Genomic DNA, 71,763 nt, shown 5'->3' with positions numbered 1-71,763 from the left:
TGCAGCCTGTTTACTTTCAGATGCTCTCTTCTCCCCTCGAGGCTGCGTGAACCCCCCTGGGATTGCACAGAGCTGTATTATAAACGGTGCACACCCTTGGATCGGCTCTCGGTGTGGCATGTTGCTGCAGATGCTGGGGTGAGAGAGGTTTGGGACACGGCTACCTGAGGGGGATTCCCAGGGAAGACACTTCCATCTCAGAATTCACAGGTACCCATTTCTTGCTGAGGAGATCACCTGCTCGACAAACACCGTGCAACGTGGACGTGATGGGACAGAGAGTACGTCTGGGGTCCTTTCCGCTCTGCACAACCATGACACATCCCAGGGCCCTTCCCATAGGTGATGAGTTTGCTAAAGAATCACTGGCCAAAATGTCACTCTTTTCTGGGCACCCCTGGTCATCCTGCCTGATGGACTACCGCCCCGAGGTGGCTGCATTTCAGTGGGAGAAGGGGATCCTTCAGAATGAAAGGTGTTAGTAGATGTACAATAGAAGACCAAATTCTGAATCAGTGGCCTGTACTTTGCTCAGGCCCCAGTGAGGCAAAACTCCCCTTGGAGTAAGAACTGAGTAGAGACATCAGGGGCTAGCTGTGTGTTAACGCACAGACATGGGCACCCTCTCCTCTTGCATTTCAGGGCTCTGGCTGTTAATGGGGCAGGGGGACAGGGGCTCTTACCTGACTTTTAGCTGCTGGAAAGCTTGGAGTTGGTAGCGCTCTTCACTAGAACAAGAATAAGAATTTTTCAAGGTGGGAAACACATACTTTCTCCAAGTTCCATTCGAGAAGTGGGCTGAACTGTTATTCCTGAAACTTTCAAAACACAATTCTGCTCAAAGCAGCCACCCAGCATGGGAAATTTCAGTCCAAACACCTAAAATTTAGCAAATTCATAAGCAACTGAAAATGGGGTCTTTTATTCAAGCGTCAGCCAGCCTTAACTACAGGTGATGACAGCAACTCCACCGACAATGTGATATGGCTGTGAAAAAAGCTAATGCGGTCATGGGATGCATCAGGAGAGGTATTTCCAGTAGGGATAAGGAGGTTTTAGTACCGTTATACAAGGCCCTGACTAGACCTCACCTGGAATACTGTGTGCAGTTCTGGTGTCCCATGTTTAAGAAGGATGAATTCAAACTGGAACAGGTACAGAGAAGGGCTACTACGATGATCCGAGGAATGGAGAACTTCTCATATGAAAGGAGACTCAAGGAGCTTGGCTTGTTTAGCCTAATTAAAAGAAGGTTGAGGGGAATCATAGAATCATAGAATATCAGGGTTGGAAGGGACCCCAGAAGGTCATCTAGTCCAACCCCCTGCTCAAAGCAGGACCAATTCCCAGTTAAATCATCCCAGCCAGGGCTTTGTCAAGCCTGACCTTAAAAACCTCTAAGGAAGGAGATTCTACCAGGGAAATATGGTTGCTCTCTATAAATATATCAGAGGGATAAATACCGGAGAGGGAGAGGAATTATTTAAGCTCAGTACCAATGTGGACACAAGAACAAATGGATATAAACTGGCCACCAGGAAATTTAGACTAGAAATTAGACGAAGGTTTCTAACCATCAGAGGAGTGAAGTTTTGGAAGAGAGCCTTCCAAGGGAAGCAGTGGGGGCAAAAGATATATCTGGCTTTAAGATTAAACTCGATAAGTTTATGGAAGAGATGGTATGATGGGATAACATGGTTTTGTTAATTAAACATTCACAGTAAATAGGCCCAATGGCCTGTGATGGGATATTAGATGGGGTGGGAACTGAGTTACCCAGGAAAGAATTTTCTGTAGTATCTGGATGATTAATCTTGCCCATATGCTCAGGGTTCAGCTGATCGCCATATTTGGGTTCGGGAAGGAATTTTCTTCCAGGGCAGATTGGAAGAGGCCCTGGAGGTTTTTCGCCTTCCTCTGTAATCCATGGGGCACGGGTCACTTGCTGAAGGATTCTCTGCTCCTTGAAGTCTTTAAACCACCATTTGAGGACTTCAATAGCTCAGACATAGGTGAGAGGTTTCTTGCAGGAGTGGGTGGGTGAAATTCTGTGGCCTGCATTGTGCAGGAGGTCAGACTAGATGATCATAATGGTCCCTTCTGACCTAAATATCTATCAATCTATGAATGGCCAATCCACTTGTGAATCCCTTTCAGCTAAGCTGTTCACTCCAATAATTTTGGTAGCAAGGAGTTCTACAGGCCAAATATTTGGGTTATGTTAGCAATTTCTTTTCTCGTTCTTATATGTTCAGACTTTCTATTTAACTAAATGCTCCCTTGTTCATGTTATGAGACACATTAAACATAAATGCCTGATCTACTTTCTTTATCAATAGATCCCTAGGGTTTAAGGTCAGAAGGGACCATGTGATCATCCAGTCTGACCTCCTGTAAAGCACAGGCCCATTAATTACAACTCAGTTACCTCTGTATTGAGCCGAAAGGCTTGTGTGTGACCAAGGCCTGATCTACACTAGGATTTTGCATTATAGAATGATAGAGCCATAGAGTTATAAGGGAAGGCAAAGGACAGCTTGTCTAACCCCCTGACAAGATGCAAGATTTCTTTTGTCTTAGTCATCTAAGACTGATTGCTATTCACACGTCTTTGGAAAACCTCCACAGGAGGAGATTCCATGACTACCCTGGGTGTCTGTTCCATTGGCCTCCTGTACTTCAAGTTAGGAAGATTTTCCTGAAATTTAATTTAAATCTGCTATGCTGGAGTTTCAACCCATTGCCTTTTGTCCTGCCTCTCTCAATGTAAGACAGAATAACTTTCCTCCACCTTTTTATGGCAGCCTTTCAAGTATTTGAAGTTCACTATCTTGTCCCCCATTAATCTCCACTTTTCCAGATAAACACACCGGTTCCTACGGCTTGCATTCCATCCTGTGCATAACCTTTCTCTCTTGCCTATGGCTCCTTTCCAGTTTATCTACCTCCTTTCTATACATTGGTGAGCAAAATTGGACACATTACTATTGAGACCTAACCCCGACCGAGTAGAGGAATACGATCATGTACTGTGACTGGCATGTTATACCTCTGCTCATATAACCTAACATTGCATTTGCCTTTTTTGAAACAGCAAAAAAATCCACACCCCAGAGAGATGTAGCTATATCATCCTAACCCTGGTGTAGACCCTTGAAGCAGATCTTCCAGAAAAGCATCCAGTCTCGATCTGCAAACATGGGGAGGTGGAGAATCCACTACTTCCCTTCTCAGTGTCTCTCAATGGTTAATCACCCTCATTGCTAAAGATGTGGCCCTAGTTTATAGCTAGAATTTGCCTGGCTTCAGCTTCCAGCCCTTCGGTCTTGATCAGCCTTTTTCTGGTAGATTACAGAGCCATTACTAGGCATGGATTTCTCCCTATGAAAGTTTCTGCCTGATCATCTTTTTGATAAGCTATAGAGATATACATCTTCAAAGTCTATACATCTTCAGAGGTAAAATCCTTCCCCTGCTCCAACTCACCTCTCCCCTGTTTATGTATCTGAGGACCCCATCATCCCTTTATGCTACAGCATCTCACTGGGCTCTCAAGATGAGTTGGCTGTCCACAATGTCCCCGAAATCCTTTACAGGGTCCTTGCATTCCATAATACAGTGCTGTCGTCTGTGGGTCAGGCCTGCATTCCCTTTTCCAAGGATTCTGCGTTTGATGGTATTAAAACATTTTGTTTGCATGGGCCCCACATTCAAAGTGCTCCAAATCAATCGGTATGCCTGCCCTGGCCACCTCATTGCAACCACTCTGCCAATCTTTGGGTCATCCGAAAATTTTATCTGCAGTGATCTTCTATTTCTTTCCAGATCATTCATGAAAATATTGAATAGCCTCAGGCGTAGAACTGATCCCTACAGAACCTGACTACAAACAGCCCCGTTCACTGACGAGGCCCTATCAACAACAGCTTTCTGAGATCCGTCACTTAGCCAGTTTTCAGTCCATTTTGCATGTTCTCTACTGATATTGTAGAGTGTTTAATTTTTAACTCAATATTTTCCCCCAGTCAATCAAATGCCTCTGAGAAATCAAGGTACAATGCCTCTGCATGGTTCCCTTGATCCACCACATGTGTTCCCTTGATCCACAAATATGTACTCTCCATAAAGGGTGAAAACAGGTTTATTTGACAAGATCTGTTTTGTACAAACCCTGTTGTTTACTGGCATTAATTACATATCTAGACTTAAAAAAAACCCAACCCTAATCCCATACCAGCTTTTCCATTGTTTTTTAACCTTGTCAAATCTTTTATAAAAAGCACTTTCCCTTTATTTTTTAGTACTTGACATTTAACACAGGAAATGCTATAACATTTCTCTTGTTGTTAACATACTTAATAACCTCCTTTTTTTTATCCTTAGCTCTGCCAAAGGTGGAGTTTTCCCTGACGTCTTTAACGTCCCTTCTCAATTTTCATAACTTTCCATTTGCATTCTTGTCTCTCTGGTTTCTCTTTTCCCTCTTTGCTACATATTCTTCCCCCCCCCCCAATTGCTGCCTTCCCGTTGCCACTGAAGTGGATTTTTACTCAAAGTTGTTCATTTGGTTGACTGTGGAATCATTACTTTTTCCGCAAAAGAACGACCATTTCTCATTCATATTTTTCTGTATAATTTTTCCTCCAATCAATTTTGCTGACAATTTTCTTCAGCTTTGGGAATTAGTCCTCTTGGAGCACTCAGTGTCTATAGATAGCACTGGTTGGGAACTGTTCTCTGTTTGTCCATTGGAACATAAATCAGTATATTTTTTATTTTCCTCTCCTCTCTCATATGTTCCCTTCTTTGTCTCTTCTGTAAACGAAAGAGTCCCAGACTTTTCTGCATGGTGTCAAGTATCAGGGGGCGTAGCCGTGACTTTTCTATCTGTTTGCATATAGCAGCCTCCCCCATTCTCAGAGCCTGTCTTGGAAATCCCTTTTAGATATGCTATATCCTGCATGGAGACTGGGTGACCAAAACTGAGTACATATCCCGAACTTGGTGTTCTCCATCCCATATCTTAGTGATCTGAAGCTTGCTTTTGTTTTGTCCACTGCTCTGAATCAGCAGGTGTTTCTCTTGAGCTGCTGTCAATGGCGCCCAGGTCTTTTCCCTGAGGTATGTTCTAATTGGGATGTTTCTCCTGGCATATGTCTTACAAAAGTTTGTTTTTTTTCCATTCTCACATATCAAGCAACTTGATGAATGGGGAACTCCTACAGTATGGAGTCCCTATGCTAGCTCTCATTGCATTAAGGAATAATGATGAATAACCACACTTGTGTTTCCTGCTGGTGCCTCTTAAGGTTCCCCCATCTCTAAATGTAGGAATTATTAACACAGGGAGCCCCATAAAATGTGGAATTGGCTTTAATATGGTCATTGTTCATAGTTGTTTTCTCTGAACAATTGAAATGTCATTTTTCAGTGAGTGAAGAGCGAACAATCTGCTTCACCCATGAGAACTGCCTCCAGTAGTGCATGTAATATCTCAGATTAACGTTCTCTCTCCATCCAGGCATCCTGGGCACACACAGGAAGTCAGGGGAACGTACGGTACATGCAGGAAACAGCGTTACGCCTCAGAGTTGGACACCTTCTCCCCTATTCCATGTCAGATTCCAACACAACCAACTTCACCAACCCCTCCACCTTCATCCTGCTGGGCATTCCTGGCTTGGAGGCAGCCCACATCTGGATCTCCATCCCCTTCTGCACAATGTACACCATAGCTGTCTTGGGGAACTTCACCATCTTGTTCATTGTAAAGATGGAGCAAAGCCTCCATGGTCCCATGTACTATTTCCTCTGCATGCTGGCCGTCACCGACCTGGTCATGTCCACATCCACCCTGCCCAAAATGCTGAGCATCTTCTGGTTCAATTCCAGGGAGATCAATTTCAGTGCCTGCCTCACCCAGATGTACGTCCTTCTCTGCTTCTCAGCCATGGAGTCTGGAATCCTCGTGGCCATGGCTTTTGATCGCTATGTGGCCATCTGCCATCCCCTGAGACATTCCACCATCCTGACAAACTCTTTTGTGGCCAAGATCAGCCTGGCCGTCCTGCTGCGCAGTGGAATATTCGCATTACCCTACCCCTTCCTGGCGATGCGGTGGCCATATTGCAGAACCAACGTCATCCCTCACACCTATTGTGAGCACATAGCTGTGGTGAACCTGGCCTGTGCTGACATCCGCATCAGTAGTTACTATGGGCTGTTCGATCTTTTCTCTGAGATCGGAATGGACGTGTTTTTCATCACTGTCTCCTATACTCAGATCCTCCGGGCCATCTTCCACCTCCCCACAAAGGATGCCCGGCTCAAAACTTTTGGGACCTGCATCTCTCACCTTTGTGCCATCTTAGCTTTCTACATGCCAGGTTTCTTCTCCTCTCTCACGCACCGGTTTGGCCATAATGTGCCACTGCACTTCCTTGTTCTCATTGCCAACATGTACCTCCTGGTGCCCCCCTTGCTCCACCCCATCATCTACGGGGTGAGGACCAAACAAATCCGGGGCAGGCTGCTCCGGCTTTTTACTCCTAAAGGGACCTAAATGTTTTCTCAGAATGAGGACCATGCAGAGCTGGCTGGTACATGGTGCTGGGCCTTCTTCCCTGAATCATTTATTGAATGCATCCGATGAAGTGAGCTGTAGCTCACGAAAGCTTATGCTCAAATAAATTTGTTAGTCTCTAAGGTGCCACAACTCCTCCTTTTCTTTTTGTGGATACAGGCTAACACGGGTGCTACTCTGGACAGTCAAGAGACATTAAACCCATTCCTATCTTTACTGTGCTGTGTCAGCATGATAAACTGGGGAATCAGTCTAAGTGCAATTCACTGGGTTGCCACCTTTCCAACTGCTGGTAGTTGGACTCCTGAAACGACAATCTTGCCCCATCTGTTCTGTCAAGGCTCCACCCCTGCTGTGTGTCTTCTCCCCAATGTCCTACCCCTCTCACTTGCTCCTCTCTTCCCCTCACCTTGCCAGTTGCTGGAACATTTTCCACCTCCTATATATATATATCAAGGTTCCTTCCCCACTGTGAACTCTAGGGTACAGATGTGGGGACCTGCATGAAAACCTCCAAAGCTTACTTTTACCAGCTTAGGTTAAAACTTCCCCAAGGTACAAACTATTTTACCCTTTGCCCTTGGACTTTCGCTGCCACCACCAAACATGTAACCGGTTACTGGGAAAGAGTTGTTTGGAAATGTCATTCCCCCCAAAATCCTCACCAAAACCTTGCACCCCCCTTCCTGGGGAAGGTTTGATAAAAATCCTCACCCATTTGTGGTAGGTGACCATAGACCCAAACCCTTGGATTTTAAGAACAATGAAAAAGCATTCAGTTTCTTACAAGAAGAAAGTTAATAGAAGAAAAAGGAAAAAGAATCACCTCTGTAAAATCAGGACAGTAAATACCTTACAGGGTAATTAGATTCAAAACATAGAGAATCCCTCTAGGCAAAACCTTAAGTTACAAAAAGACACAAAAACAGAAATATCCATTCCATTCAGAACAGCTTATTTTCTCAGCCATTTCAAGAAATCAGAATCTAACACAGATCTAGCTAGATTACTTACCAAGTTCTAAGACTCCATTCCTGTTCTGTCCCCGGCAAAAGCATCACACAGACGGACCCAGACCCTTTGTTTCTTCCTCCCCCCAGCATTTGAAAGTATCTGGTCTCCTCATTGGTCATTTTGCTCTGGTGCCAGTGAGGTTCTCCTAGCTTCTTAACCCTTTACAGGTGAAAGGGTTTTTCCTCTGGCCAGGAGTGATTTTAAAGGGGTTTACCCTTCCCTTTATATTTGTGACAATATATATCTGGAAAATAAATAAATAAATAAATAGTGGACCTAGTCACCTCTAATAGTAACATGTTCTCACATCTTGTGGGAAGTCACATAAGGGACACTGGTTAGTGTTAAAATTTTAATGTTTATTCTTACTTTGCTACTACCTCTGTGGAGAGAGAGACCCCCATCAGGACTCCTGGGATGTATCTCAGCTGTGGGAGGGGAGTGGGGTGTAGTGGGTTACAGCAGGGGGCAGATACATCTGGAATCTAAATGAGAAGATCACAATGGCCACACTGGATAAAACCAATGGTCCATGTAGCCCAGAAGCCTGTCGTCCAACAGTGCCCAGTGCCAGGTGCTTCAGAGGGAATGAACAGAACATGGCAATCCCCATGTGATTCATGCTCTGTCACCCACTACCAGCTTCTGGCAAACAGCGGCTAGGGACAACAACTCTACCCATCCTGGGCAATAGCCCTTGATGGACTTCTCTAGTTTTTACTGGAACCAGGTCATAGTTTTGGCCTTCACAACATCCTATGGCAGATAGTTCCACAGCTTGACTGTGAAGAAATACTTCCTTTTGTTTGTTTGAAACCTGCTGCCTATTCCTTTGATTGGATGACACTTAGTTCTTGTGTTATGTCAAGGAGTAAATAACATTTCCTCATTCAATATCGCCATTGTTATATATTTGCAACAAATCTTGTAACAATAGGTCATGTGAGATTTCAATATAAAGCAACAGTTCGATGCATGTGATTTTCTTATTTGTATGCACATCTCGTATTTTTATTTGCAGTTACAAATATTGACTATGCGTTTGCTCCTGTGGTAAATCCCACAAGGCAGTTTACATCCAGTGTATCCAGCCCAATGTGAATGGACTATTCAAGTGGATGGCCCAACAATGAACAGCATGTGCCATGGAAGAAAATTATCCCCACCTGATGGACTTACCTGGGGACATTCTGGCTAGAATATAATATATGGTCCCTGCTATGACTCACGGAAACATGCAGAGGCGTGTGATCAGCCCATGTGACACAGGACTCCATCTTGTGCCTGTGCTTTTGGTGCAGAGGAACCAAGGTGACGCTCTTTCAGTCCTTCAGCCGTTCCTGGCAATTTTTGCTTTTCCGTTCGGGTCTCAGCGGAACACTCGTTCTTTCTGCGGGTGGACACTTTCGCAGCCTGAGCTACACAGAAGAAATCGTTGCCAATTAGCATATCAATAGGGTTATGGTCTGCTACCCTCACTGAGAAACTCCTGCCTTCTGGCCCTGCAGCCTTTTTATAGGGCACAGCCTGGTCCTCACTGGCTGCCACTCAGCCTTTTCTGATTGAAAAGGGCTGGCTTTTAACCCTGGCTGAGCCGGAGCAAGGTGACTGCTCTGATACACATCGCATCCACAGTTTTCATCTTTTTGTCCCCTTGACGCTGTTTCACATCATCTTTCCATATGGTTAAGAAACGCTCCTGAGCCACGAGGTCCAACGTTCCTTCAGAACTTGTAACACTTTTGCCCCTTGCCGGCTTCACCATCAAATCTTTCATTTTGTGTTCAGTTTCCACATTACTCACTCCAGCACCCCTCTGAAGATTCCTTTTCGGGGATTAGCCATTGTCCTTCCCACTCTGGCTCGGAGGGAGCCCCCTCCACCTCACTATTGCAACCGGCCAGTTTTATTTGGCTGCCCTGCTGGCTGGATGCTGCTGCTGCTGCTGCTTGGGGGGCCCTGCTGGCCTGCCCTCTGGAGAGAAGCAAGGACCCCACAACCATTCCTGGGTCCTTCCCTGGCTGGCCCTGGAGTGTTGTAAGCTTGCCTCCCACACCATAGCTCCCCTGGGTTGGATAGTTTGTCTGTCCCACCCCATCTTCCAGAGCTTGTCCCTATGGTTTTCATGTCCTGCTCCCACAGGTTTCTAGTTTGCCCCTCTTTTCCCCTTACCTTCCATTGTTCCCCCCATTGCTTGGACCCCTTGCTTCATGCACCCATGGCCTCTCCCTAAACACTTGTGTCCCTTTTCCATAGTACCCCACTTCCCTGCCTCGGTCAGCCTCGCCACATCCCCTGTCATTGGGGGGGGGTGCCCCACTCCCCTGCACCCATCCTAAACAGGAGGACAGGTTGGCCTTTCCCCTTCCCCAACTCCCTCCATCCCCCCTTACCACCGGTGTTACCTCTTGCCCCTTTCCCAAATGATGGGAGAAACTTTTGGTGGGGTCTCAATCTGGGCGGTGGCATGGTCACACCATCCCCTCCTCTTCTCTATCCCCTCCCCCGGGCTGCTGCCCCTGCTCTCAACCTTGGGGCACACATGAATTCAACCATCTGCCTCCAAGACCCTTGTGGTGATGACCTGTGCCGAACAGCTGCGACGCGCACCCATAGTTGCGCCCCCTTCAGAGGAGGGGTGGTCGTCTTCCCTCCCAGTTCAGGGCCCCATCACAGATGCCATCATGTGCCACACCTTGGTTGTGGAGTTCCATGTGGTGTCTGGGCCCAGAGTCATTGAGGTCTCCCCTCCGGTTGCCATCCCCTCGGCCCCTGTACCCAGTCAAGAGGTGTCGCATTCCTGTGGCTTTGCTGCTAGGCTTCCCAGTCAAACTTCTGCCCCTGCTCCTAATCCCGTTCCTGGCCCCAGCCCCACTCCTGCCCCTGTCACATCCCTCATTTCTTTCCCTTCATCTTCTATACTGCTGACACCCAGGGCTTGTGTCATTTCCCCTGTCCTTGGACTAACCTCAGGGGGCGTTTTTTTTGTCTCCCCTCCCTGACTCTTTAGGAGCTGCTCTCTTCCCTCCACCTCCCTGTCCCTTTCCGGGCACAGAGGCGGGTTGCACAGAGCCACAGGTACAATCGCCGCACCATTGGTCTGCCCCCTCTTTGCCCATCTCCATGGGCCACAGGGTCTAACAGGGGCCCAGCAAGATGATGATCATGGGTCCGCAACCCTGTTCCCACTGTGCTGTGGGATGAGCGTCATCGTTTTCTGGTGGAACCCTGTGGTTTGAGACATAAGGTGAAGCTCCCTCTCCAGCACTGGGGAGACGAAAAACATAAACATACTGGGATAAAGAAAAACATAGAACCCCCTCTTCTTCTACAGGAACACCGAAACCAGCCGTCTCTGGAGTGTCAGGGCAGTTCACAGTCTGTCCCTCCCCTGTCCCAGGCTTCTTGCCCAGGCCCTGGCTGTGCTGAAAGGGTGCTGTGGGTCAGACACTTGCTCTGTCAGTGGCCATATGTCTCAGGCTTTAGGTGGTAGGGCCCCTCTCCACAGCGTCATCCTCACCCAACAGTTACGATTCCCCTCCAATTCTGGCCTGCAAGGCCTCTTGACTAGGGGTATTTCCCTGCGCTGGTCCCTCTGCCCAGGGTCTTCCTTGCTCTCCCCAACTGTACACAGCCCCAGCCCCAGGCCCAGCCCCAGCGCTGCTGCTGCTCAGCCTCCAGCTCCCTGGGCTGCTTCTCTGGCCCCTCTGCTTCGGGCTGCTGCAGCTCTGTGCCCAGCTCAACTCCCTGGGCTACTTCTCTGGTTCTGGCTGGCCTGTCTCTGCTCTCAGCTCTGCCCAGGCCCCTGCTGTCTCCTTAACTCAACCCCGCTCTGTCCCAGGCAGTCCCAGCTCACACAGACGATGGGAACCTCCTGACCTCCAGACTTCCTCCCTGGTCTGCCTGCCCTGTCAATCAGGCTGACAGGTAATGTTGGCCTCTCCTCACTGACTCTGGGGGCTTGTTTGGACCCTTCCCCTTCCTTTTGGGACTAGGAAAGGGCCAGTCAAAAATCCTCACTGAATTTTAGTGAGCGGCCAGTAATTTACATTCCTCCCTACTATAATTCTGCCACAGCCAGAACGTTCACACCAGCATAACTGGGCCCCATATTATCAACATTTATATATTAAAAAAAATACATTTGCAATGAATAAAAGTACATTTCTCATACTTAACATCCCCTGTCCAATTCTTTATACTATACATAATATTCACTAAAGACTACATAGAACCAATAACACGATCATCTCTAAGTTTAATAATCAGTACACCCTTAGTAGTTCTCTGGGACTTTCTTAAGACTGGTGGCTCATTACCCATATTTTCTGTTTCCTTGTCCCCAGGTAACACCAGGTCAATTTGAGGGATCAGTCTATTTTCATCAGGGTTTGCATTTGCCCCATTGGTTTCAGTCTCCTCTGGGCATGATGCTCTGCGACTCCTGTGAGCTCTGGCTGGACTAAAAGTCCAATGTTTAAAGTCCAATGGTCCCCATGTACCACTCTCTCAGGACCTCCATACTCAGGCTGGATAGTGTAAACTCGCAGTGCAGGATTATTGTGTGACCACAATGTGGGCATTTGACTCCCACTTCCCTTGTATTTTATTATGATCCAGCATCTATGGTTACAAACTGGTACCTGCTTACCACAGCTTATGAGAGCCTCACTGGACTTGCGATCATAAGTCCTTTTCCTACTTTGGGCTGCGTCTTTAGTTTTACTGAGAGCAACTTCAGTGGCTCTCTTTGGTCTGTCATGGACACCTTTGAAACAGCCATTGAAATTGATCACCTCATCCTCAGAAAGGCTGCTAGATGCTTTTCTGGCAGCACCCTAAGTTAGCCCTCTGTGCAGTAACCAGCCCTTGGATTGAGGCTTGAACTGGAACAGGCAGTCTCCCGCCACATCTTTAGAAGAAAAGTAACTTGTACTCACTTCTTCCTCCTTGTCACCCACAGCTCATTTCCATTCTCTTCAAATGTTATCTTCATCCAAGGAACCACTTCCTCATCCCGGTGTACCTCTGCAGTTCTATTCTGAGAATGCAACCCCACAGACTTCACACGTGAGATTAGAAGACTCACCAGCACACTTCCTTTGATGGTATTACTCAGTAAATCGGTTGGCTGGAGCCTATTAGTTTGGCTTGCTCCAGATGTATGGTCTAGAAGGGCTCGAGATCCATTGGTGTTTCCTGGTACCCAGCAGCGTTCATCAAGGATCTTCCCTCTCCAAGGAGGAATAACTGTCTTCAGCCTACTTTAACATTTCCAATCTGTCCTGCCGGGCCTAGCGGATGACTCTGTTTCTCTTCTAAGGAAGTAATTTACTCAGCACGGAATTCTTTCTGGAGTGCACATGATGGTTCATCCTAGTAGTTCCTTCTCCTCGCAACTTATTTTGCTATTACTTTCTGAGTCTTCGGCTAGCTGTTCTTCAAATTCTTTTTTTAACCTTCCAAATTATACTCTTAAACTTCATTTGCCAGAGTTTTTGCTCCTTTCGATTTTCCTCAAAAGGATTTAAATACCACTATTTAAATGAAACCTTTTTGCCTCTCATAGATTCATAGATATTTAGGTCAGAAGGGACCATTATGATCATCTAGTCTGACCTCCTGCACAACGCAGGCCACAGAATTTCACCCACCACTCCTGCGATAAACCTCTCACCTATATCTGTGCTATTGAAGTCCTCAAGTCGTAGTTTAAAGACTTCAAAAAACAGAGAATCCTCCAGCAAGTGACCAGTACCCCATGCTACAGAGGAAGGCAAAAAACCTCCAGGGCCCCTTCCAATCTGCCCTGGAGGAAAATTCCTTCCCGACCCCAAATATGGCGTTCAGCTGAACCCTGAGCATATGGGCAAGATTCATCAGCCAGATACTACAGAAAATTCTTTCCTGGGTAACTCGGATCCCACCCCATCTAATAACCCATCACAGGCCATCGCGCCTATTTATCATGAATATTTAATTACCAAAACCATGTTATCCATCATACCATCTCCTCTAAAAACTTATCGAGTTTAATCTTAAAGCCAGATAGATCTTTTGCCCCCACTGCTTCCCTTGGAAGGCTATTCCAAAACTTCACTCCTCTGATGGTTAGAAACCTTTGTCTAATTTCTAGTCTAAATTTCCTGGTGGCCAGTGTATATCCATTTGTTCTTGTGTCCACATTGGTACTGAGCTTAAATAATTCCTCTCACTGGTTCTTCTACTTTGTTGTTCAGCTACGGTGACACTTTTTGGTTCTCTTACAATGTTATTTTAGATTGGGGTATACATTTAAGATGAGCCTCTTGTAATTCCCCCCTTCCTCCCTGGGTTACTCGGGAGTGGGCAACACTCACCTCTCTGCCTGGGCGCCTGATGTTGTTGACATTAAAGGCGATCCTGAGCATTCCAGTGCTGAAGTCCCTTTACTCCGAAAGGTACTTGAATTTGGCAGTGCCTGCACCTTGCTAGTCCTGTACACACTCCGTGGCATGCCTTGGGAACCTACAGAAAGAAACCTATTCTAATAATATGAATAGTATTCTGTGGCCTGGGTCTGTAGTAAGAAGAAGGCCTCACACAGGAACCCTTGTATCATAGACCGTGAGCGCACACCCACAAACATGGATCCACATATGCACACACACACACGTGCGCACACAGACATGGACGTACATGGACCCATGTGTACACACACACACACAGACATGCACACATACATTCATGACCTGCAGGGCACCATCCAGGAGGCATGGTCAGAGAACCCCTAACAGAGCGGGTTTGCGGGGCAGATGGGTGAGAGGAACATCTCGTTGGAGAAACCCGCCAGAATTGAGGCCTGAGCAAAGACTCTGAGCAGCTCGTTAGCTGTGGAGCAGCATCAGCATTCAGGTTACATTGTCCAGGCTACTGGTGGAATCTTAGGCTCCTAAACGGTTGGACAGCAGATGAGCCGGGGTTTGAAAAAGGCAGTGGGGCCCAAATTCAGTATTTACATGAATTCCTTTGTGGATCTAGACCTGGAAGAATTTCTGGAAGATGCTTTCATCAAAAACAATTTAAGGTGGTTCAAAGTCAAGGGAGCTGGCTGGCTACACTGTCAGGGTTCCCCTCCACACACTCTGAACTCTGGGGTACAGATGTGGGGACCTGCATGAAAGACCTCCTAAGCTTATATTCTACCAGCTTAGGTTAAAAACTTCCCCAAGGCACAAATTACTTTCCTAGTCCTTGGACGATATTCCTACCACCAAAAAGTGATTTATACCAAAAATCAGGGATGGGTCACTTGGAATCCTTATCCCCCACAAAATATCCCCCAAGCCTCTTCACCCCCATTTCCTGGGGAGGCTTGAGAATAATATACCAACCAATTGGTTAGCAATGTGAGCACAGACCCGATCCTTTGTCCTCAGGACACTGAAAATCAATCAGGTTCTTCAAAGAAGAACTTTATTTGGAAACCAAAAAGTAAAAGAATCACACCTGCAAAATCAGGATGGAAGGTAACTTTACAGGGTAATAAAAAGATTTAAAACACAGAGGATTCCCCTCTGCCTCAGCTTCACAGTTAGAAAAACAGGAATAAAACTACCTATGTAGCATAGGAAAATTCACAAGCCAAAACAAAAGATAACCTAACACATTTCCTTGCCTAACTTACAATGTCTATAATTTTAGATGGATCGTTCCAGGTATGAATCATAGAATCATAGAATCATAGAATATCAGGGTTGGAAGGGACCCCAGAAGGTCATCTAGTCCAACCCCCTGCTCGAAGCAGGACCAATTCCCAGTTAAATCATCCCAGCCAGGGCTTTGTCAAGCCTGACGTTAAAAACCTCTAAGGAAGGAGATTCTACAACCTCCCTAGGTAACGCATTCCAGTGTTTCACCACCCTCTTAGTGAAAAAGTTTTTCCTAATATCCAATCGAAACCTCCCCCACTGCAACTTGAGACCATTACTCCTCGTTCTGTCATCTGCTACCATTGAGAACAGTCTAGAGCCATTCTCTTTGGAACCCCCTTTCAGGTAGTTGAAAGCAGCTATCAAATCCCCCCTCATTCTTCTATTCTGCAAGCTAAACAATCCCAGCTCCCTCAGCCTCTCCTCATAACTCATGTGTTCCAGACCCCTAATCAGGTTTGTTGCCCTTCGCTGGACTCTCTCCAATTTATCCACATCCTTCTTGAAGTGTGGGGCCCAAAACTGGACACAGTACTCCAGATGAGGCCTCACCAATGTCGAATAGAGGGGAACGATCACGTCCCTCGATCTGCTCGCTATGCCCCTACTTATACATCCCAAAATGCCATTGGCCTTCTTGGCAACAAGGGCACACTGCAGACTCATATCCAGCTTCTCGTCCACTCTCACCCGTAGGTCCTTTTCCGCAGAACTGCTGCCTAGCCATTCGGTCCCTAGTCTGTAGCTGTGCATTGCGTTCTTCCGTCCTAAGTGCAGGACCCTGCACTTATCCTTATTGAACCTCACCAGATTTCTTTTGGCTCATTCCTCCAATTTGTCTAGGTCTTTCTATATCCTATCCCTCCCCTCCAGCGTATCTACCACTCTTCCCAGTTTAGTATCATCCGCAAATTTGCTGAGAGTGCAATCCACACCATCCTCCAGATCATTTATGAAGATATTGAACAAAACCGGCCCCAGGACCGACCCTTGGGGCACTCCACTTGATACTGGCTGCCAACTAGACATGGAGCCATTGATCACTACCCGTTGAGCCCGACAATCTAGCCAGCTTTCTACCCACCTTATAGTGCATTCATCCAGCCCATACTTCCTTAACTTGCTGACAAGAATACTGTGGGAGACCGTGCCAAAAGCTTTGCTAAAGTCAAGAAACAATACATCCACTGATTTCCCTTCATCCACAGAACCAGTAATCTCATCATAAAAGGTGATTAGATTAGTCAGGCATGACCTTCCCTTGGTGAATCCATGCTGGCTGTTCCTGATCACTTTCCTCTCATGCAAGTGCTTCAGGATTGATTCTTTGAGGACCTGCTCCATGATTTTTCCAGGGACTGAGGTGAGGCTGACTGGCCTGTAGTTCCCAGGATCCTCCTTCTTCCCTTTTTTAAAGATTGGCACTACATTAGCCTTCATGGTCCTTCAGGTCAGGTGCCAAATAGGTTATTAGATCTTCTTAACCCCTCAGGAATGCCCAGCAGGATGAAGGTGGAGGGGCTGGTGAAGTCGGTTGTGTTGGAATCTGACATGGAGTAGGGGAGAAGGTGTCCAACTCTGAAGTAGAGTGGTGTGTCTTATATGTACTGTATGTTCCCCTGATTTCTTGTATGTGCCCAGAGTCTAGGGTGATGGTCGCAATACAAATGCCTGGATGGAGAAAGAATGTAAATATGAGACACTACATGGACTACATGGAGGCTGTTCTCATGGGTGAAGCAGATCGTTTATTCTTCACACCCTGAAATATTAGATTTACATGATTCAGAGAAGTAAATTATGAAAAACTGACCCTATTAACGCCAATTCCATATTTAATGGTGCTCCATTGGTCAAGGTTTCCTACAAGTCATGGTGTGGGAAACCTTCATGGGCACCAGCAGGAAAAATGTGTACAGATACAGTTTATCCCTCATTCTTCCTTAACACGATGAAACCCAGGCAAAAGTGTCCATGCTGTATGGAGTTCCCCATTACTCGGCTGCACAAAATATGAGAGTGGTAAAAAATGAAACTTTTCCCAAGCCATGTGCCAGGGAGAAACATCCCAACTAGGACACAGGTCAGGGAAAAACCCAATGTCATTGTTTAATGAGAATACAGGTTTGGTTGATCAAGGGAACTGCACAGATGCAGTAAAATTGATTTCTCTGAGGCACTTGATTTAGCAGGGGAAACATTCCAATAATAAAAGGAACGCACTACAATATCAGTGGAGCGCACGTAAAATGGACTGAAAAGTGGCTGGCGGATATCGGAAACCAGCTGTCAATGGCCATTGTCAGTGAATGGGGCTGTTTCTGGTGGGGTTCTGCAGGGATCATTTCTAGGCCTGATGCTGTTCAGTATTTTAATCAAGAATCTGGAAGGAAAGAGAAAATCACTGCAGATAAAATTAACGAATGTCCCAAAGGCTGGCAGAGTGGTTGCAATGAGGCGGCCGGGACAGGCATAACATTCGATCTGGAACATTTGGTGAGCTGGGCCCATGCAAACACTATGCTTTAATAAAGACAAATGCAAAGTGATCCTCTTGGAACAGGGAATGCAGGCCCAACCCACAGACCAGGGCACTGTATTATGAAACGCAGAGACCCTGAAAAGCACGAAGTGATCACTGTGGATAACCAACTCATCGTGAGCTCCCAGTGCGATGCTGTGGCCAAAAGGGCTTGGATGCATAGACAGGGGAGTGGTGAGTTGGAGCAGGGGAAGGAGTTTACCTCTGCACATGAGATTTACTGATCTCTGAGCCCATAGCAACAGCAGAAAATGCTCATGTCTCCCCTCGGTCACCTTTTTCCAGATCTGTCTGTCTCCTATCTATCCATCTATCCATCGAAGCAATTATCCCTTATTTTCTTTCAAATCAACTATATTTTATAAATATACACAAATACACAAACAGCCAATTCTTCTCTGACTCAGCACAGAGCCCAGGACAGTCTTCTCATCTCCCTTTGGGACAGTCCCTTAATGAATGTTTACTCCTAAAGCTGAATAATTAGCACAGAAGAAGAGACATGCTTCTCTGCAGCCTGTTTACTTTCAGATGCTCTCTTCTTCCCTCGAAGCTGCGTGAACCCCCCTGGGATTGCACAGAGCTGTATTATAAACGGTGCACACCCTTGGATCGGCTCTCGGTGTGGCATGTTGCTGCAGATGCTGGGGTGAGAGAGGTTTGGGACATGGCTACCTGAGGGGGATTCCCAGGGAAGACACTTCCATCTCAGAATTCACAGGTACCCATTTCTTGCTGAGGAGATCACCTGCTCGACAAACACCGTGCAACGTGGACGTGATGGGACAGAGAGTACGTCTGGGGTCCTTTCCGCTCTGCACAACCATGACACATCCCAGGGCCCTTCCCATAGGTGATGAGTTTGCTAAAGAATCACTGGCCAAAATGTCACTCTTTTCTGGGCACCCCTGGTCATCCTGCCTGATGGACTACCGCCCCGAGGTGGCTGCATTTCAGTGGGAGAGGGATCCTTCAGAATGAAAGGTGTTAGTAGATGTACAATAGAAGACCAAATTCTGAATCAGTGGCCTGTACTTTGCTCAGGCCCCAGTGAGGTAAAACTCCCCTTGGAGTAAGAACTGAGTAGTGACATCAGGGGCTAGCTGTGTGTTAACGCACAGACACGGGCACGCTCTCCTCTTGTATTTCAGGGCTCTGGCTGTTAATGGGGCAGGGGGACAGGGGCTCTTACCTGACTTTTATCTGCTGGAAAGCTTGGAGTTGGTAGCGCTCCTCTCTAGAACAAGAATAAGAATTTTTCAAGGGGGGAAACACATACTTTCTCCAAGTTCCATTCAAGAAGTGGGCTGAACTGTTATTCCTGAAACTTTCAAAACACAATTCTGCTCAAAGCAGCCACCCAGCATGGGAAATTTCAGTCCAAACACCTAAAATTTGGCAAATTCATAAGCAACTGAAAATGGGGTCTTTTATTTAAGCATCAGCCAGCCTTAACTACAGGTGATGACAGCAACTCCACCGACAATGTGATATGGCTGTGAAAAAAGCTAATGCTGTCATGGGATGCATCAGGAGAGGTATTTCCAGTAGGGATAAGCAGGTTTTGGTACCGTTATACAAGGCCCTGATTAGACCTCACCTGGAATACTGTGTGCAGTTCTGGAAATATGGTTGCTCTCTATAAATATATCAGAGGGATAAATACCGGAGAGGGAGAGGAATTATTTAAGCTCAGTACCAATGTGGACACAAGAACAAATGGATATAAACTGGCCACCAGGAAATTTAGACTAGAAATTAGACGAAGGTGTCTAACCATCAGAGGAGTGAAGTTTTGGAACAGAGCCTTCCAAGGGAAGCAGTGGGGGCAAAAGATCTATCTGGCTTTAAGATTAAACTCGATAAGTTTATGGAGGAGATGGTATGATGGGATAACATGGTTTTGGTAATTAAATATTCACGGTAAATAGGAACAATGGCCTGTGATGGGATGTTAGATGGGGTGGGATCTGAGTTACCCAGGAAAGAATTTTCTGTAGTATCTGGCTGATGAATCTTGCCCATATGCTCAGGATTTAGCTGATAGCTATATTTGGGGTCGGGAAGGAATTTTCCTCCAGGGCAGATTGGAAGAGGCCCTGGAGATTTTTCGCCTTCCTCTGTAGCATGGGGCATGGGTCACTTGCTGGAGGATTCTCTGCTCCTTGAAGTCTTTAAACCATGATTTGAGGACTTCAAATAGCTCAGACATAGGTGAGAGGTTTTTTGCAGGAGTGGTGGGTGAAATTCTGTGGCCTGCGTTGTGCAGGAGGTCAGACTAGATGATCATAATGGTCCCTTCTGACCTAAATATCTATCAATCTATGAATCTATAAATGGCCAATCCATTTGTGAATCCCTTTCAGCTAAGCTGTTCACTGCAATAATTTCGGTAGCAAGGAGTTCTACAGGCCAAATATGGGTTATGTTAGCAATTTCTTTTCTCGTTGTAGTATGTTCAGATTTTCTATTTAACTAAATGCTCCCTTGTTCATGTTATGAGACACATTAAACATAAATGCCTGATCTACTTTCTCTATCAATAGATCCATAGGGTTTAAGGTCAGAAGGGACCATGTGATCATCCAGTCTGACCTCCTGTAATGCACAGGCCCATTAATTACAACTCAGTTACCTCTGAATTGAGCCGAAAGGCTTGTGTGTGACCAAGGCCTGATCTACACTAGGATTTTGCATTATAGAATGATAGAGCCATAGAGTTATAAGGGAAGGCAAAGGACAGCTTGTCTAACCCCCTGACAAGATGCAAGATTTCTTTTGTCTTAGTCATCTAAGACTGATGGCTATTCACATGTCTTTGGAAAACCTCCACAGGAGGAGATTCCATGACTTCCCTGGGTGTCTGTTCCATTGGCCTCCTGTACTTCAAGTTAGGAAGATTTTCCTGAAATTTAATTTAAATCTGCTATGCTGGAGTTTCAACCCATTGCCTTTTGTCCTGCCTCTCTCAATGTAAGACAGAATAACTTTCCTCCACCTTTTTATAGCAGCCTTTCAAGTATTTGAAGTTCACTATCTTGTCCCATATTAATCTCCACTTTTCCAAATAAACATACCGGTTCCTACGGCTTGCATTCCATCCTGTGCATAACCTTTCTCTCTTGCCTAGGCTCCTTTCCAGTTTATCTACCTCCTTTCTATACATTGGTGAGCAAAATTGGACACATTACTATTGAGACCTAACCCCGACCGAGTAGAGGAATACGATCATGTACTGTGACTGGCATGTTATACCTCTGCTCATATAACCTAACATTGCATTTGCCTTTTTTGAAACAGCAAAAAAATCCACACCCCAGAGAGATGTAGCTATATCATCCTAACCCTGGTGTAGACCCTTGAAGCAGATCTTCCAGAAAAGCATCCAGTCTCGATCTGCCAACGTGGGGAGTTGGAGAATTCACTACTTCCCTTCTCAGTGTGTCTCAATGGTTAATCACCCTCATTGCTAAAGATGTGGCCCTAATTTATAGCTAGAATTTATCTGGCTTCAGCTTCCAGCCCTTCAGTCTTGATCAGCCTTTTTCTGGTAGATTACAGAGCCATTACTAGGCATGGATTTCTCCCCATGAAAGTTTCCACCTGATCATCTTTTTGATAAGCTATAGAGATATACATCTTCAAAGTCTATACATCTTCAGAGGTAAAATCCTTCCCCTGCTCCAACTCACCTCTCCCCTGTTTATGTATCCGAGAAACCCATCATCCCTTTATGCTACAGCATCTCACTGGGCTCTCAAGATGAGTTGGCTGTCCACAATGTCCCCGAAATCCTTTACAGGGTCCTTGCATTCCATAATACAGTGCTGTCGCCTGTGGGTCGGGCCTGCATTCCCTTTTCCAAGGATTCTGCATTTGACTGTATTAAAACTTTTTGTTTGCATGGGCCCCACATTCCAAATGCTCCAAATCAATCGGTATGCCTGCCCTGGCCACCTCATTGCAACCACTCTGCCAATCTTTGGGTCATCCGAAAATTTTATCTGCAGTGATCTTCTATTTCCTTCCAGATCATTCATGAAATTATTGAATAGCCTCAGGCATAGAACCGATCCCTGCAGAACCTGACTACAAACAGCCCCGTTCACTGACGAAGGCCTCTCAACAACAGCTTTCTGAGATCCGTCACTTAGCTTGTTTTCAGTCCATTTTGCATGTTCTCTACTGATATTATAGAGTGTTTAATTTTTTAACTCAGTATTTTCCCCCACTAAATCAAATGCTTCTGAGAAATCAAGGTCCATTGCATCTGCATGGTTCCCTTGATCCAACTCATGCGTTCCCTTGATCCACAAATGTGTACTCTCCAAAAAGGGTGAAATCAGGTTTATTTGACAAGATCTGTTTTGTATAAACCTTGTTGTTGAGTGACATTAATTACATATCTAGACTTTAAAAAAAAAAAAGAAAAAGAAAAGAAAACCTAATCCCAGACCAGCTTTTCCATTGTTTTTTAACTTTGTCAAATCTTTTATAAAAAGCACTTTCCCTTTATTTTTTAATACTTGACATTTAACACAGGAATTGCCATAACATTTTTCTGTGATTTCTCTTGTTGTTAACATACTTAATAACCTCCTTTTTTGTTATCCTTAGCCCTGCCAAATGTGGAGTTTTCCCTGATGTCTTTAATGTCCCTTATAAATTTTCATAACTTTCCATTTGTATTCTTGGCTCTCTGGTTTCCCTTTTCCCCCTTTGCTACATATTCTTTTCCTCCTAATTGCTGCCTTCCCTTTGCCACTGAACTGGATTTTTACCCAAAGTTGTTCACTTTGTTGACTGTGCAATCATGACTTTTTCCGCAAAGAACGACCAATTTTCATTCATATTTTTCTGTATAATGTTTTCCTCCAATCGATTTTGCTGACAATTTTCTTCAGCTTTGGGGAATTAGTCCTTTGAAGCACTCAGTGTCTATAAATAGTACTGGTTGGGAACTGTTCTCTGTTTGTCCATTGGAACATAAATCAGTATATTTTTTATTTTCCTCTCCTCTCTCATATGTTCCCTTCTTTGTCTCTTCTGTAAACGGAAGAGTTCCAGACTTTTCTGCATGGTGTCAAGTATCAGGGGGCGTAGCCGTGACTTTTCTATCTGTTTGCATATGGCAGCCTCCCCCATTCTCAGAGCCTGTCTTGGAAATCCCTTTTAGATATGCTATATCCTGCATGGAGACTGGGTGACCAAAACTGAGCACATATCCAGAACATGGTATTCTCCATCTCATCTCTTAGTGATCTGAAGCTTGCTTTTGTTTTGTCCACTGCTCTGAATCAGCAGGTGTTTCTCCTGAGCTGCTGTCAATGGCGCCCAGGTCTTTTCCCTAAGGTATGTTCTAATTGGGATGTTTCTCCTGGCATATGTCTTACAAAAGTTTGTTTTTTTCCAGGTTTCAGAGTAACAGCCGTGTTAGTCTGTATTCGCAAAAAGAAAAGGAGTACTTGTGGCACCTTAGAGACTAACCAATTTATTTGAGCATGAGCTTTTGTGAGCTACAGCTCACTTCAATGGCATGCATCCGATGAAGTGAGCTGTAGCTCACGAAAGCTCATGCTCAAATAAATTGGTTAGTCTCTAAGGTGCCACAAGTACTCCTTTTCTTTTTGTTTTTTTCCACTCTCACATATCAAGCCACTTGATGAATGGGGAACTCCTACAGCATGGAGTCCCTATGCTGGCTCTCATTTTATTAAGGAATAATGATGGATAACCAGTATCCAGACTTGTGTTTCCTGCTGGTGCCTCTTAAGGTTCCCCACCACTAAGTGTAGGACTTATTAACACAGGGAGCCCCATAAAATGTGGAATTGGCTTTAATGTGGTCATTGTTCATAGTTGTTTTCTCTGAACAATTGAAATGTCATTTTTCAGTGAGTGAAGAGCGAACAATCTGCTTCACCCATGAGAACTGCCTCCAGTAGTGCATGTAATATCTCAGATTAATGTTCTCTCTCCATCCAGGCATCCTGGGCACACACAGGAAGTCAGGGGAACGTACGGTACGTCCAGGAAACAGCGTTCCGCCTCAGAGTTGGATGCCTTCTCCCCTATTCCATGTCAGATTCCAACACAACCCACTTCAACAACCCCTCCACCTTCATCCTGCTGGGCATTCCTGGCTTGGAGGCAGCCCACATCTGGATCTCCATCCCCTTCTGCACAATGTACATCATAGCTGTCTTGGGGAACGTCACCATCCTGTTCATTGTAAAGATGGAGCAAAGCCTCCATGGGCCCATGTATTATTTCCTCTGTATGCTGGCTGTCAGTGACCTGGTCATGTCCACATCCACCCTGCCCAAAATGCTGAATATCTTCTGGTTCAATACCAGGGAGATCAGTTTCAATGCCTGCCTCACCCAGATGTACGTCCTGCTCTGCTTCTCAGCCATGGAGTCCGGAATCCTCGTGGCCATGGCTTTTGATCGCTATGTGGCCATCTGCCATCCCCTGAGACATTCCAGCATCCTGACAAACTCTGTTGTGGCCAAGATCGGCCTGGCCGTGCTGCTGCGCAGTGGAATATTCGCATTACCCTACCCCTTCCTGGCGATGCGGTGGCCATATTGCAGAACCAACGTCATCCCTCACACCTATTGTGGGCACATAGCTGTGGTGAAGCTGGCCTGTGCTGACATCCGCATCAGTAGTTACTATGGCCTGTTTGATCTTTTCTCTGAGATCGGAATGGATGTAGTTTTTATCGCTGTGTCCTATACTCTGATCCTCCGGGCCATCCTCCACCTCCCCACAAAGGATGCCCGGCTCAAAACTTTTGGGACCTGCATCTCTCACCTTTGTGCCATCTTAGCTTTCTACATGCCAGGTTTCTTCTCCTCTCTCACGCACCGGTTTGGCCATAATGTGCCACTGCACTTTCTTGTTCTCATTGCCAATGTGGAACTCCTGGTGCCCCCCTTGCTCCACCCCATCATCTACGGGGTGAAGACCAAACAAATCCGGGGCAGGCTGCTCCGGCTTTTTACTCCTAAAGGGACCTAAATGTTTTCTCAGACTGAGGTTCGTGCAGAGCTGGCTGGTGCATGGTGCTGGACCCTCTTCCCTGAATCATTTCTTGAATGCATCCGATGAAGTGAGCTGTAGCTCACGAAAGCTTATGCTCAAATAAATTGGTTAGTCTCTAAGGTGCCACAACTCCTCCTTTTCTTTTTGCGGATACAGACTAACATGGCTGCTACTCTGGACAGTCAAGAGACATTAAACCCTTTCCTGTCCTTACTGTGCTGTGTCAGCATGATAAACTGGGGAATAAGTCTATGTGCAATTCACTGGGTTGCCACCTTTCCAATTGCTGGTAGTTGGACTCCTGAAATGACAATCTTGCCCCATCTGTTCTGCCAAGGGTCCACCCCTGCTGTGTGTCTTCTCCCCAATGTCCTACCCCTCTCACTTGATCCTCTCTTCCCCTCACCTTGCCAGTTGCTGGAACATTTTCCACCTCCTATATATATAATCTCAAGGTTCCTTCCCCACTGTGAAATCTAGGGTACAGATGTGGGGACCTGCATGAAAACCTCCAAAGCTTACTTTTACCAGCTTAGGTTAAAACTTCCCCAAGGTACACACTATTTTACCCTTTGCCTTTGGACTTTCGCTGCCACCACCAAACGTTTAACTGGTTACTGGGAAAGAGTTGTTTGGAAACGTCATTCTCCCCAAAATCTTCACCAAAACCTTGCACCCCCCTTCCTGGGGAAGGTTTGATAAAAATCCTCACCAATTTGCATAGGTGACCACAGACCCAAACTCTTGGATTTTAAGAACAATGAAAAAGCATTCAGTTTCTTACAAGAAGAATGTTAATAGAAGAAAAAGGAAAAAGAATCACCTCTGTAAAATCAGGTCAGTAAATACCTTACAGGGTAATTAGATTCAAAACATAGAGAATCCCTCTAGGCAAAACCTTAAATTACAAAAAGACACAAAAACAGGAATATCCATTCAATTCAGCACAGCTTATTTTCTCAGCCATTTCAAGAAATCAGAATCTAACACAGATCTAGCTAGATTACTTACCAAGTTCTAAGACTCCATTCCTGTTCTGTCCCCGGCAAAAGCATCACACAGACAGACCCAGACCCTTTGTTTCTCCCTCCCCCCAGCGTTTGAAAGTGTCTTGTCTCCTCATTGGTGATTTTGCTCTTATGCCAGTGAGGTTCTCCTAGCTTCTTAACCCTTTACAGATGAATGGGTTTTTCCTCTGGCCAGGAGGGTTTTTAAAGGGGTTTACCCTTCCCTTTATATTTGTGACAATATATATCTGGAAAATAAATAAATAAATAAATAGTGGACCTAGTCACCTCTAATAGTAGCATGTTCTCACATCTTGTGGAAAGTCACTTAAGGGACACTGGTTAGTATTAAAATTTTAATGTTTATTCTTACTTTGCTAGTACTTCTGTGGAGAGAGAAACCCCATCAGGACTCCTGGGATGTATCTCAGCTGTGGGAGGGGAGTGGGGTATAGTGGGTTACAGCAGGGGGCAGATACATCTGGAATCTAAATGAGAAGATCAGAATGGCCACACTGGGTAAAACCAATGGTCCATGTAGCCCAGAAGCCTGTCTTCCAACAGTGCCCATTGCCAGGCGCTTCAGAGGGAATGAACAGAACATGGCAATCCATGTGATTCATGCTCTGTCACCCACTACCAGCTTCTGGCAAACAGCGGTTAGGGACAACAACCCTGCCCATCCTGGGCAATAGCCCTTGATGGACTTCTCTAGTTCTTACTAGAACCAGGTCATAGTTTTGGCCTTCACAACATCCTATGGCAGATAGTTCCACAGCTTGACTGTGAAGAAATACTTCCTTTTGTTTGTTTGAAACCTGCTGCCTATTCCTTTGATTGGATGACGCTTAGTTCTTGTGTTATGTCAAGGAGTAAATAACATTTCCTCATTAAATATCACCATAGTTATATATTTGCAACAAATCTTGTAACGATAGGTCATGTGAGGTTTCAATATAAAAGCTACAGTTTGCTGAATGTGATTTTCTTATTTCTATGCACGTCTCGTTTTTTTATTTGCAGTTACAAATATTGACTATGTGTTAAATAGTGGTAAATCCCACAAGGCAGTTTACATTCAGAGTGTCCAGCACAATGTGAATGGACTATTCAAGTGGATGGCCCAACAATGAACAGCATGTGCCATGGAAGAAAATTATCCCCACCTGATGGACTTACCTGGGGACATTCTGGCTAGAATATAATATATGGTCCCTGATATGACTCACGGAAACATGTAGAGGCATGTGATCAGCCCATGTGACACAGGACTCCATCTTTTGCCTGTGCTTTTGGTGCAGAGGAACCAAGGAGACACTCTTTCAGTCCTTCAGCCGTTCCTGGCAATTTTTGCTTTTCCGTTCGGGTCCCAGCGGAACACTCGTTCTTTCTGCGGGCGGACAATTTCTCAGCCTGAGCTATACAGAAGAAATTGTTGCCAATTAGCATATCAATAGCGTTATAATCTGCTACCCTCACTGATAATACAGCTTCAAAACTGTCAGTTTCTATGTGCACTTTAGCCAAAGGCATAGGGATTGTGTAACTGTCATAAATATAAAGGGAAGGGTAAACCCCTTTAAAATCCCTCCTGGCCAGAGGAGAAATCCGCTCACCTGTAAAGGGTTAAGAAGCTAAAGGGAACCTCACTGGCACCTGACCAAAATGACCAATGAGGAGACAAGATACTTTCAAAAGTTGGGAGGAGGGAGAGAAACAAGGGGTCTTTGTCTGTCTGTATGCTGCTTTTGCGGGGGATAGACCAGGAATGGAGTCTTAGAACTTTAGTAAGTAATCTAGCTAGGCATGTGTTAGATTATGGTTTCTTTAAATGGTGGAGAAAAGAACTGTGCTGAATAGAATGACTATTCCTGTCTGTGTGTCTTTTTGTATCTTAAGGTTTTTTCCTAGAGGGATTCTCTATGTTTTGAATCTAATTACCCTGTAAGGTATCTACCGTCCTGATTTTACACGGATGATTTCTTTACTTCTATTAAAAGTCTTCTTGTAAGAAAACTGAATGCTTTTTCATTGTTCTCAGATCCAAGGGTTTGGGTCTGTGGTCACCTATGCAAATTGGTGAGGATTTTTACCAAACCTTCTCCAGGAATTGGTGTACAAGGGTTGGGAGGATTTTTTGGGGAAAGACGTGTCCCAACTACGTTTCCCAGTAAACCCAGTTAGAGTTTGGTGGAGGCAGTGGAGATCCAGGGACAAAGGATAAAATTAATTTGTACCTTGGGGAAGTTTTAACCTAAGCTGGTAAAAGCAAGCTTACGAGGTTTTCATGCAGGTCCCCACATCTGTACCCTAGAGCTCAGAGTGGAGGAGGAACCTTGACAGTAACCTTCTACTAATAAAAGCTCAGAAATCTCTTCTGGCAGCGTGTCACCTTCTTGCACTATACCCCTGCTACCCACAGAAATTTCTGTCCCTGTATCTTGCCACCCAAGTTGTTTCCTGCCGTTGATGCTGACAGCCTTGATGTGCTTCATGCCTAGTTGTTCAGGGGCTAATTTCACAAACCCAGTACGATAAGTGACAGGCACCCGAGGGACTTCTGTGCTCAGGTGAAAGCATTCCCAAGGACTACCTGCTTCCTCCCAGCACAGGGCATTCATTCCTCAGGTGATCAGAGGAATTATAATGGTCGCACCTTCTGAACGCATTTGTATTTACAGGAGATTTGGGTTGTGAATCAGAGGAATGAGGTAAAAGGGAACCCTATTTCCCACCATGTTTAAATGTCTCCTGCTGGTTGTCCAGGGAATTAGCTCAACTCCAGCTTCGGAGCGTCCCCTGCTGGCCAGTGTCTCACCTGCCTCAGGCCCCCGTGTCCCTCCCGGACTCTGGTGCCCCTTACCCTGGCGTTCTGCCCACTGATGTATCCCCACACATTGGGTCTCCGCTCCCAGGAGAAACCTGAACCTTCTACACCCACCTTGCCTAAGTGGTTACTGCCAGTTGTCATCCAGCCCCCACTCACTGGGGTAAACTGCAGTCCAAAAAGGCCATTCATGATTGGCAAGGGGGTTGGACCAGATGCCTCTGCCTATCCCCGCACTACACCTTTGCAGCCCAAGTACCTGCTTGAGGCTTTATCCAAGGCCTCAGCATGGGGAGTTGCCAAGCTAGGCCCTTCTCCCTCCAAGGCTGGAGAGAGAATCCTGCCTTCTGGCCCTGCAGCCTTTTTATAGGGCCCAGCCTGGCCCTCATTGCTTGCCACTCAGCCTTTTCTGATTGGCAACTCAGCCCCAGCCCTCGCCAAGGGCTGGCTTTTAACCCTGGTAGAGCCGAAGCAGGGTGATTGCTCCGATACACATCACATCCACAGTTTTCATCTTTTTGTCCCCTTGACACTGTTTCACATCATCTTTACATATGTTTAAGAAAATCTCCTGAGCCACAAGGTCCAGCGTTCCTTCAGAGCTGTTACACATTTGCCCCTTGCCCGCTTCACCATCAAATCTTTCATTTTGTGTTCAGTTTCCACATTACTCACACCAGCACCCCTCTGAAGATTCCTTGTCGGGCATTAGCCATTGTCCTTCCCACTCTGGCTCGGAGGGAGCCCCCTCCACCTCACTATTGCAACCACCCAGTTTTATTTGGCTGCCCTGCTGGCTGGATGCTGCTGCTGCTGCTTGGGGGGCCCTGCTGGCCTGCGCTCTGGAGAGAAGCAAGGACCCCACAACCATTCCTGGGTCCTTCCCTGGCTGGCCCTGGAGTGTTGTAAGCTTGCCTCCCACACCATAGCTCCCCTGGGTTGGATAGTTTGTCTGCCCCACCCCATCTTCCAAAGCTTGTCCCTATGGTTTTCCAGCCCTGCTCCCATAAGTTTCTAGTTTGCCCCTCTTTTTCCTTTACCTTCCATTGTTCCCCCCATTGCTTGGACCCCTTGCTTCATGCACCCATTGCCCCTCCCTAAACACTTGTGTCCCTTTTCCATTGTGCCCCACTTCCCTGCCTCGGTCAGCCTCCCGACATCCCCAGTCATTGGCGGGGGGTGACCCACTCCCCTGCACCCATCCTAAACAGGAGGACAGGTTGGCCTTTCCCCTTCCCCAACTCCCTCCATCCCCCCTTACCACCGGTGTTACCTCTTGCCCCTTTCCCAAATGATGGGAGAAACTTTTGGTGGGGTCTCAATCTGGGCGGTGGCATGGTCACACCATCCCCTCCTCTTCTCTATCCCCTCCCCCGGGCTGCTGCCCCTGCTCTCAAACTTGGGGCACACATGAATTCATCCACCTGCCACCAAGACCCTTGTGGTGATGGCCTGTGCCGAACAGCTGCGACGCGCGCCCATAGTTGCGCCCCCTTCAGAGGAGGGGTGGCCGTCTTCCCTCCCAGTTCAGGGCCCCATCACAGATGCCATCATGTCCCACACCTTGGTTGTAGAGTTCCATGTGGTCTCTGGGCCCAGAGTCATTGAGGTCTCCCCTCCGGTCGCCATCCCCTCGGCCTCTGGACCCAGTCAAGAGGTGTCGCATTCCTGTGGCTTTGCTGCTAGGCTTCCTAGTCAAACTTCTGCCCCTGCTCCTAATCCCGTTCCTGGCCCCAGCCCCACTCCTGCCCCTGTCACATCCCTCATTTCTTTCCCTTCATCTTCTATACTGCTGACACCCAGGGCTTGTGTCATTTCCCCTGTCCTTGGACTAACCTCAGGGGGTGTTTTTTTTTGTCTCCCCTCCCTGACTCTTTAGGAGCTGCTCTCTTCCATCCACCTCCCTGTCCCTTTCTGGGCACAGAGGCGGGTTCATAGAATCATAGAATCATAGAATATCAGGGTTGGAAGGGACCCCAGAAGGTCATCTAGTCCAACCCCCTGCTCAAAGCAGGACCAATTCCCAGTTAAATCATCCCAGCCAGGGCTTTGTCAAGCCTGACCTTAAAAACCTCTAAGGAAGGAGATTCTACCACCTCCCTAGGTAACGCATTCCAGTGTTTCACCACCCTCTTAGTGAAAAAGTTTTTCCTAATATCCAATCTAAACCTCCCCCACTGCAACTTGAGACCATTACTCCTCGTTCTGTCATCTGCTACCATTGAGAACAGTCTAGAGCCATCCTCTTTGGAATCCCCTTTCAGGTAGTTGAAAGCAGCTATCAAATCCCCCCTCATTCTTCTCTTCTGCAGGCTAAACAATCCCAGCTCCCTCAGCCTCTCTTCATAACTCATGTGTTCCAGTCCCCTAATCATTTTTGTTGCCCTTCGCTGGACTCTCTCCAATTTATCCACATCCTTCTTGAAGTGTGGGGCCCAAAACTGGACACAGTACTCCAGATGAGGCCTCACCAATGTCGAATAGAGGGGAACGATCACGTCCCTCGATCTGCTCGCTATGCCCCTACTTATACAATACTGGTACAATCGCCGCACCAGTGGTCTGCCCCCTCTTTGCCCATCTCCATGGGCCACAGGGTCTAACAGGGGCCCAGCAAGATGATGATCATGGGTCCGCAACCCTTTTCCCACTGTGCTGCGGGATGAGCATCATCGTTTTCTGGTGGACACCTGTGGTTTCAAACATAAGGTGAAGCTCCCTCTCCAGCACTGGGGAGACGGGCAGGGCAGGGCAGTTCACAGTCTGTCCCTCCCCTGTCCCAGGCTTCTTGCCCAGGCCCTGGCTGTGCTGAAAGGGTGCTGTGGGTCAGACACTTGCTCTGTCAGTGGCCATATGTCTCAGGCTTTAGGTGGTAGGGCCCCTCTCCACAGCGTCATCCTCACCCAACAGTTACGATTCCCCTCCAATTCTGGCCTGCAAGGCCTCTTGACTAGGGGTATTTCCCTGCGCTGGTCCCTCTGCCCAGGGTCTTCCTTGCTCTCCCCAACTGTACACAGCCCCAGCCCCAGGCCCAGCCCCAGCGCTGCTGCTGCTCAGCCTCCAGCTCCCTGGGCTGCTTCTCTGGCCCCTCTGCTTCGGGCTGCTGCAGCTCTGCGCCCAGCTCAACTCCCTGGGCTACTTCTCTGGTTCTGGCCGGCCTGTCTCTGCTCTCAGCTCTGCCCAGGCCCCTGCTGTCTCCTCAACTCAACCCCGCTCTGTCCCAGGCAGTCCCAGCTCACACAGACGATGGGAACCTCCTGACCTCCAGACTTCCTCCCTGGTCTGCCTGCCCTGTCAATCAGGCTGACAGGTAATGTTGGCCTCTCCTCACTGACTCTGGGGGCTGGTTTGGACCCTTCCCCTTCCTTTTGGGACTAGGAAAGGGCCAATCAAAAATCCTCACTGAATTTTAGTGAGCGGCCAGTAATTTACATTCCTCCCTACTATAATTCTGCCACAGCCAGAACGTTCACACCAGCATATATTAAAAAAATACATTTGCAATGAATAAAAGTACATTTCTCATACTTAACATCCCCTGTCCAATTCTTTATACTATACATAATATTCACTAAAGACTACATAGAACCAATAACACGATCATCTCTAAGTTTAATAATCAGTACACCCTTAGTAGTTCTCTGGGACTTTCTTAAGACTGGTGGCTCATTACCCATATTTTCTGTTCCCTTGACACCAGGTAACACCAGGTCAATTTGAGGGATCAGTCTATTTTCATCAGGGTTTGCATTTGCCCCATTGGTTTCAGTCTCCTCCGGACATGATGCTCTGCGACTCCTGTGAGCCCTGGCTGGACTAAAAGTCCAATGTTTTAGCTGGTCCCCATATACCACTCTCTCACGACCTCCATACTCAGGCTGGATAGTGTAAACTGGCAGTGCAGGATTACTGTGAGTCACCACAATGTGGGCATTTGACTCCCACTTCTCTTGTATTTTATTATGACCCAGCATCTATGGTTACAAACTGGTACCTGCTTACCACAGCTTATGAGAGCCCCACTGGACTTGCGATCATAAGTCCTTTTCCTACTTTGGGCTGCATCTTTAGTTTTACTGAGAGCAACTTCAATGGCTCTCTTTGGGCTGTCATGGACACCTTTGACACAGTAATTGAAATTGATCACCTCATCCTTTGAAAAGACTCCTTGATGCTTTTCTGGCAGCACCCTATGTTAGCCCTCTGTGCAGGAACCAGCCCTTGGAATGAGGCTTGAACTGGAACAGGCAGTCTCCCGCCACGTCTTTAGAGGAAAAGTAACTTATACTCACTTCTCCCTCCTTTCAGAGTAACAGCCGTGTTAGTCTGTATTCGCAAAAAGAAATGGAGTACTTGTGGCACCTTAGAGAGTCTCTCCTTTTCTTTATCCCTCCTTTTTTCCTTTTCTTTCTCCCTCCTTGTCACCCACAGCTCATTTCCATTCTCTTCAAATGTTACCTTCGCCCAAGGAACCACTTCCTCATCCCGGTGTACCTCTGCAGTTCTATTCTGAGAGTGCAACCCCACAGACTTCACACGTGAGATTAGAAGACTCACCAGCACTCTTCCTTTGATGGCATTAGTCAGTAAATTGGCTGGCTGGAGCCTATTAGTTTGGCTTGATCCAGATGTATGGTCTAGAAGGGCTCGAGATCCATTGGTGTTTCCTGGTACCCAACAGCGTTCATCAAGGATCTTCCCTCTCCAAGGAGGAATAACTGTCTTCAGCCTACTTTAACATTTCCAATCTGTCCTGCCAGGCCCAGAGGATGACTCTGTTTCTCCTTCTGAGCACGTACTTTACTCAGCACAGAATTCTTCTTAGAGTGCCCATGATGGTTCATCCTAGAAGTTCCTTCTCCTCGCAACTTTTTTTGCTATTACTTTCTGAGTCTTTGGCTAGCTGTTCTTCAAATTCTTTTTTTAACCTTCCTAATTAAACACTTAAACTTTGTTTGCCAGGAGTTTATGCTCCTTTCGATTTTCGATTTTCGATGTCGATGTTGTTGACATTAAAGGCGATCCTAAGCATTCCAGTGCTGAAGTCCCTTTACTCCGAAAGGCACTTGAATTTGGCAGTGCCTGCACCTTGCTAGTCCTGTACACATTCCGTGGCATGCCTTGGGAACCTCCAGAAAGAAACCTATTCTAATAATATTAATAGTATTCTGTGGCCTGGGTCTGTAGTAAGAAGAAGGCCTCACACAGGAACCCTTATATCACAGACCTAGCGTGAGGATTGAGGGCTGAACCAAAGTAGCCAGGGCTTTGCTAATAGAAATCAAAGTTAAGCTGTGAGCAAGAGGCAGGCCCCACACACAGAAACTGGCAAGAGCAGGGCTGATGCTACAGAAATACACATACCTGAGAGGTTCTATGCATACGTTATGGAAACACACTCCAGGGTGTCTTTGTCTGCTGAGAGGGCAGAGGAAATTCCTACCACTGACTGAGCTGAATCCACCCTCAGGGGACACTCATGTACTAGCAGAACCGTAGACATCTGATCCAGGGAGCTAGAGACCCTGCTTCATTTGTCATTAAACCTTGCCGGGTGCCTACAGACCTTATCTGAGTCTGTGGTCATTGGGGGTTCTCTCGGGCGAGCTGTGTCAGCTACCTGCGCAGAACTGGGACAGAACGCAGAGGGAGCACACGCGCACAGCTGAACGGTTATCAACATTGGACGGAGCAGAGCACCGTAACGGTGACGTCTGATGACAGGGTCTAACTCAAAAATACCAGTTATAATTAATATACATGCAATATACTTAAAAGAGAGTGAACACACCTTTCTTGAACAACTTAAAGTAACAGTATATAACCAACTACTAATTTAAATCCACAGAGGGCAGTGGAATAAAATCAATTAACAAACATGGGCTATAGTGAGACATGAAACTTTCTTAATTGGCATTTACACTGCCTCCATGTACCCCACCCCGAAGTGTATACTCTGGATTGCAGAGTCCTAGACATTTGCTTGCATGGGCGTCCTTGGAGATCTGCAGCTGGAGACAGCGCTCGGTTGGATCTGTGTATCAGTCCAGCCATGGCAACAAGCTGCATAACCCCTCTGACGGTTGGAGCTGGCCCCACCAAATGTCAGCCGCTCTGTGTCCTAATTTGGGGGGAAGATCAAGCTGCCTCTCCTCAGACTCAGCCTCTCTGCGGTGCCCCTTCCCTTGCCTGCGCTTTCCCAACAAGGGTGGGGGTTACTCACAGTTCCTCCACAGCAGGCCCACCTCATTCGGCTCCAGGCACAGCAACAGTCTCTGCCCTGGCTCCAGGGAAGCCACCAACAGCCTCTGAGGCTCCCTGCTCGATCAGATCCCCAGCGGGCTCTTAGCAGCGGCTCTTGGCTTCCTAGCAGCAGCTCCGCGTGTGGACAGAGCTCCACACAAGCAATCTCACTCCTCTTCTGAAAATGGAGCCTACCACCTGCTCCCCCTGCACTTCCTGTGATTCTAAGATTCCTGGAAGAGGGAGAGTGTCACTCTTTCCCCAAGGCATCAGACAGGATCTTCCCAGCTGGTACACTCCCAATAAAGTTCAGAGGCCAGTCTAGTAAAAGGAGCCTACACTCTATTAAGTAGTTTCCATGCAGCTTGCAGGATTTCACTTTTCATGCTGTTCTTTTCAAATTCTTTTTTATCTATCTTCTTCATTTTAGTCTCATTCCCCTTTGTGAAATTAAATGGTACAGTGTTTGGCTGCTGTGGTATTTTCCCCAACACAGGGATGTTAAATTGAATTAGATTATGGTCCTTATTACCAAGTGCTTCATAGAATCATAGAATATCAGGGTTGGAAGGGACCTCAGGAGGTCATCTAGTCCAACCCCCTGCTCAAAGCAGGACCAATCCCCAATTAAATCATCCCAGCCAGGGCTTTGTCAAGCCTGACCTTAAAAACTTCTAAGGAAGGAGATTCTACCACCTCCCTAGGTAACGCATTCCAGTGTTTCACCACCCTCCTAGTGAAAAAGTTTTGCCTAATATCCAACCTAAACCTCCCCCACTGTAACTTGAGACCATTTCTCCTTGTCCTGTCCTCTTCTACCACTGAGAATAGTCTAGAACCATCCTCTCTGGAACCACTTCTCAGGTAGTTGAAAACAGCTATCAAATCCCCCCTCATTCTTCTCTTCTGCAGACTAAACAATCCCAGTTCCCTCAGCCTCTCCTCATAACTCATGTGTTCCAGACCCCTAATCATTCTTGTTGCCCTTCGCTGGACTCTCTCCAATTTATCCACATCCTTCTTGTAGTGTGGGGCCCAAAACTGGACACAGGACTCCAGATGAGGCCTCACCAATGTCGAATAGAGGAGAACGATCATGTCCCTCGATCTGCTCGCTATGCCCCTACTTATACATCCCAAAATGCCATTGGCCTTCTTGGCAACAAGGGCACACTGCTGACTCATATACAGCTTCTCGTCCACTGTCACCCCTAGGTCCTTTTCCACAGAACTGCTGCCTAGCCACTCGGTCCCTACTCTGTAGCTGTGCATTGGGTTCTTTCGTCCTAAGTGCAGGACCCTGCACTTATCCTTATTGAACCTCATCAGATTTCTTTTAGCCCAATCCTCCAATTTGTCTAGGTCCCTCTGTATCCTATCCCTGCCCTCCAGAGTATCTACTACTCCTCCCAGTTTAGTATCATCTTCAAATTTGCTGAGAGTGCAATCCACACCATCCTCCAGATCATTTATGAAGATATTGAACAAAACCGGCCCCAGGACCGATGCCTGGGGCACTCCACTTGACACCGGCTGCCAGCTAGACATGGAGCCATTGATCACTACCCGTTGAGCCCAACAATCTAGCCAAATTTCTACCCACCTTATAGTGCATTCATCCAGCCCATACTTCTTTAACTTGCTGACAAGAATACTGTGGGAGACCGTGTCAAAAGCTTTGCTAAAGTCAAGAAACAATACATCCACTGCTTTCCCTTCATCCACAGAACCAGTAATCTCATCATAGAAGGCGATTAGATTAGTCAGGCATGACCTTCCCTTGGTGAATCCAAGCTGACTGTTCCTGATCACTTTCCTCTCATGTAAGTGCTTCAGGATTGATTCTTTGAGGAACTGCTCCATGATTTTTCCAGGGACTGAGGTGAGACTGACTGGCCTGTAGTTCCCAGGATCCTCCTTCTTCCCTTTTTTAAAGATTGGCACTACATTAGCCTTTTTCCAGTCATCTGGGACTTCCCCCATTCGCCATGAGTTTTCAAAGATAATCTGCAATCACAGCCGCCAACTCCTTTAGCACTCTCGGATGCAACTCGTCCGGCCCCATGGACTTGTGCACGTCCAGCTTTTCTAAATAGTCCCTAACCACCTCTTTCTCCACAGAGGGCTGGCCATCTACTCCCCATGCTGTGATGCCCAGCGCAGCAGTCTGGGAGCTGACCTTGTTAGTGAAGACAGAGGCAAAAAAAGTATTGAGTACATTAGCTTTTTCCACATCCTCTGTCACTAGGTTGCCTCCCTCATTCGTTAAGAGGCCCACACTTTCCTTGGCTTTCTTCCTGTTGCCAACATATCTGAAGAAACCCTTCTTGTTCCTCTTGACATCTCTTGCTAGCTGCAGCTCCAGGTGCGATTTGGCCCTCCTGATTTCATTCCTACATGCTTCAGCTATATTCACCTCTGTCAAGGTTCCTTCCCCACTCTGAACTCTAGGGTACAGATGTGGGGACCTGCATGAAAAACCTCCTAAGCTTATTTTTACCAGCTTAGGTCAAAACTTCCCCAAGGTACAAAATATTCCACCCTTTGTCCTTGGATTGGCCGCTACCACCACCAAACAAATACTGGTTACTGGGGAAGAGCTGTTTGGACACGTCTTTCCCCACAAAATACTTCCCAAAACCTTGCACCCCACTTCCTGGACAAGGTTTGGTAAAAAGCCTCACCAATTTGCCTAGGTGACTACAGACTCAGACCCTTGGATCTTAAGAACAATGAACAATCCTCCCAACACTTGCACCCCCCCTTTCCAGGGAAATGTTGGATAAAAAGCCTCACCAATTTGCATAGGTGACGACAGACCCAAACCCTTGGATCTGAGAACAATGAAAAAGCATTCAGTTTTCTTACAAGAAGACTTTTAATAGAAATAGAAGTAAATAGAAATAAAGAAATCCCCCCTGTAAAATCAGGATGGTAGATACCTTAGAGGGTAATTAGATTCAAAACATAGAGAACCCCTCTAGGCAAAACCTTAAGTTACAAAAAGGATACACAGTCAGAAATAGTCATTCTATTCAGCACAATTATTTTTCTCAGCCATTTAAAGAAATCATAATCTAACACATACCTAGCTAGATTACTTACTAAAAGTTCTAAGACTCCATTCCTGGTCTATCCCCGGCCAAAACAGAATATAGACAGACACACAGACCCTTTGTTTCTCTCCCTCCTCCCAGCTTTTGAAAGTATCTTGTCTCCTCATTGGTCATTTTGGTCAGGTGCCAGCGAGGTTACCTTAAGCTTCTTAACCCTTTACAGGTGAGAGGAGTTTTTCCTCTGGCCAGGAGGAATTTCAAAGGGGTTTACCCTTCCCTTTATGTTTATGACAACCTCTTGGACCAGATTCTGTGCTCCACATAGGACTAATTCAGTAAATGACTATCCCGTTGTGGGTTTGCTGATTAGCTGCTCCAAGAAGTAGTCATTTGAGGTGTCAAGAAACTTTATTTCTGCATCCCATCCTCAGGTGACTTGTGCCCAGTCAATATGGGGATAGTTGAAATCCCGTATTATTATTAATGGTTTTGTGTGGGTTTTTTAAAATTATTTTAACAGCCTCCCTAATCTCCCTGAGCATTTCACAGTCACTATCACCATGCTCCTCTGCAGCTCTCAGGTTTCCTGCATCACTTAGTTTAAAAACTGCTCTATGACCCTCTTAATTTCAAGTGCCAGCAATCTGGTTCCATTTTGATTTTGGTAGAGCCCAGCCTTCCTGTGTAGCCTTCCCCCTTTCCCCAGTTCCTAATGAATCAAAACCCCTCCTCCCCACTTTCTGGGGATGCAGACAAACAGACGCAAACGAAAACACGAGTACATGGTCCCACATGCGCACACACGCACACCCATGGATCCATGAGCGCACACCCACAAACATGGATCCACACACACACACATATGGACGTACATAGACACACACGGACCCATGTGTACACACACACACAGACATGCACACATACATTCATGACCTGCAGGGCCCCATCCAGGAGGCATGGTCAGAGAACCCCTAACAGAGCGGGTTTGCGGGGCAGATGGGTGAGAGGAACATCTCGTTGGAGAAACCCACCAGAATTGAGGCCTGAGCAAAGACTCTGAGCAGCTCGTTAGCTGTGGAGCAGCATCAGCATTCAGGTTACATTGTCCAGGCTACTGGTGGAATCTTAGGCTCCTACACGGTTGGACAGCAGATGAGCTGGGGTTTGAAAAAGGCAGTGGGGCCCAAATTCAGTATTTACATGAATTCCTTTGTGGATCTAGACCTGGAAGAATTTCTGGAAGATGCTTTCATCAAACACAATTTAAGGTGGTTCAAAGTCAAGGGGGCTGGCTGCTTACACTGTCAGGGTTCCCCTCCACACACTCTGAACTCTGGGGTACAGATGTGGGGACCTGCATGAAATTATCTACCAGCTTAGGTTAAAAACTTCCCCAAGGCACAAATTCCTTTCCTAGTCCTTGGACGGTATTCCTATCACCAATAAGTGATTTATACAAAAATTCAGGGATGGGTCACTTGGAATCCTTATCCCCCCAAAATATCCCCCAAGCCTCTTCACCCCCATTTCCTGGGGACACTTGAGAGTAATATACCAACCAATTGGTTAGCAATGTGAGCACAGACCAGACTCTTTGTCCTCAGGACACTGAAAATCAATCAGGTTCTTAAAAGAAGAACTTTATTTGGAAACCAAAAAGTAAAAGAATCACACCAGCAAAATCAGGATGGAAGGTAACTTTACAGGGTAATAAAAAGATTTGAAACACAGAGGATTCCCCTCTGGCTCAGTTTCACAGTTAGAAAAACAGGAATAAAACTGCCTATGTAGCATAGGAAAATTCACAAGCCAAAACAAAAGATAACCTAACACATTTCCTTGCCTAACTTACAATGTCTATAATTTTAGATGGATCATTCCCGGTATGTTTTCAGGAGATGTAGTACCTGCTTGGTCTCTCCCTCCATCTGGAGAGGGAACAAAGCAAGAGAGCCACGAACAAATCCTCCCCCGCCCCACCCGCCAGAATTGAAAGTATCTATTTCCTCAATGGTCCTTCAGGTCAGGTGCCAAATAGGTTATTAGAGCTTCTTAACCCCTCAGGAATGCCCAGCAGGATGAAGGTGGAGGGGTTGGTGAAGTCGGTTGTGTTGGAATCTGACATGGAGTAGGGGAGAAGGTGTCCAACTCTGAAGTAGAGTGGTGTGTCTTATATGTACTGTACGTTCCCCTGATTTCTTGCATGTGCCCAGAGTCTAGGGTGATAGTCGCAATACAAATGCCTGGATGGAGAGAGAATGTAAATATGAGACACTACATGGACTACTGGAGGCTGTTCTCATGGGTGAAGCAGATCGCTCATTCTTCACACACTGAAAAATGAGATTTACATGATTCAGAGAAGTAAATTATGAACAACTGACCCTATTAATGCCAATTCCATATTTAATGGTGCACCATTGGTCAATGTTTCCTGCAAGTCATGGTGTGGGAAACCTTTATGGGCACCAGCATGAAAAATGTGTACGGGTACAGTTTATCCCTCATTCTTCCTTAACACGATGAAACCCAGGCAAAAGTTTCCATGCTGTATGGAGTTCCCCATTACCCGGCTGTGCAAAATATGAGAGTGGTAAAAAATGAAACCTTTGCCAAGTCATGTGCCAGGGGGAAACATCCCAACTAGGACACAGGTCAGGGAAAAAGCCTCACTGATAGCAGCTTCACGGAAACACCTGCTCATTTGCAGCACTAGCCAGACAGCGACAATGTTTGGATACCTACGGAATAGGCTGGAGAATAACCTGCTCTGGATATGTGCTCAGTTTTGGGCAGCCAATCTCTATAAAGCATTTAGCAGATAGAAAGGGGATTTCTGAAACAGGCTATGGGAATGGGGAACGCTGCCACATGCGGACAGACTGAAAAGTGTTGAGTTAAGAGAAAAGACAAAGAAGGGGGCATATGATAGAGGAGAGAAAAATAAAGAATGGAATGGATTACATTCACGTGGACAAACAGAGAACAGTTCCCAACCAGTAACATCGATAGATATTTAGTGCTTCAAAAAAGGTAATTGCCCAAAGCTGAGGAAAATTCTCAGCAAAACAAATGGCAGGAATTCAGAAAGAAAAATGGGAATGAAAACTGGGAGTTATTTAAGAGGAGTTTATTAGACAGCTAAATCGCCAGGAGTCCACAGTCAAGGAGGTGGACAACTTTGACTAAAAACCCAGTTCAGTAGTGAAGGGAAGGTAGCAATTGCAGCAGAAAGCGATATATTACACTTGGGGTGAAAGGGAAAATGGACAGTAAGTAATACAAATTGGAATTTATTAAAACTGATAAGGGACTTTAAAGACTTCAGGGAAAAATCCATGTTTAGCATGTCTAAGGAAACGAAAAAGGAGGTTACTAAGTATATTAACATCAAAAGAAATCCTTGAAAAGTTTTAGGCCAATTACTAGACAGAGAAAGGAAACTTGTTAATGTTGCAGAAAAGGTAAATATGTTCCATTTTTTGTCTGCATTCGGAAAGAAGCAGTATGACACTCAGATCACATGACACAATGAAATGCTTTCCAGGCCACTAGCTATCTCGGAGGGTGTTAAAGAGCATCGATAGTAGAAAATTAGAGTTATGAACACCAGAGATATGAACTGAACAATGACCACGCATCTCACTCGGCAGCAGAAGGGTGAAATCAGGCAGCAGCAGAGCAAACAAAAAAGAAAAGGCAAATACAGGGCAGTACTGTGTGAAATGTAAAGGTTGTTTTACAAAGGGAAAGTTTTTAAAAAAAAGATTTGACAAGGTTAGGAAACAATGGAAACAGTGGTCTGGGATTAGTTTTTAAAAAGACCAGGAATATAATTAATAGCAGTCAACAACTTGGTTTATGGAAAACAGGCGTTGTCAAAAAAACCCCAATGTCATTGTTTAATGAAAATACAGGTTTGGTTGATCAAGGGAACTGCACAGATGCAGTAAAATTGATTTCTCTGAGGCACTTGACTTAGCAGGGGAAACATTCCGATAATAAAAGGAACGCACTACAATATCAGTGGAGCGCACGTAAAATGGACTGAAAAGTGGCTGGCGGATATCGGAAACCAGCTGTCAATGGCCATTGTCAGTGAATGGGGCTGTTTCTAGTGGGGTTCTGCAGGGATCATTTCTAGGCCTGATGCTGTTCAGTATTTTAATCAAGAATCTGGAAGGAAAGAGAAAATCACTGCAGATAAAATTAACGAATGTCCCAAAGGCTGGCAGAGTGGTTGCAATGAGGCGGCTGGGGGAGTCATAACATTTGATCTGGAACATTTGGTGAGTTGGGCCCATGCAAACACTATGTTTTAATAAAGACAAATGCAAAGTGATCCTCTTGGAACAGGGAATGCAGGCCCAACCCACAGACCAGGGCACTGTATTATGAAACGCAGAGACCCTGAAAAGCACTAAGTGATCTCTGTGGATAACCAACTCATTGTGAGCTCCCAGTGCGATGCTGTGGCCAAAAGGGCTTGGATGCATAGACAGGGGAGTGGTGAGTTGGAGCAGGGGAAGGAGTTTACCTCTGCACATGAGATTTACTGATCTCTGAGCCCATAGCAACAGCAGAAAATGCTCATGTCTCCCCTCGGTCACCTTTTTCCAGATCTGTCTGTCTCCTATCTATCCATCTATCCATCGAAGCAATTATCCCTTATTTTCTTTCAAATCAACTATATTTTATAAATATACACAAATACACAAACAGCCAATTCTTCTCTGACTCAGCAAAGAGCCCAGGACAGTCTTCTCATCTCCCTTTGGGACAGTCCCTTAATGAATGTTTACTCCTAAAGCTGAATAATTAGCACAGAAGAAGAGACATGCTTCTCTGCAGCCTGTTTACTTTCAGATGCTCTCTTCTCCCCTCGAGGCTGCGTGAACCCCCCTGGGATTGCACAGAGCTGTATTATAAACGGTGCACACCCTTGGATCGGCTCTCGGTGTGGCATGTTGCTGCAGATGCTGGGGTGAGAGAGGTTTGGGACACGGCTACCTGAGGGGGATTCCCAGGGAAGACACTTCCATCTCAGAATTCACAGGTACCCATTTCTTGCTGAGGAGATCACCTGCTCGACAAACACCGTGCAACGTGGACGTGATGGGACAGAGAGTACGTCTGGGGTCCTTTCCGCTCTGCACAACCATGACACATCCCAGGGCCCTTCCCATAGGTGATGAGTTTGCTAAAGAATCACTGGCCAAAATGTCACTCTTTTCTGGGCACCCCTGGTCATCCTGCCTGATGGACTACCGCCCCGAGGTGGCTGCATTTCAGTGGTAGAGGGATCCTTCAGAATGAAAGGTGTTAGTAGATGTACAATAGAAGACCAAATTCTGAATCAGTGGCCTGTACTTTGCTCAGGCCCCAGTGAGGCAAAACTCCCCTTGGAGTAAGAACTGAGTAGAGACATCAGGGGCTAGCTGTGTGTTAACGCACAGACACGGGCACCCTCTCCTCTTGTATTTCAGGGCTCTGGCTGTTAATGGGGAAGGGGGACAGGGGCTCTTATCTGACTTTTATCTGCTGGAAAGCTTGGGAGTTGGTAGCGCTCCTCACTAGAACAAGAATAAGAATTTTTCAAGGTGGGAAACGCATACTTTCTCCAAGTTCCATTCAAGAAGTGGGCTGAACTGTTATTCCTGAAACTTTCAAAACACAATTCTGCTCAAAGCAGCCACCCAGCATGGGAAATTTCAGTCCAAACACCTAAAATTTGGCAAATTCATAAGCAACTGAAAATGGGGTCTTTTATTCAAGCGTCAGCCAGCCTTAACTACAGGTGATGACAGCAACTCCACCGACAATGTGATATGGCTGTGAAAAAAGCTAATGCTGTCATGGGATGCATCAGGAGAGGTATTTCCAGTAGGGATAAGGAGGTTTTGGTACCGTTATACAAGGCCCTGATTAGACCTCACCTGGAATACTGTGTGCAGTTCTGGTGTCCCATGTTTAAGAAGGATGAATTCAAACTGGAACAGGTACAGAGAAGGGCTACTAGGATGATCCGAGGAATGGAGAACTTCTCTTATGAAAGGAGACTCAAGGAGCTTGGCTTGTTTAGCCTAATTAAAAGAAGGTTGAGGGGAAATATGGTTGCTCTCTATAAATATATCAGAGGGATAAATACCGGAGAGGGAGAGGAATTATTTAAGCTCAGTACCAATGTGGACACAAGAACAAATGGATATAAACTGGCCACCAGGAAATTTAGACTAGAAATTAGCCGAAGGTTTCTAACCATCAGAGGAGTGAAGTTTTGGAACAGAGCCTTCCAAGGGAAGCAGTGGGGGCAAAAGATCTATCTGGCTTTAAGATTAAACTCGATAAATTTATGGAGGAGATGGTATGATGGGATAACATGGTTTTGGTAATTAAATATTCATGGTAAATAGGAACAATGGCCTGTGATGGGATGTTAGATGGGGTGGGATCTGAGTTACCCAGGAAAGAATTTTCTGTAGTATCTGGCTGATGAATCTTGCCCATATGCTCAGGATTTAGCTGATAGCTATATTTGGGGTCGGGAAGGAATTTTCCTCCAGGGCAGATTGGAAGAGGCCCTGGAGGTTTTTCGCCTTTCTCTGTAGCATGGGGCATGGGTCACTTGCTGGAGGATTCTCTGCTCCTTGAAGTGTTTAAACCACCATTTGAGGACTTCAAATAGCTCAGACATAGGTGAGAGGTTTTTTGCAGGACTGGTGGGTAAAATTCTGTGGCCTGTGTTGTGCAGGAGGTCAGACTAGATGATCATAATGGTCCCTTCTGAACTAAATATCTTTCAATCAATGAATCTATAAATGGCCAATCCATTTGTGAATCCCTTTCAGCTAAGCTGTTCACTGCAATAATTTCGGTAGCAAGGAGTTCTACAGGCCAAATATGGGTTATGTTAGCAATTTCTTTTCTCGTTGTAGTATGTTCAGACTTTCTATTTAACTAAATGCTCCCTTGTTCATGTTATGAGACACATTAAACATAAATGCCTGATCTACTTTCTCTATCAATAGATCCATAGGGTTTAAGGTCAGAAGGGACCATGTGATCATCCAGTCTGACCTCCTGTAATGCACAGGCCCATTAATTACAACTCATTTACCTCTGTATTGAGCCGAAAGGCTTGTGTGTGACCAAGGCCTGATCTACACTAGGATTTTGCATTATAGAATGATAGAGCCATAGAGTTATAAGGGAAGGCAAAGGACAGCTTATCTAACCCCCTGACAAGATGCAAGATTTCTTTTGTCTTAGTCATCTAAGACTGATGGCTATTCACACGTCTTTGGAAAACCTCCACAGGAGGAGATTCCATGACTACCCTGGGTGTCTGTTCCATTGGCCTCCTGTACTTCAAGTTAGGAAGATTTTCCTGAAATTTAATTTAAATCTGCTATGCTGGAGTTTCAACCCATTGCCTTTTGTCCTGCCTCTCTCAATGTAAGACAGAATAACTTTCCTCCACCTTTTTATAGCAGCCTTTCAAGTATTTGAAGTTCACTATCTTGTCCCATATTAATCTCCACTTTTCCAAATAAACATACCGGTTTCTACGGCTTGCATTCCATCCTGTGCATAACCTTTCTCTCTTGCCTATGGCTCCTTTCCAGTTTATCTACCTCCTTTCTATACATTGGTGAGCAAAATTGGACACATTACTATTGAGACCTAACCCCGACCGAGTAGAGGAATACGATCATGTACTGTGACTGGCATGTTATACCTCTGCTCATATAACCTAACATTGCATTTGCCTTTTTTGAAACAGCAAAAAAATCCACACCCCAGAGAGATGTAGCTATATCATCCTAACCCTGGTGTAGACCCTTGAAGCAGATCTTCCAGAAAAGCATCCAGTCTCGATCTGCCAACGTGGGGAGTTGGAGAATTCACTACTTCCCTTCTCAGTGTGTCTCAATGGTTAATCACCCTCATTGCTAAAGATGTGGCCCTAATTTATAGCTAGAATTTATCTGGCTTCAGCTTTCAGCCCTTCGGTCTTGACCAGCCTTTCTCTGGTAGATTACAGAGCCATTACTAGGCATGGATTTCTCCCCATGAAAGTTTCCGCCTGATCATCTTTTTGATAAGCTATAGAGACATACATCTTCAAAGTCTATACATCTTCAGAGGTAAAATCCTTCCCCTGCTCCAACTCACCTCTCCCCTGTTTATGTATCCGAGAAACCCATCATCCCTTTATGCTACAGCATCTCACTGGGCTCTCAAGATGAGTTGGCTGTCCACAATGTCCCCGAAATCCTTTACAGGGTCCTTGCATTCCATAATACAGTGCTGTCGCCTGTGGGTTGGGCCTGCATTCCCTTTTCCAAGGATTCTGCATTTGACTGTATTAAAACTTTTTGTTTGCATGGGCCCCACATTCCAAATGCTCCAAATCAATCGGTATGCCTGCCCTGGCCACCTCATTGCAACCACTCTGCCAATCTTTGGGTCATCCGAAAATTTTATCTGCAGTGATCTTCTACTTCCTTCCAGATCATTCATGAAATTATTGAATAGCCTCAGGCATAGAACTGATCCCTACAGAACCTGACTACAAACAGCCCCGTTCACTGACGAAGGCCTCTCAACAACAGCTTTCTGAGATCCGTCACTTAGCTTGTTTTCAGTCCATTTTGAATGTTCTCTACTGATATTATAGAGTGTTTAATTTTTTAACTCAGTATTTTCCCCCACTAAATCAAATGCTTCTGAGAAATCAAGGTCCATTGCATCTGCATGGTTCCCTTGATCCAACACATGCGTTCCCTTGATCCACAAATGTGTACTCTCCAAAAAGGGTGAAATCAGGTTTATTTGACAAGATCTGTTTTGTATAAACCTTGTTGTTGAGTGACATTAATTACATATCTAGACTTTAAAAAAAAAAAAAAAGAAAAAGAAAACCTAATCCCAGACCATCTTTTCCATTGTTTTTTAACCTTGTCAAATCTTTTATAAAAAGCACTTTCCCTTTATTTTTTAATACTTGACATTTAACACAGGAATTGCCATAACATTTTTCTGTGATTTCTCTTGTTGTTAACATACTTAATAACCTCCTTTTTTGTTATCCTTAGCCCTGCCAAATGTGGAGTTTTCCCTGATGTCTTTAATGTCCCTTATAAATTTTCATAACTTTCCATTTGTATTCTTGGCTCTCTGGTTTCCCTTTTCCCCCTTTGCTACATATTCTTTTCCCCCTAATTGCTGCCTTACCTTTGCCACTGAACTGGATTTTTACCCAAAGTTGTTCACTTTGTTGACTGTGCAATCATGACTTTTTCCGCAAAGAACGACCAATTTTCATTCATATTTTTCTGTATAATGTTTTCCTCCAATCAATTTTGCTGACAATTTTCTTCAGCTTTGGGGAATTAGTCCTTTGAAGCACTCAGTGTCTATAAATAGTACTGGTTGGGAACTGTTCTCTGTTTGTCCATTGGAACATAAATCAGTATATTTTTTATTTTCCTCTCCTCTCTCATATGTTCCCTTCTTTGTCTCTTCTGTAAACGGAAGAGTTCCAGACTTTTCTGCATGGTGTCAAGTATCAGGGGGCATAGCCGTGACTTTTCTATCTGTTTGCATATGGCAGCCTCCCCCATTCTCAGAGCCTGTCTTGGAAATTCCTTTTAGATATGCTATATCCAGCATGGAGACTGGGTGACCAAAACTGAGCACATATCCAGAACATGGTATTCTCCATCTCATCTCTTAGTGATCTGAAGCTTGCTTTTGTTTTGTCCACTGCTCTGAATCAGCAGGTGTTTCTCTTGAGCTGCTGTCAATGGCGCCCAGGTCTTTTCCCTAAGGTATGTTCTAATTGGGATGTTTCTCCTGGCATATGTCTTACAAAAGTTTGTTTTTTTCCACTCTCACATATCAAGCCACTTTTGAATGGGGAACTCCTACAGCATGGAGTCCCTGTGCTGGCTCTCATTTTATTAAGGAATAATGATGGATAACCAGTATCCAGGCTTGTGTTTCCTGCTGGTGCCTCTTAAGGTTCCCCACCACTAAGTGTAGGACTTATTAACACAGGGAGCCCCATAAAATGTGGAACTGGCTTTAATGTGGTCATTGTTCATAGTTGTTTTCTCTGAACAATTCAAATGTCATTTTTCAGTGAGTGAAGAGCGAACAATCTGCTTCACCCATGAGAATTGCCTCCAGTAATGCATGTAATATCTCAGATTAACGTTCTCTCTCCATCCAGGCATCCTGGGCACACACAGGAAGTCAGGGGAACGTACGGTACATGCAGGAAACAGCGTTCCGCCTCAGAGTTGGACACCGTCTCCCCTATTCCATGTCAGATTCCAACACAACCCACTTCAACAACCCCTCCACCTTCATCCTGCTTGGCATTCCTGGCTTGGAGGGAGCCCACATCTGGATCTCCATCCCCTTCTGCACAATGTACACCATAGCTGTCTTGGGGAACTTCACCATCTTGTTCATTATAAAGATGGAGCAAAGCCTCCATGGGCCCATGTATTATTTCCTCTGCATGCTGGCCATCACTGACCTGGTCATGTCCACATCCACCCTGCCCAAAATGCTGAATATCTTCTGGTTCAATACCAGGGAGATCAATTTCAGTGCCTGCCTCACCCAGATGTACGTCCTTCACTGCTTCTCAGCCATGGAGTCCGGAATCCTCGTGGCCATGGCTTTTGATCGCTATGTGGCCATCTGCCATCCCCTGAGACATTCTACCATCCTGACAAACTCTGTTGTGGCCAAGATCGGCCTGGCCGTCCTGCTGCGCAGTGGAATATTCGCATTACCCTACCCCTTCCTGGCGAGGGGGTGGCCATATTGCAGAACCAACGTCATCCCCCACTCCTATTGTGAGCACATAGCCGTGGTGAACCTGGCCTGTGCTGACATCCGCATCAGTAGTTACTACGGCCTGTTTGATCTTTTCTCTGAGATTGGAATGGACGTGTTTTTCATCACTGTGTCCTATACTCAGATCCTCCGGGCCATCTTCCGCCTCCCCACAAAGGATGCCCGGCTCAAAACTTTTGGGACCTGCATCTCTCACCTTTGTGCCACCTTAGCTTTGTATATGCCAGATTTCTTCTCCTCTCTCACGCACCGGTTTGGCCATAATGTGCCACTGCACTTCCTTGTTCTCATTGCCAATATGTACGTCCTGGTGCCCCCCTTGCTCCACCCCATCATCTACGGGGTGAGGACCAAACAAATCCGGGGCAGGCTGCTCTGGCTCTTTACTCCTAAAGGGACCTAAATGTTTTATCAGACTGAGGTTCGTGCAGAGCTGGCTGGTGCATGGTGCTGGGCTTTCTTCCCTGAATCATTTAATGAATGCATCCGATGAAGTGAGCTGTAGCTCACAAATGCTTATGCTCAAATAAATTTGTTAGTCTCTAAGGTGCCACAAGTCCTCCTTTTCTTTTTCGGATACAGGCTAACACGGCTGCTATTTGATGATTTAACTGGGAATTGGTCCTGCTTTGAGCAGGGGTTTGGACTAGATGACCTTCTGGGGTCCCTTCCAACCCTGATATTCTATGATTCTATGATTCTATTCTGGACAGTCAAGAGACATTAAACCCATTCCTATTTTTACTGTGCTGTGTCAGCATGATAAACTGGGGAATCAGTCTAAGTGCAATTCACTGGGTTGCCACCTTTCCAACTGCTGGTAGTTGGACTCCTGAAATGACAATCTTGCCCCATCTGTTCTGTCAAAGCTCCACCCGTGCTGTGTGTCTTCTCCCCAAGGCCCTACCCCTGTAGCTTGCTCCTGTCTTCGCCTCCCATTGCCAGTTGCTAGAACATTTTCCACCTCCTATATATGTATATCAAGGTTCCTTCCCCACTGTGAACTCTAGGGTACAGATGTGGGGACCTGCATGAAAACCTCCAAAGCTTACTTTTACCAGCTTAGGTTAAAACTTCCCCAAGGTACAAACTATTTTACCCTTTGCCCTTGGACTTTCGCTGCCACCACCAAACATTTAACCGGTTCCTGGGAAAGAGTTGTTTGGAAACGTCATTCCCCCCAAAATCCTCACCAAAACCTTGCACCCCCCTTCCTGGGGAAGGTTTGATAAAAATCCTCACCCATTTGTGTAGGTGACCATAGACCCAAACCCTTGGATTTTAAGAACAATGAAAAAGCATTCAGTTTCTTACAAGAAGAAGGTTAATAGAAGAAAAAGGAAAAAGAATCACCTCTGTAAAATCAGGACAGTAAATACCTTACAGGGTAATTAGATTCAAAACATAGAGAATCCCTCTAGGCAAAACCTTAAGTTACAAAAAGACACAAAAACAGAAATATCCATTCCATTCAGAACAGCTTATTTTCTCAGCCATTTCAAGAAATCAGAATCTAACACATCTCTAGATTACTTAGTAAGATTACTTACTAAGTTCTAAGACTCCATTCCTGTTCTGCCCCCGGCAAAAACATCACATAGACAGACCCAGACCCTTTGTTTCTTCCTCCCCCCAGCTTTGAAACTATCTTGTCTCCTCATTGGTCATTTTGGTCAGGTGCCAGAGAGGTTATCCTAGCTTCTTAACCTTTTACAGGTGAAAAGGCCTTTCCTCTGGCCAGGAGGGATTTTTAAGGGGTTTACTCTTCCCTTTATATTTATGACAATATATACCTGGAAAATAAATAAATAGTGGACCTAGTCACCGCTAAAAGTAACATGTTCTCACATCTTGTGGGAAGTCACTTACTGGTTGGTGTTAACATTTTAATGTTTATTCTTACTTTGCTACTACTTCTGTGGAGGGAGAGACCCCATCAGGACTCCTGGGATGTATCTCAGCTCTGGGAGGAGAGTGGGGTGTAGTGGGTTACAGAAGGGGAAGATACATCTGGGGTCTAAAGGAGAAGATCAGAATGTCACACTGGGTAAAACAATGGTCCATATAGCCCAGAAGCCTGTCTTCCAACAGTGCCCAGTGCCAGATGCTTCAGAGGGAATGAACAGAACATGGCAATCCCCATGTGATTCATGCTCTGTCACCCACTACCAGCTTCTGGCAAACAGCGGCTAGGGACAACAACCCTGCCCATCCTGGGCAATAGCCCTTGATGGACTTCTCTAGTTCTTTCTAGAACCAGGTCATAGTTTTGGCCTTCATAACATCCTATGGCAAATGTTATCCACATCCACATGGCATCCTATGGCAGATGTTATCCACAGCTTGACTGTGAAGAAATACTTCCTTTTGTTTGTTTGAAACCTGCTGCCTATTCCTTTGATTGGATGACGCTTAGTTCTTGTGTTATGTCAAGGAGTAAATAACATTTCCTCATTCAATATCACCATTGTTATATATTTGCAACAAATCTTGTAACAATAGGTCGTGTGAGGTGTGAATATAAAAGCTACAGTTTGCTGAATGTGATTTTCTTATTTGTATGCACGTCTCGTTTTTTTATTTGCAGTTACGAATATTGACTATGTGTTAAATAGTGGTAAATCCCACAAGGCAGTTTACATTCAGAGTGTCCAGCACAATGTGAATGGACTATTCAAGTGGATGGCCCAACAATGAACACAATGTGCCATGGAAGAAACTTATCCAAACCTGATGGATTTACCTGGGGAAATTCTGGCTAGAATATAGTTTATGGTCCCTGTTATGACTCACTGAAACGTGCAAGGACTACCTGCTTCTTCCCAGCACAGGGTGTTTATTCCTCAGGTGATCAGAGGAATAATAATGGTCGCACCTTCTGGACTCATCTGCTTTTAAAGGAGATTTGGGTTGTGAATTAGAGGAATGAGGTAAAATGGTACCCTATTTCCCACCATCTTTAAACACCTGTGTCTGTAGTTTATTCAGACTAGATGCCTCTGTTTGCTCAAAATCATCAGAGAGAGAAGCCATCCTGTAACGAAGCGAAGACTCACCGGCGCGGCGCCTCCTGCTGGTTGTCCAGGGAATTAGCTCAACTCCAGCTTCGGAGCGCCCCCTGCTGGCCAGTGTCTCACCTGCCTCAGGCCCCCGTGTCCCTCCCGGACCCTGGTGCCCCTTACCCTGGGGTTCTGCCCACTGCAGTACCCCCACACATTGGGTCTCCACTCCCCGGGGAAACCTGAACCCTCTACACCCACCTTGCCTCAGTGGTTACTGCCAGTTGTCATCCAGCCCCCACTCACTGGGGCTAACTGCAGTACGTAAAGGCCATTCATGATTGGCAAGGGGGTTGGACCAGATGCCTCTGCCTTTCCCCGCACTACACCTCTGCAGCCCCAGTACCTGCTTGGGGCTTTATCCAAGGCCTCAGCCTGGGGAGTTGCCAAGCTAGGCCCTTCTCCCTCCAAGGCTGGAGAGAGAATCCTGCCTTCTGGCCCTGCAGCCTTTTTATAGGGCCCAGCCTGGCCCTCACTGGCTGCCACTCAGCCTTTTCTGATTGGCAACTCAGCCCCAGACCTCGCCAAGGGCTGGCTTTTAACTTTGGCTGAGCCGGAGCAGGGTGACTGCTCCAATACACATCACATCCACAGTTTTCATCTTTTTGTCCCCTCGACACTGTTTCACATCATCTTTACATATGGTTAAGAAACGCTCCTGAGCCACGAGGTCCAACGTTCCTTCAGAGCTTGTAACACATTTGCCCCTTGCCCGCTTCACCATCAAATCTTTCATTTTGTGTTCAGTTTCCACATTACTCACACCAGCACCCCTCTTATGATTCCTTGTCGGGGATTAGCCATTGTCCTTCCCACTCTGGCTCGGAGGGAGCCCCCTCACCTCACTATTGCAACCACCCGGTTTTATTTGGCTGCCCTGCTGGCTGGATGCTGCTGCTTGGGGGGCCCTGCTGGCCTGCCCTCTGGAGAGAAGCAAGGACCCCACAACCATTCCTGGATCCTTCCCTGGCTGGCCCTGGAGTGTTGTAAGCTTGCCTCCCACACCATAGCTCTCCTGGGTTGGATAGTTTGTCTGCCCCACCCCATCTTCCAGAGCTTGTCCCTATGGTTTTCCTGCCCTGCTCCCACAGGTTTCTAGTTTGCCCCTCTTTTCCCCTTACCTTCCATTGCTCCCCCCATTGCTTGGACCCCTTGCTTCATGCACCCATGCCCCTCCCTAAACACTTGTGTCCCTTTTCCATAGTACCCCATTTCCTTGCCTCGGTCAGCCTCCCAACATCCCCTGTCATTGGGGGGGGCACTCCCCTGCACCCATCCCAGCCAGGAGGACAGATTGGCCTTCACCAACTCCCTCCATTCCCCCTTCCACAGGTGTTACCTCTTGCCCCTTTCCCAAATGATGGGAGAAACCGTGGGTGGGGTCTCAATCTGGGCAGTGGCTTGGTCACACCATCCCCTCCTCTTCTCTATCCCCTACCCCGGGCTGCTGCCCCTGCTCTCAACCTTGGGGCACACATGAATTCATCCATCTGCCGCCAAGACCCTTGTGGTGATGACCTGTGCCAAGCAGCTGTGCCGTGAGCCCATGGGTGCGCCCCCTTCAGAGGAGGGGTGGCCGTCTTCCCTCCCAGTTCAGAGCCCCATCACAGATGCCATCATAAAAATAGCCAGAGCTTCGCGAACCAGCTGAGCAGCAGCAAACCAGCTGAGCAGCGGGGGACAGCAGAGCAGCTCACAGAAGGAGTTTGCCTGGGAGTTCGCCTGGAGTGAGCCCAGTGAGGCTTACATCTTGCAAACTGCTCTGAGGAAGCTCATAGTAGGAAGGTGATATGGAAGGGGGGGTTCAGCTGTTGTGACCTGCACTGGATGTGCCATGTTTGTCTTTCTTCCACAGGACAGAAGCGACTTTGTCTGTACAAAGTGCAAGCTGGTCTCCATATTGGAAGAAAAGATTGAAGGTCTGGAGCAACAGATAACGACCCTGCGTTGCATACGAGAAACTGAGGATTTTCTGGACAAAACTCAGGATAGGCTTCTAGGGGCACAAAGCTCTACAGATACAGAGCAGGTTGCACAGAGGAGCCAAGAGGCCAGTGAAGAAGCTTGGCAACATGTTACCTCCAGAAGAGGTAAGCGGAATGTCCGGGTTCCAGTAACACAGACACAGGTAACTAACCGCTTTCATGTTCTCTCCACAGGTACCGTTGCGGAGAGTGGACCAGATGATATCTCTGGGGCGAGAAAGCAGAAGGAGACTCCGCTGGTTGGAAGGCATGAGATGCGATGTCCTGAGGTTGGGGGTTCCACGACCACCACTCCCAAGAGAAGGAGGCGGGTGGTGGTGGTCGGGGACTCTCTCCTCCGGGGGACTGAGTCATCTATCTGCCACCCTGACCGGGAAAACCGAGAAGTCTGCTACTTGCCAGGGCCTAAGATTCGCGATGTGACGGAGAGACTGCCGAGACTCATCAAGCCCTCGGATCGCTACCCCTTCCTGCTTCTCCACGTGGGCACCAATGATACTGCCAAGAATGACTTTGAGCGGATCACTGCGGACTACGTGGCTCTGGGAAGAAGGATAAAGGAGTTGGAGGCGCAAGTGGTGTTCTCGTCCATCCTCCCCGTGGAAGGAAAAGGCCTGGGTAGGGACCGTCGAATCGTGGAAGTCAATGGATGGCTACACAGGTGGTGTCGGAGAGAAGGCTTTGGATTCTTTGACCATGGGATGGTGTTCCATGAAGGAGGAGTGCTGGGCAGAGACGGGCTCCATCTTACGAAGAGAGGGAAGAGCATCTTTGCCAGCAGGCTGGCTAACCTAGTGAGGAGGGCTTTAAACTAGGTTCACCGGGGGAAGGAGACCAAAGCCCTGACATAAGTGGGAAAGCGGGATACCGGGAGGAAGCTCAGGCAGGAATGTCTGTGAGGGGAGGGCTCCTGCCTCATACTGAGAATGAGGGGCGATAAACAGGTTATCTCAAGTGCTTATATGCAAATGCACAAAGCCTTGGAAACAAGCAGGGAGGACTGGAGGTCCTGGTGATGTCAAGGAACTATGACGTGATTGGAATAACAGAGACTTGGTGGGATAACTCACATGACTGGAGTACTGTCATGGATGGTTATAAACTGTCCAGGAAGGACAGGCAGGGCAGAAAAGGTGGGGGAGTAGCACTGTATGTAAGGGAGCAGTATGACTGCTCAGAGCTCCGGTACGAAACTGTAGAAAAACCTGAGTGTCTCTGGATTAAGTTTAGAAGTGTGAGCAACAAGAGTGATGTAGAGGTGGGAGTCTGCTATAGACCACCGGACCAGGGGGATGAGGTAGATGAGGCTTTCTTCTGGCAGCTCACGGAAGCTACTAGATCGCATGCCCTGATTCTCATGGGTGACTTTAATTTTCCTGATATCTGCTGGGAGAGCAATACAGCGGTGCATAGACAATCCAGGAAGTTTTTGGAAAGTGTAGGGGACAATTTCCTGGCGCAAGTGCTAGAGGAGCCAACGAGGGGGGTGCGCTTTTCTTGACCTGCTGCTCACAAACTGGGTAGAATTAGTGGGGGAAGCAAAAGTGGATGGGAATCTGGGAGGCAGTGACCATGAGTTGGTTGAGTTCAGGATCCTGATGCAGGGAAGAAAGGTAAGCAGCAGGATACGGACCCTGGACTTCAGGAAAGCAGACTTCGACTCCCTCTGGGAATGGAAGCCAGGATCCCCTGGGGGACTAACTTGAAGGGGAAAGGAGTCCAGGAGAGCTGGCTGTATTTCAAGGAATCCCTGTTGAGGTTTCAGGGACAAACCATCCCGATGAGTCGAAAGAATAGTAAATATGGCAGGCGACCCGCTTGGCTTAATGGTGAAATCCTAGCAGATCTTAAACATAAAAAAGAAGCTTACAAGAAGTGGAAGGTTGGACATATGACCAGGGAAGAGTATAAAAATATTGCTCAGGCATGTAGGAATGATATCTGGAGGGCCAAATCACACCTGGAGCTGCAGCTAGCGAGAGATGTCAAGAGTAACAAGAAGGGTTTCTTCAGGTATGTTGGCAACAAGAAGAAAGCCAAGGAAAGTGTGGGCCCCTTACTGAATGAGGGAGGCAACCTAGTGACAGAGGATGTGGAAAAAGCTAATGTACTCAATGCTTTTTTTGCCTCTGTCTTCACTAACAAGGTCAGCTCCCAGACTGCTGCGCTGGGAATCACAAAATGGGGAAGAGATGGCCAGCCCTCTGTGGAGATAGAGGTGGTTAGGGACTATTTAGAAAAGCTGGACGTGCACAAGTCCATGGGGCTGGACGAGTTGCATCCGAGAGTGCTGAAGGAATTGGCGGCTGTGATTGCAGAGCCATTGGCCATTATCTTTGAAAACTCGTGGCGAACCGGGGAAGTCCCGGATGACTGGAAAAAGGATAATGTAGTGCCAATCTTTATAAAAGGGAAGAAGGAGGATCCTGGGAACTACAGGCCAGTCAGTCTCACCTCAGTCCCTGGAAAAATCATGGAGCAGGTCCTCAAAGAATCAATCCTGAAGCACTTGCATGAGAGGAAAGTGATCAGGAACAGCCAGCATGGATTCACCAAGGGAAGGTCATGCCTGACTAATCTAATCGCCTTTTATGATGAGATTACTGGTTCTGTGGATGAAGGAAAAGCAGTGGATGTATTGTTTCTTGACTTTAGCAAAGCTTTTGACACGGTCTCCCACGGTATTCTTGTCAGCAAGTTAAGGAAGTATGGGCTGGATGAATGCACTATAAGGTGGGTAGAAAGCTGGCTAGATTGTCCGGCTCAACGGGTAGTGATCAATGGCTCCATGTCTAGTTGACAGCCGGTATCAAGTGGAGTGCCCCAAGGGTCGGTCCTGGGGCCGGTTTTGTTCAATATCTTCATAAATGATCTGGAGGATGGTGTGGATTGCACTCTCAGCAAATTTGCGGATGATACTAAACTGGGAGGAGTGGTAGATATGCTGGAGGGGAGGGATAGGATACAGAAGGACCTAGACAAATTGGAGGATTGGGCCAAAAGAAATCTGATGAGGTTCAATAAGGATAAGTGCAGGGTCCTGCACTTAGGAAGGAAGAATCCAATGCACCGCTACAGACTAGGGACCGAATGGCTAGGCAGCAGTTCTGCGGAAAAGGACCTAGGGGTGACAGTGGACGAGAAGCTGGATATGAGTCAGCAGTGTGCCCTTGTTGCCAAGAAGGCCAATGGCATTTTGGGTTGTATAAGTAGGGGCATAGCGAGCAGATCGAGGGACGTGATCGTTCCCCTCTATTCGACATTGGTGAGGCCTCATCTGGAGTACTGTGTCCAGTTTTGGGCCCCACACTTCAAGAAGGATGTGGATAAATTGGAGAGAGTCCAGCGAAGGGCAACAAAAATGATTAGGGGTCTGGAACACATGAGTTATGAGGAGAGGCTGAGGGAGCTGGGATTGTTTAGCCTGCAGAAGAGAAGAATGAGGGGGGATTTGATAGCTGCTTTCAACAACCTGAAAGGGGGTTCCAAAGAGGATGGCTCTAGACTTTTCTCAATGGTAGCAGATGACAGAACGAGGAGTAATGGTCTCAAGTTGCAGTGGGGGAGGTTTAGATTGGATATTAGGAAAAACGTTTTCACTAAGAGGGTGGTGAAACACTGGAATGCGTTACCTAGGGAGGTGGTAGAATCTCCTTCCTTAGAGGTTTTTAAGGTCAGGCTTGACAAAGCCCTGGCTGGGATGATTTAACTGGGAATTGGTCCTGCTTTGAGCAGGGGGTTGGACTAGATGATCTTCTGGGGTCCCTTCCAACACTGATATTCTATGATTCTATGATTCTATGAAATCAAACAAAGTCACAATTTAAGACTTGTACAAACTAGATAGGATTTGGATCAGCAATATCTCACACTTAATAATGACACAAACAGGCTTCTAGATTCATGAGATGCAGACTGCATCTGCTTTGCAGCCTAGGTTCCCATTCCTTGTTTCAAGTCCTTTGTCTTCAAGAGACTCTTTCAGGTATTGATTTGTTTGGAAGTGAAGACAAGTGATGATGTCACTCACCCTCTTTTATACTTTCTTTCAAGTTGCTGGAAAGTCAATGCATGTGATGTGAGGGCTCCACCCCCATTGGCCAACCATTCTCCATTCTCTCCTTGCTATCTCTGGGAAGGCTTCCTTACACTGAGTTCCTGTGTTAGTGGGAAGTTCCACCACTGACTGAGCTGCATCCATTTTCAAGGGCATACAGGTCTTACCATCCTCACAGAGAGTCTGCGAGATACCATTACTGTGCTTCATTGACAATAAACCTGGCCTGGTGCCTTTGTCAATTAATGGATCTTATGGTCACTGGGCGGTTCGCTCAATTTCTGCCATGCTAGTTGTCTGCGCAGGGCTGAGGTGGCACACAGAGGGGACACACATGCAGCTAAACATCTGTCAACATCTCACCACACCCCGGAGTCCTGACTTCCCTGTCATAACCATCGTTTCTCTTTCACATGAAGGAGGAAATGGCTTCCCGTTCTGGCAGAGGCTGTTCGTTGGATGGGATTAAGAGGAAACACTGGAAGGATACTGATCCTTCACCATCCTCTTAAATTGAATCCGAGGTTTTCAGAACTAGCTGCAGATTGTGAGCTCCCCACTCCTGGGAAGTGTGAATTCTGGGACTCCACTTCCACTCCCTCTCAGAAAGCTGCCAACAGATCACAGTCACTGCGGTTGATTTGGGGGAACAGACTCATAGAATCATAGAATAACAGAGTTGAAAGGGACCTCAGGAGGTCATCTAGTCCAACTCCCTGCTCAAAGCAGGACCACTCCCCAACTAAATCATCCCAGCTAGAGCTTTGTCAAGCCTGACCTTAAAAACTTCTATGGAAGGAGATTCCACCACCTCCCTAGGTAACCCATTACAATGTTTCACCACATTCCTAGTGAAAAAGTTTTTTCTAATATCCAACCTAAACCTCCCCCACTGCAACTTGGGACCATTGCTCCTTGTTCTGTCATCTGCTGGGGTGCGAACCAATGCACGACGGAGCACTGGGACAGGAGCCAGTTTGCCCCGTGACCCCTTCCCACAAAGCTTGGCGGCTGAAGGGGAAGGGGTGCTCTGCGGGAGCTGCCCAAGGTGCACCACTCCGAATGCCCTGCAAGTGCTGCAATTCTGGCCATGCCATTGCGCTGGCCGCTGACAGTGTGAACACACAGCAGAGCGATCCCTGCAGCACCCTCCGGGGGGGGGGGGGCGTGTTAACTCCCATGTATTTAAATCTGCAAGTGTGGACATAGCCTAAGTCTGTTCCCTTGAAGTGACCATAGTGACCATGATGCGTTGGCAGTTTTCTCAGTGGGAGCGGAAGTGGAGTCCAGGAGTTCCCGCCTCAGGGAAGTGGGGATCTCACAAAATCCAGCTAGTTCTGAAAACCTCAGATTCACCTTGACAGGATGGCAATCGCTCAGATTCCCTCTTCCAGCCTTTTCTCTGCATCCCACCTGTCAAGGTTCCTTCCCCACTCTGAACTCTAGGGTACAGATGTGGGGACCTGCATGAAAACCTCCTGAGCTTACTTTTACCAGCTTAGGTTAAAACTTCCCCAAGGTACAAACTATTTTACCCTTGGACTTCCACTGCCACCTCCAAACTTTATCTGGGTTCCTGAGAAAACGGAGTTTGGACACGTCTTTCCCACCAAAATCATCCCAACCCTTGTACGTCACTTCCTGGGGAAGGTTTGGTAAAAATCCTCACCAATTTGCATAGGTGACCACAGACCCAAACCCTTGGATCTTAGAACAATGAAAAAGCAATCAGTTTCCTTACAAGAAGACTTTTAATAGAAGCAAAAAAAAAAAAATCACCTCTGTAAAATCAGGATGGTGAATACCTTACAGGGTAATTAGATTCAAAACATAGAGAATCCCTCTAGGGAAAACCTTAAGTTACAAAAAAAGACACACAGACAGAAATATTCATTCTATTCAGCACAGCTATTTTCTCAGCCATTTAAAGAAATCATAATCTAACACATCTCTAGCTAGATTACTTACTATGTTCTAAGACTCCATTCCTGTTCTGTCCCCAGCAAAAGCATCACACAGACAGCCCCAGACCCTTTGTTTTTCTCCCTCCTCCCAGTTTTTGAAAGTATCTTGTCTCCTCATTGGTCATTTTGGTCAGGTGCCAGCGAGGTTACCTTTAGCTTCTTAACTCTTTACAGGTGAGAGGATTTTTCCTCTGGCCAGGAGGGATTTTAAAGGGGTTTACCTTTCCCTTTATATTTATGACACCACCCAACAAACAGTCCCTGAAAGAGCAGGAGTCCATTTCCCTACTGGTATGGAGAGACTGTGGTTACAGCAGGGAAGTCAGGACTCCTGGATTCTGTCTGTCATCGTGTCTCTCATTCTCTGTGTGACCTTGGCCTGCTCATATCGCCCCGTGCCTCAGTTTACCTATGTGTATACTGGGGATGTTTTTATAATGACTTTCCGTTGCTAACTGTTTTGTAGAACCTTCAATGACAGGTGTGGCACAGTATGATGATAGTGAGGAGATTTATTGATCTCTTATCCCGTAGTGACAGTCCCATATGTCCATAGAAAGTGCTCATGTCTCCCCTCTGTCATCTTTCTCCAGATCTGTCTGTCTACTATCTACCCATCCATCCTTGGCATTTACAGGGTACCAGAGCTGAGGGACATCTAGCCATTATCCCTTATGTTCTTTCTCATCAACTATATTTTATAAATATACACAAATACACAAACAGCCAATTCCTCTCTGACTCCAGGAGTTCTCATCTCCCTTTGCGAAGGTTCCTTCATTACTGTTTACTCCTAAAGCTGGATAATTATCACAGAAGCGTAGACATGCTTGTCTACAGCCTGTTTACATTCAGATGTTCTCTTCTCCTCTAGAGGCTGAATGAATCCCACTAGGATTACACACAGCTATATTATAAACAGTTCACACCCCTGTGTCAGCTCTGAGCATGGGATGCTGCTGCAGAAGATGGAGTGAGAGATTTGTAGGACACGGCTACCTGAGAGGGATTTGCAGGGAAGACACTTCCATTTCAGCAGTCACGGGCACCCATCTCTTGCTGAGGAGCTCACCTGCTCGACAAACCCAGTGCAATGTGAGTATGGAGGGATAGAAAGTACGTCTCCGGTTCTTGCCATTCCGCACAACCATGACACATCCCAGGGCCCTTGCCATAAGTGATGAGTTTGCCAAAGAATCACTGGACAAAATGTCACTCTTTTCTGTGCACCCCTGGTCATCCCGCCTGATGGACTACCGCCCCGAGGTGGTGCATTTAAGTGGCACAGTGAATCCTTCAGGATGAAAGATGTTAGTAGATGTGCAAGACAAGGCTAAACTCTGAGACCATAGCCCATACTTCACTCATTCCCCAGTGAGGCAAAACTCCCTTTAGAGCAAGTACTGAGAACAGATGTCCAGAGCCAGCTGTGTGCTACTCCACTTGCATTTCAGAACTCTGTCTGTTTTGTTTTGTTTTTTTGAAGCAAAGAAGAATTTTATTTGCATGACACTTTTTTTTTTTTGAAGCAGAAAATAATTTTATTTGTGTAACACTTACAAAGAATCACCAAAAAGGATAAAGCAAAACTATGCAACAAAACAAAAGCAAACACAAAGTATAACACAGCAGCCTTCAGGAGGGAGAAGTGTTCAGGCTAGCCTGGGCCCAGAGCGGGGGGGCTTCCTCGACACTCGTGGTCTTCCACCCCCCTGAGTTACCTGGTGGCCTAGAGTGGGGGGGCTTCCTCGACACTCATGGTCTTCCACCCCCCTGAGTTACCTAGTGCCACGCCCAGTGTCACCGATTATTCCTCTCCTGAGAGTGCCTGACAAGATGGGCACGGCTGCGGGGTGGGCGGTTTGGGGGTGGGGGGACGTACACCCACATGTGATAGGACCCCTCCTAGGTGACAGTGATGGTGGTATCCACAGCGGCAGCGGCTGGGGTCTCTCGCTCTTCCCCTCAATCAAAGGGTCAGATGGAGGGAACCGGACGGGGTCACCGAGCAGAGAACCCCAGACAGCGCCCACCGCTCCTCGAAGGCGTGAAGGGAGCCGGTGGACGCCGCCCAGAGGAACACCGCCCGTATACGTGAATGTACTGAGGATCGGAAAACAGCCCTACAGTCGCAGGACGCTTCATTGGCCAACCTCCCCTCTCTGGTTTTATAGATGGCTGTTTTAGCTAGGGCTAGGAGGAGGTTAACCAGGAGATCCCGCGACTTTGTGGGGCCACGGATGGGGAGTGTGTAGATAAAAAAGTGAGGGGAAAAGTGGAGCCAAAAACATAATAAATTATTCGTGAGGAGCCAGAAAAGGGGCTGCAGCTTGGCACACTCTAGATATACGTGCGCCAGGGTTTCCCTCACGTTGCAAAAAGTATCCAGGCAAGTATCCAGGATGGGGGTGAACCATGTCAAAAACACACCCGTGCTCACAGCTCCGTGAAGGAGCCGCCAACTAATGTCCTCGACAGGCCTCGAGACCAAGGTGGAATACAGGCTGGCCCACCGGGGCTGCTCACCCTCCAAAGGTGGCAGGAGGTCCCGCCACTTTGTATCGGGGCGGGACACCAGGGTGAGGGTGTGAAGGGTGTGAAGCATGAGTGTGTATAGATGTTTCCTTGGCGCGGTTTGGAAGCTGACTGGCTGCAGTTCATGCAGCCGGCTCGCAGTGAAAGGGTAAGGGGTTTGTTGGGATCTACAGGCTAGTGGCCGAATTGAAAGGTCCGGCGGGCCTGGGGTAGAGGGTGGGCAGGGTGCGCCCTCGCGCAGGGCTCGGCTGAGATAAGCCCGAGCAGCGGGTATCAAAACGGCCTTCACCTCCTGAAGTATGTGCCGGGGGGTATGAGGTCTGGAGAGCCCCATGCACCGAGTGAGCGTCAGGGGATCCGGCCAGTCTCCCCGGTTGTAGTCCAGGAGGTCTCCGACTCTCATGACTTCTGCCAGGACCAACCTCTGGCGCACCGAGCGGGACTCCGCCACCTGCAGACGGAGCTGGGGGTTGTGTAGCAGGGTCTGCTGGAAAGCTTGGAGGTGCTAGGGCTCCTCACTAGAACAGTAATGAGAATTTTTCAACATGGGTAACACATACTTTCTCCGAGCTTCATTCGAGAAGTCGGCTGAACTGTTCTGCCTGAAACTTTCAAAAAACAATTCTGCTCGAAGCAGACACCCAGCATGGGAAATTTCAGTCCGAACACCTAAAATTTAGCAAACTTATAAGCAACTGAAAAAGAGGTTTTCTAATGGAAGGTGTCAGACAGACTTAGCTGTAGGTGATGCCACCAGCACCACCTACAATGGCTAATCCATTTGTCAATCCCATTCTTCTATGCTTTTTGGTCCAGTAATGTTGGTAGTGTTGGGAACACTGGGGCATGGCCACTAGGTAACTCGAGGGGATGGAAGACCACGAGTGTCGATGAAGCCCCCTCGCACGAGGCCCAGGTGTCCTTGGCCCCCCCTCCTGCCTGGAGGCACTCGCAGCAGCTCTGCGTACTAGGCCCAAGTGTCCTTGGCCCCCCCGCCTGGAGGCACACACAGCAGTTATGCTGAGAATCTGCAACAGTATGTTGCAGAGTCAGACTGCCTGAAACTAAGCAAGGCCAAACAGGGGAGATATGAAAGAACAATGCTGAATAAAGCAGCTTTATGTATAGTTTAACAAATGATACAGAGAATCAGGGAACTAGCTGGGAACTGGATTGGCTGGCTAGATGGATACTTGGGGCAGCTTGCTATTGGATAAGTATGCTGAGAAAAAGGATGTATAAAAGCCTGTGTAAGTTCCTGCTCTGTTGTGCAGGATTTGAGATTTTATTCTCCCTGTACCTTTTTGCAGCTGCAAATAAACTTTTCTGCTTCTCCACCCCGTTGTGATTATTGGGTGTAGCACACCGGGTAATGAACCACTCAAGCTGTTGTTCAGCCTCTCGGCACTGGGTGCCGGCAACAGTAGCAAGGAGTTCTACAGGCCAAATATGGATTATGTTAGAAATTTTCTTTTCTCAGTGTTATATGTTCAGACTTTCAATTTAACTAAATGTTCCCTTGTTCATGTTATGACACACTGTAGTGGGGTAGACACCCGCTCCTGTCCTGAGGGGCTTAGAACAGCCCAGGAGGGGGCTGTGGCTGGGGCAAACAGCCCATGTTGAGCAGGGAAGTAGGCTCAGCTGGGGCCATGCCACAGTTAGGGCTCAGCTGGCCTTATAAGTAGGCAGTGAGCCAGGCGCTGACTGTCTCTCACTTTTGGAGAAGGAAGGACCTGGCTGCAGGGAGTACCTAGGTTGAAGCAGGGCTAGGTAAAGGCCTAAGGATCTGGGGAGCTCTGGCCTGGAAAATCCCAGGCTGCGGCCTAGTAGAAGGCTAGGCAGGTACTGGGGTTGCAAAGGGGGCAGCCCACGGGTAGGCCGAGGCAGCAGGTCCACACCCCTCCTTGCCAGTGATGAGTGGCTTTTACACTGCAGTCTGCCCCTGATACAAGGGGCTAGTTGGTGACTGGCAGTAGCCTTACACTGAGGTGAGGTGGGGATAGGGGCTGTGGGTTCCCCCGGGTAGGGGGGACCCTGAGAGACAGTGGGTGTACTGCCAGGGGCAGCCATCCAAGGCGCACCGGGTCCGGAAGGGACGTGGGTCCAGTGATAGGGTGGATCACTGGCCTGCAGAGGGTGCTCCGGAGCCTGGTGAGCTAACTCCTGATGAAGACCAGCAGGAGGCGCTGCAGGGGTTAGTCCACACGCTTTTACACACACATTAAATATAAATGCCTGATTTACTTTCTTTATCAATAGATCCATAATGTTTAAAAACAGAGGGGACCATTTGATCATCCAGTCTGATCTCCTCCTGTAAAACACAGGCTCGTTAAATTTCATTCAGTTACCGCTGCATTGAGCCAAAAGACTTGTGTGTGACTAAGGCCTAGTCTATGTTACCTAGGGAGATGGTAGAATCTCTTTCCTTTAAGGTTTTTAAGATCAGGGTTGACAAAAGCCCTGGCTGTGATAATTTAGTTGGGGATTGGCCCTGCTTTGAGCAGGGGGTTGGACTAGATGATCTCCTGAGGTCCCTTCCAACCCTAATCTTCTATGATTTTACATGATAAAATGATAGAGCCATAGATTTATAAGGGAACACAAAGTACAGCTAGTCTAACCCCCTGACAAGATGCAGGATTTGGTTTGTATTAGTCATCTAAGACTGATGGCTATTCACACGTCTTTAGAAAACCTCCACAGAAGGAGCTTCCATGACTTCCCTGGGAGTCTGTTCCATTGGCCTCTTGTACTTACAGTTAGGAAGGTTTCCCTGAAATTTAATTTAAATCTGCTATGCTGAAATTTGAACCCATTGCCTCTTGTCCTGCTCCTCTGTGGTAAGACAGAATAACTTTTCTCCACCTTTTTATGGCAGCCTTTCAAGTATTTGAAGACCACTATCATGTCCCCCATTAATCTACTGTTTCCAAATAAATATACTGGTGCCTTTGGCTTGCTCATACAGTTTGCATTCCATCCCTTGCATACAATTTGTTATTTGCCTATGGATCCTTTCCAGGTTCTCTACATCCTTTCACTATATTGTTGAGACAAATTGGACACATTATTCCAGTTTTCAGAGTAGCAGCCGTGTTAGTCTGTATTCGCAAAAAGAAAAGGAGTACTTGTGGCAACTTAGAGACGAACCAATTTATTTGAGCATAAGCTTTCGTGAGCTACAGCATCTGATGAAGTGAGCTGTAGCTCACGAAAGCTCATGCTCAAATAAATTGGTTCGTCTCTAAGGTGCCACAAGTACTCCTTTTCATTATTCCAGTTGAGACCTAACCCACCCTTGCTGCAATTTAAGTCCATTGCTTCTTGACGTATCATCAGAGGTTAAGGAGAACAATTTTTCTCCCTCCTTGCAACAACCTTTTAGGTATTTCAAAACTGTTATCATGCCCCTGCTCAGTCTTCTCTTTTTCAGACTAAACAAACCTAGTCCTTTCAGCCTTCCCTTTCCTCTCTTGTGTAAACTAGAGAGTCCCAGACATTTCTATGTGTTTGTATATGGCAGCCTCCACCATTCTCAGAGCCTTTCTGGGAAATCCCTTTTAGTTATGCTATATCCATAATAGAGACTGGGTGACTAAAACTGAACACATATCCAGACATCCCATATCTTAGTGATCGGAACATTGCTTTTGTTTTGTCCACTGCTGCGAATGAGCAGGTGCTTCTCTTGAGCTGCTATCTATGGCACTCAGGTCTTTTCCCCGAGGCATGTTCTAATTGGGATGTTTCTCCCAGCACATGTCTTGGCAAAGGTTTGGTGTTTTTTTCACTCTCAGATTTTGAGCAACTGGATGAATGGAGAACTCCCTACAGTATGGACTCCCTATCCTGTCTCTCTTTCCATTAAGGACCAATGATGGATAACCAGTATCCACATTTGTCTCCTGCTGGTGCCTCCTAAGGTTCCCCCAACACAAAGTGTAGGAATTATTAATTCAGGGAGCACCACAAAATATGGAATTGGGTTTAGTACGCTCACTATTCATAGTTATTGTCTCTGAATAATGAAAATGTATTTTTTCAGTGTGTGAAGAGTGATCAGTCTCCTTCTCCCATGAGAACAGCCTCCACTTGTGCATGTAATGTCTCATATTGATGTTGTCTCTCCATTCAGGCATTTCTACTGCGACCCTCACCCGAGACCCTAGGAACACACAGAAAGTCAGGGGAACATACAGTGCATGCAGGAGACACCCTTATGCCACAGAGTTGGACACCTTCTCCCCTACTCCATGTCCGATTCCAACACAACTCACTTCACCAACCCCTCCACCTTCATCCTGCTGGGCATTCCTGGCCTGGAGGCAGCCCACGTCTGGATCTCCATCCCCTTCTGTGCTATGTACACCACAGCTGTGTTGGGGAACTTCACTATCCTCTTCATTGTGAAGACAGAGCAGAGCCTCCATGGGCCCATGTACTATTTCCTCTGCATGCTGGCCGTCACTGACCTGGTCATGTCCGCATCCACCCTGCCCAAAATGCTGAGCATCTTCTGGTTCAATTCCAGGGAGATCAATTTCAGTGCCTGCCTCACCCAGATGTGCTTCATTCACTGCTTCTCAGAGATGGAATCTGGAATCCTTGTGGCCATGGCTTATGATCGCTACGTGGCCATTTGCCATCCTCTGAGATATTCCACAACCCTGACAAACTCTGTTGTGGCCAAGATAGGCCTGGCCGTGGTGCTGCGCAATGGCATACTCGCATTACCCTATCCCTTCCTTGCGAGGCGATGGCCATATTGCAGTACCAACATCATTCCCCACTCCTATTGTGTGCATATAGCCGTGGTGAAGCTGGCCTGTGCTGACATCCACATCAGTAGTTACTATGGTCTGTTTGATCTTTTCTCTGTCATCGGAATGGATGTATTTTTTATCGCCGTGTCCTATACTCAGATCCTCCGGGCCATCTTCCGCCTCCCCACAAAGGATGCCCGGCTCAAAACTTTTGGGACCTGCATCTCTCATCTTTGTGCCATCTTAGCTTTGTACATCCCAGATTTCTTCTCCTCTCTCACGCACCGGTTTGTCCACAACGTTCCACTGCATTCCCTCATTCTCATTACCAGTGTGTACCTGCTGGTGCCCCCCATGCTACACCCCATCATTTACGGATTGAGGACCAAACAGATCCGGGGAAGGCTGCTCCAGCTATTTACACGTAGAGAGACCTAAATATTTTCTCCTTGTGCTCTGGCTCTCATATTGAGCTCTGTGCAAAGCTGGCTGGTGCATGGTGCTGGGGCCTCTTCCCTGAATCACTTACTGGACAGACAAACTTTAAACTCTTTCCTGTCCTCAGTGTGCTGTATCAATATGATAAACTGGGGAGTCAGTCATGTGTACTACACTGGGTTGCCACCTTTCTAATTGCTGGTAGCTGGATCCCTGAAATTGCAATCATGCCACAACTCTTCCGTCAAGCCTTGACACTGCTGTGTGTCTTCTCCCCAAGGCCCTGCCCCATCACTTGCTCCTGTCTTTCCCTCCCCTTCTCACCTGTGACCCACTCATCTCTAAAATCAGTCTGTTCTCTCATCTTATGGCCAGTCCCTTAAGGGACACGGTTAGTGTTAACATTTTAATGTTTATTCTTACTTTGTTACAAACTCTGTGGAGAGAGATGCCAGGAGTCCTGATGGGGTCTCTGTATCTCAGCTCTGGGTGGGTGGGTGGGTGGGGGGGACGTGGTATAGTGTGTTACAGCAGCAGGCAGATACATCTGGGGTCTACATAAGATCAGAATGGCCACACTGGGTAAAACAAATGGTCCATGAAGCCCAGTAGCCTGGTTTCTGACAGTGCCCAGTGCCAGGTGCTTCAGAGGGAATGAACAGAACATGGCAATCCTCATGTGATTGATATGTAGCAGCTTGGCAGAAGCCCCAAGCCCAGCCAGCCTCAGCTTCAGCTGGCAGGAGTTCAAGCCTCCAGCCCCAGTAGGAGCTGCTGGGGGAGGGTAAGGGTCCGGGCCACCCCAGCTGGAGCAGGAGAAGAAGCCCTCATCTCAGGGTGTCCCAAGCCCTAGCTGCAGGCCCAGAGCAGAGACAGGAGCTGCTGGGGAGCAGAGACAATGTCCTACTCATTTGTCATCTCCCTGTTCCACACCCCTGCCGCCCAGGGGTTGTCTCATTTCTGCTGTCCTTGAACGAACTTCAGGGAGTGTGGGATTTTTTGTTGTTGTTTCCCCTCCCTGATGCTTTAGTGATTGCTCTCTTCCCTCCACCTCCTTTACCCTTTCCGGAGATAGACAGGCTGCTCAGTGCCACCGGTACAGTCCCCGCACCAGTGCTCTTCTCCCTCTTTGCCCATCTCCAGGGGCCATAGGGTCGTAACAGAAACCCAGCCAGAGGAGAGAATTACTCTACCCTGTCTCCCACTGTGTTGCTGGATGAGCTTGACCATTTTCTGATGGACAGCTGCCATTTCAAGGGTAAGGTGAAGCTCCCTGTCCAGGGTTGGGGAGACTTCCATTTAGTCTTCTTAGCAATGAGGGCTGTTTTGGAGGAGTGGAAGGGAACAGGGAGGCAGGACATCCTGGTCTACTTGTGGGCCCACAACTTCTGTGACAAGTTGTCATAAATATAAAGGGAAGGGTAAACCCCTTTAAAATCCCTCCTGGCCAGAGGAAAAATCCTCTCACCTGTAAAGGGTTAAGAAGCTAAAGGTAACCTCGCTGGCACCTGACCAAAATGACCAATGAGGAGACAAGATACTCTCAAAAGCTGGGAGGAGGGAGAGAAACAAAGGTTCTGGAGCTGTCTGTATGCTGCTTTTGCCAGGGACAGAACAGGAATGGAGTCTTAGAACTTAGTAAGTAATCTAGCTAGGTATGTGTTAGATTATGATTTCTTTAAATGGCTGAGAAAATAGCTGTGCTGAATAGAATGAATATTCCTGTCTGTGTGTCTTTTTCGTAATTTAAGGTTTTGCCTAGAGGGATTCTCTGTGTTTTAAATCTAATTACCCTGTAAGGTATCTACCATCCTGATTTTACACAGGTGATTCCTTTTTACTTCTATTAAAAATCTTGTAAGAAAACTGAATGCTTTTTCATTGTTCGAAGATCCAAGGGTTTGGGTCTGTGGTCACCTATGCAAATTGGTGAGGATTTTTACCAAACCTTCCCCAGAAAGTGGGGTGCAAGGGTTGGGAGGATTTGGGGAGGAAAGACGTGTCCAAACTACGTTTTTTCAGGAACCCAGATAAAGTTTGGTGGTGGCAATGGAAATTCCAAGGGCAAAGGGTAAAATAATTTGTACCTTGGGGAAGTTTTAACCTAAGCTGGTAAAAGTAAGCTTAGGAGGTTTTCATGCAGGTCCCCACATCTGTACCCTAGAGTTCAGGGTGGGGGAGGAACCTTTACACAAGCCTTTCAGGTTCATCAGCATTTGTTGTAAGGCTGGCTGGGGATCCTCCTCAGCTTTCAGAATGAAACCAACCACCTTTTCAACATTGAACACCAGAGGCTTTATGCTTGGTCACCACAGTTGCCAGGTGCTCTCCTTCCTTTGTGACATAAGGTACTTTAGGGTTTGCCTGAAGTAAACCCACATGGATCCAGCCACTGAGACTAGTTGGCAGCTGGAGTGAGGGGGCAGGGTATATTTCAGACACCTCAGCGCTCATTCGGCTGGGGTGGCCACCCTGTTCTCCCCTGACCTACAGCCTGAGATGCTGGGAGTTGCTGAGGTCATCCCAGGTCTCTGCTGCACCTCCAGGCCCATGTGGAGGGGCTGACATTGAATTTGTTCCTGAATTTCTTCACCCCAAATGCAGACCCGGAGTGGCTGTGTTTCTATCAACAGGAGTCTGCCGTCCTCAGCACCTTGGATCCTCACTAGTGCCTGGTCCTGAGTGGGTATTTTAATACCATCTTTGAGAAACAGAACTGCTCAGGGATCGAGAGCAGCCAGGCTGCTGCAGACATCCTCAGAGAGATGGTCAGCCATCACTCCCTGGTGGGTGTCTAGCACAAGCAACACTTGGATGACAATTCCTCCTTTACCTATATCCAGGTGGAGGTCTATCAGTTGCACCACTCCTGGTTGGACTGCATGTATGTATTTTGTTTCGATCTTGCCCGGGCATTTGGCTGTCCCAGTTCTCGGCCCACCATTTTGGTGACCATGATGGCATCTTTCATCTCAAAGCTCACCTGGGGCTCTTCTCCCTTCAGATACCCCTGCACATACTCCAGAAGGTGGGGGCCATCTTATTGCCTACTGCTCGGATTTTCCTTGAATGGGTGCTACAAGAGGGTGCTCCCCCTTGACCCCTCACCCCAGGACATCTGGAATTCTTTATTGGGCTCCTGTTCCATGAGTCCCCCCCCCGACCCCCTCACTTGCATAACCCAAGCGGGCTGCACGTCTTGGAGCTGGTTCATTTCTGAATTCCTCCAAGGGAAGAACTTTACATGTTCATGCTCCACACACTTCACTTCCTCAGACGTCCTGATACCAAGTAGTGGGACATAGTACCACCTTTGATGGGTGAGAAACCCTGGTGGGCCAGAAAGTACTCCACCGTTGTCCCATGCCCACCAGGAATGTCGGTTAGTGGCTCCTTCGTGGACCATGAGCACAGGGATGTACATGGCACAGTTCACCCCCGTTCCAGATGCCTGCCCATTTTGCAGCATGAGGCAGGCACTGGCATACACCTATCTAGAATGTGCAAGGTTGCAGACCCTATTCCAACTCCTCCACAACTTCAACATATCCCCTTCCTTAGTCGTCTTTCCCAAGTTGAAAATACATCTTCTAATTAATCTCTCCTCATGTGGAAGATCTTCCATACCCATAATCATTCTTGTTTCCCTTTTCCATAACTCTTTCAATTCCTATATATCTCTTTGTGATGGGATGACCAGATCTGCAGGCAGCAGTTTAGGTGTGGGCATACCAAGGATATATAGAGAGGCACTATGATATTTTCAGTTTTATTATCTTTCCCTTTCTGATTCCCTGGTGCACATTGAATAGATGTTTTCAGAGAATTATCCATAATGACGCCAAGCTGCCTTTCTTGAGTGGCAACAGCTAATTTAGACCCCATCATTTTATATGCATAGTTGGGATTGTTTCCCAATAACCATTAATTTGTACACACGTCCTGGAGCATACTTTGTCCCTCCTGCAACTCCTGGCTTCTCCTGCATCTGGAATCTGTCTCTCTGCTGCAGCCACAGCCCTGCCACCGAAGAGTTCCCTTTGCCACTCTTGTGCCTCTCTCCTGCCC

General features: G+C 46.8%; 4 protein-coding genes across 4 annotated transcripts; all 4 read left to right on the top strand.

Annotated features, from left to right (window-relative positions):
- The first annotated feature begins 5,563 nt into the window (after positions 1-5,563).
- LOC140913027 (olfactory receptor 52E8) lies at positions 5,564-6,562 on the top strand. Its single transcript, XM_073348680.1, has one exon. It carries the CDS (start codon positions 5,564-5,566, stop codon positions 6,560-6,562), a length of 999 nt encoding a protein of 332 aa, XP_073204781.1.
- A 17,346-nt stretch (positions 6,563-23,908) lies between these two features.
- Positions 23,909-24,856, top strand: LOC140912938 (olfactory receptor 52E4). Its single transcript, XM_073348410.2, has one exon. The coding sequence runs from the start codon at positions 23,909-23,911 to the stop codon at positions 24,854-24,856; it is 948 nt and encodes a 315-aa protein (XP_073204511.2).
- Positions 24,857-48,292: 23,436 nt separating this feature from the next.
- LOC144930749 (olfactory receptor 52E4-like) lies at positions 48,293-49,291 on the top strand. Its single transcript, XM_078853820.1, has one exon. The coding sequence runs from the start codon at positions 48,293-48,295 to the stop codon at positions 49,289-49,291; it is 999 nt and encodes a 332-aa protein (XP_078709946.1).
- Positions 49,292-66,696: 17,405 nt separating this feature from the next.
- LOC144930746 (olfactory receptor 52E4-like) lies at positions 66,697-67,695 on the top strand. The gene has a single exon (XM_078853809.1). It carries the CDS (start codon positions 66,697-66,699, stop codon positions 67,693-67,695), a length of 999 nt encoding a protein of 332 aa, XP_078709935.1.
- Positions 67,696-71,763: the final 4,068 nt, after the last annotated feature.

The sequence above is a fragment of the Lepidochelys kempii genome, chromosome 1 (genome assembly GCF_965140285.1).
Source record: "Lepidochelys kempii isolate rLepKem1 chromosome 1, rLepKem1.hap1, whole genome shotgun sequence".
In the NCBI taxonomy this organism is placed as follows: domain Eukaryota; kingdom Metazoa; phylum Chordata; order Testudines; family Cheloniidae; genus Lepidochelys; species Lepidochelys kempii.
Note: the sequence above shows the minus strand (reverse complement) of the source record. Positions and strands in the feature narration are given on the sequence as shown.

Bases quoted from the DNA above. Each gene is read 5' to 3' on its own strand.
- LOC140913027 (XM_073348680.1), top strand. From the start codon at position 5,564: ATGCAGGAAACAGCGTTACGCCTCAGAGTTGGACACCTTCTCCCCTAT.
- LOC140912938 (XM_073348410.2), top strand. From the start codon at position 23,909: ATGTCAGATTCCAACACAACCCACTTCAACAACCCCTCCACCTTCATC.
- LOC144930749 (XM_078853820.1), top strand. From the start codon at position 48,293: ATGCAGGAAACAGCGTTCCGCCTCAGAGTTGGACACCGTCTCCCCTAT.
- LOC144930746 (XM_078853809.1), top strand. From the start codon at position 66,697: ATGCAGGAGACACCCTTATGCCACAGAGTTGGACACCTTCTCCCCTAC.